The sequence below is a fragment of the Phoca vitulina genome, unplaced genomic scaffold (assembly GCF_004348235.1).
Source record: "Phoca vitulina isolate PV1807 unplaced genomic scaffold, GSC_HSeal_1.0 scaffold7, whole genome shotgun sequence".
Classification (NCBI taxonomy): domain Eukaryota; kingdom Metazoa; phylum Chordata; class Mammalia; order Carnivora; family Phocidae; genus Phoca; species Phoca vitulina.
In genome coordinates, this window is record NW_022589710.1 from 5,867,711 (window position 1) to 5,939,799 (window position 72,089).

At 35.5% G+C, this 72,089-nt stretch overlaps 1 long non-coding RNA gene across 3 annotated transcripts; it reads right to left on the reverse strand.

Annotated features, from left to right (window-relative positions):
• Window positions 1–13,870: 13,870 nt before the first annotated feature.
• On the reverse strand, window positions 13,871–37,537 carry LOC116632870. 3 transcript variants are annotated; one of them, XR_004299522.1, is made up of 5 exons: window positions 35,238–37,537; window positions 33,816–33,912; window positions 32,673–32,755; window positions 24,473–27,593; window positions 19,236–22,867 (listed from the first exon to the last, which is right to left on the reverse strand). It is a non-coding gene; the product is annotated as an uncharacterized LOC116632870 (long non-coding RNA). The 3 variants fall into 3 exon arrangements; XR_004299521.1 differs by lacking the exons at window positions 33,816–33,912; window positions 35,238–37,537 and adding an exon at window positions 13,871–14,017 and having other exon boundaries at window positions 22,640–22,867; window positions 32,673–33,807; XR_004299520.1 differs by lacking the exons at window positions 33,816–33,912; window positions 35,238–37,537 and having other exon boundaries at window positions 32,673–33,807.
• Window positions 37,538–72,089: the final 34,552 nt, after the last annotated feature.

Here is a 72,089-nt window from a genome sequence, read left to right on the forward strand (position 1 = left end):
CCTCAGAAGGAACCAACTCAGTAGACACTTTGATTCTCAGATTTCCAGCTTCCCAAATTGTGAGACAATACATTTCTGTTGTTTAAACCACTGGTCTGTGGTATCTTGCTTTGGCTCTAGAAAGCTAATAAAATGCTATAACTAATCCCAATTCTAAATGTTCTAAATAAATGTGAAGGATATTAAACAAATCTGTTTAACAGAATTTATTATAGTGCTATTTAGAATACTGACAAATGAAATTAACTTGTGAAATTCACTGTATAGAAGAATGGTTATATAATTTCTGAAACAAACTTATAAAACCATTAAAAATATTTTAAAAGAGTGCTTAATGACATAGGAAAATGATTTAAAATGCTAAATGGAAAAGCAGTTGATTACATTATTTACACAATGATCCTACTTTAGTAAAAATATTTTAATTGCTTTTGTTTAGACAAAAGAGTAGAAATAAATCTATCAAAAGGTAACATGCTGATATTATTTCTTAGCAGTGATATTTATTTTCTTCTCTTAATCTTTCTGCACTTTTGTATGTCTACTTGAAAATGTATTTTTAACATTATAAAGTATTCTTATTTAGATAAAATAAACAGAAATGGAAAACAAGCAATTAAGATTGAAATAATTATTATTATTCTATCTCAAAGTTCAGCAAACCTCTCTCCTGCCATCTACAGTCTTCCACCTCATCCAGGGAATTTTAAAACTTCAGCTACTGTACTGTTCAGTTTTAGAATTTTCATTTCTTATAATTTCTATTCTCTGTTGAGATTCTCCATCTGTTGACTTGTGAGCATATTTTTTCCTTTAAGTTCTTGAACCTATTAATAATAGCTGCTTCAAAGTCACTGCCTGCTGATTCCTATGCTTGACTATGTTTGCATTCACTTTCGGTCATTATTTTTTATATCTACTAGCTTTTTTATAACATGTTCCACATGTTACTTGGGTGACTGTACACTGGAGAAAGGGGAATATGCATACATTGAGGAATATTAGATACAGGGTATGAATTGACATTGATATTTGGAAACTTAAAGTTTCATTAAGTTTCTTTCTTCAGAATGGAGACTTCAGGGTGCGATGTAATAAATGGGATGCTGGCCTAAAGTCAAGCTTGCAGTGTTTCCACTATGCTTGTGAACACATCCAGTACCCATTTCCTAAGTCTCTGAATGTATAATTTGAATTGATATGCTTGGCAATTGGAGTAATCCCCACATTTGTTCTTTGGACTATTGGGAAGAGCTGTAACAGTGGAGAAGGCCAAATGGAAACCTCTGATACATTCCATGCCCTCTCCTCCCCACCAAAATAGTAGACTAAAAACAATATCATATTTTGTGAGAGATGGTAGAGATTAATGTAACAATTAAAGACCTAAAAGACGCAGGTGAAGTTGTCCCTTTCATTATCTATTTAACTAGACAGGTTTGGTCCTAATAGAAACCAGATGAGGGCTAGAGAATGACCATAGATCTCAATTGCAGGTACCATGATGGAGTTGGTATGATTGTTAGAACAGATGAATACTATCTCAAGCATATGGTATATGGCTAAAAATTTGCCAAATGCATCCTTTCCTGTTCTAATTTGCAAAGAAAACCATACATAGTTTGCATTTACATGTGATGGACAGTAATATTGATTTACATTTTGCCTCAGTACTGCTAATACTCCCACCCAATGGCATGAAATAGCCCAAAAATATCTCGACTGCCTGGACATCTCACAGACCATCATGCTGATAAATTACATCAATGACATCATGCTGATTGGTCCAGATAAATAAGAGATGACTAATAACAGAAGACCTTGGTAAGGCACTAATATTCCAGAGGATGAAATGTAAACTCCATGAAGATTCAAGGACCACTTCAGGGAAGACTTTGGATTTATAGTGGTCAGGGGCATGCCACAATTTCCCTCCAAAGAGAAAGACAAATCCCCAAATCTTCCACCTCCTACCACAAGGTAGGAAGCACATCACCTAGTAGGCCTCTTTGGTGCTATAGGCAATAGATTTCACATATAGGTTTATTTTTCTGGTCTATATACTGGGTGACACAGAAGGCTGCCACATTTGAGTGGGGTCTGGAGCATTAAGGATTGCAAAGTGAGTCCAAACTATAATACAAGCTACCTTGCTTCTTGGATCATATGATCTGGCAGATAGACTCTATGATTTTGGAGGTGTAAGATGCACTATGGGGTTTATGGAAAGCCCCAGTAGAAAAAATGATACTGCCGCCATTGGGGTAATGGGGCAAGATCTTGCCATTCACAGTAGAAAATTAAATGCCTTTGAGAAACATTTCCTGTCATGTTACTGGGTCCTGGTAGAAACAGAACATTTGACCATGGGTCATTAAATGACCATGCATCTGGAACTGTCCAGTATGAGTTGACTTCCATGGATCCATCAGGTCATAAAGTGAGATGAGCCTAGAATTAGTTCATCAAAAATCAATTCATCATCATAATCAGTTCATCATAAATTGGAAATGGTATATCTGGAATTGAGCCTGAGCATGACAGGAGGATACAAGAAAGCTGCCTGAATGAGATTTTCATGCTAACCACCGTAGCTGTCCATCTCTCAGCCTTTAGTTATGGCTATAAGGGGAGGGGGTGTTCATACCACCAGCTGAAGGAAGAGAAAAAAAAAAGCCAGAGTAATTATTTTGCTCATTGAGTTTATCAGCAAATTATCCAAGAGAGGCACCATATTTTTTAACTACATAGATAAGCAACCCTATTGCTGATATGGCAGAGAAGGTCTCTGCAGTAATCACATATATTTCTTTGGACAGAAAATATAAGATATGCTAAGTTCCAAGGACATAGGGTCCTATTCCACTAGTTTTGGGTAGAGGAACTGGAAGAATTCCTTGGGGATCAGCACAAACGAACTTTCCCTCCGTATTCAGGAGGAGGTTGTACAAGGGCAAGACTTGGCTGCCCTATGTGAAAGGTTCTTGTTGCCTGCAATACCCCTGGACTGAGGAAGGCTGCTTTCTTCATGCAAGGGGCTGCTGTGGCAATTGCAGAAAGCACCACCTGGGACAGCATGGTCAGTGAAGGTCCATACAGCAGCATCCGTGTCCTAGTGACAGGCTTCCATCAAACACAACCAGGATGCAACTGATCTGGAGAAGTCACAGCAGGCACTGGTTCAAAAGTGCCATTACCTTTTTGACATCCAGTGGAATAACACTGCTATGACATTGGAGCTTACTTACCAGGAATGGCTGCATAGAGTATACAAGGAGGTAAAAAAAACCACTTGGACTATCATATCTGTGTACAACATGATGCATCGAAAGGAACAAGAGCACATGATAAACTGGGTGGAGAAACTTGTGGTGCAGAGAGTCTCTACACAGCAGGAAAAGGAGATAATTGTCAAGTACATTGCAGATCTAAAGCTGCTGGCAAAGAAGGCTCGAACACAGCCAGTTCTGTAAATGTATCTATCCCAGTGGAGACAGCTAGAAGCAATTGACTAAGGAAACCAGTCCATGTGACAAAAATCTTTCTGCATTGCTATATACTGAAGTTACACTTAACCCATATGGTGAGAGAATTAAAACCATCTATTTGCCAGTGAGGTGTTTTTCATCCTTCTTCTGTATTTTGAGTTGTTCCATGATCACTTTTGAATAAACAATTTGCTTTTAATAAAATTTTGTTGCCTGACCGAAAAAAAAAGCCAGAGGTATAGATTCCAGATGGGTTGACTTGATATGTGAGTGTAAGTTGAAAATGGACAGTGGCTATAGTATAGCCACGTTCAGAGGGAACCTTGAAAAAGAGTGAAGAAGAAACACCTTCTCAGTGGGCAGAGCTACAAGCCATGGACCTTGCCATTCACTATATGCAGAATAAGTGATGTGAGATGAGAATCTAGAGATCTGGGGAAGTGACCTGATGTTGTAGAATAATTAAGAAACTTGAGAGGTGCCTGGATGGCTCAGTTGGTTGAACGGCCGGCTCTTGATTTTGGCTCAGATCATGGTCTCAGGGTCCTGGGATCGAGCCCCACATCAGACTCATGCTTAGCGGGGAGTCTGCTTCAGGATTCTCTCCCTCTGCCTCTCCCCCCACCTCTCTCTAAAAACAAATAAATAAATCTTTTTTCAAAAGCCGGAGACAAAGAGGTCTGGGGGAGAGGCATGTGAATGGATATATGATTGGGGTTGTGGAGTGTGAAGATTCTTGAATCTGATGTTAATGGCCATCAGAAAACATCTAACATGAAGGAGGCACTGAACAACAAAGCAGACAAAATGACTCATCCAGTTGAAAACAGGCTTTGTCACTAGATGCTCCCGAATTGGAGATATGAATAGAGAGGCACAGTGACAGAGGTAGAGGCTACATATGCTGGTACCAAGGTATGTACTTCCACTTAACTAAAGACAATCTAGATTGTTATTGTCCCTGAATATCCAGTATGTCAGCAACAGAGACCAGTGCTAAGCTCTCCATATGTCACTATTCCTTGAGGAGACTAACTGGTCACATGATGGCAAGTCAACTACATTGGGCTCCTTCCGTCCTGGAAGGCTCAGGAGTTCATCTTCCATGGATAGATATCTAATCCAGGAATATGTCTGCTTTTCCTGCCTTTAGAACCTTAGTCAGTACCACTATGCAAGGACAATTGAATGCTTAATTCACAGACAGAGAATCACACATAGCATTTGACTAGGAAGTCTACTTTATATCAGAAATGTGGGAGTAGGCTCATGACCATGAGATCCATTGGTTATGTTATATATGTTATATATTGCATCATCCAGAAGCAGCTGGTCTCAGAGAGTGCTAAATTGGTTTTATAAATGCATAGCTTATGAACCAGCTTGGAGGTAACATTCTAGAAAATAGAGTACTATCGTTCAGATTGCAATATGTACACTAAATCAGGGGCTTATATGTAAATATACATATCTATCTGTCTGTCTGTCTATGGGGAGAGAGACAGAGAGAAAGAGAGGGCAAGGGAGGGCTCACAAAGTTCTCCCCAACATAATCCAATCATGGCAAATGAAATGTTAAACATGGGCCAAGCAGAAGAGAATCTGGATGATAGCTTTTGTGTATGACTTTGGAATCATCTTTGACTTGTCTGGCACCTCACTTGTGTGGTCACCAAATCCTGGCAATGTTTCCTCAGTTCCTTTATTCTTGCTGCCACTTTCCTTACCAAATCTCATGTAGACTAAAGCCATTAGCTCAGTGGTTCACAACCTGTTTGGCACAACACAATCATTGATTCAGTGGTGTGCTCACACATCAGTATTTTTTAAGTCCCTAAGGTACCTCTAAAGTACAGTCAAAGTTGAGAAACATTGTTAATTGACTTCTCTGCCTCTGGTCTCTACCTTCTTTAAGCCTTCTTTTACAATAATGATTTATTTTTGTAACACACAGATTTTTAAATATAACTATTCTGTTTAAAACATTTAATTTGCTTTCAATAGTCAGAAAAGTTCCAAACTCTAAATATACATTTAAAGTTTTCAAGCTTCTGAATCTAATCAACATTTTCAGTTTAATATGTTCTCTTATACAGTCTAGGTCTCAGTCAGACTGGAGCACTCACCGCTGCTGGAACATGCCATTCATTCATTCTCATGCCTAGTCTGTACCATGGATTCTCATACTCTGGTGTGCATTATAGAGTATGGAGAAGAGCTGATTAAAAATGCAAATTCCAAGTTCCTATACTGCATTATGACCCAAACCTTACTGCTACAACACAACCATGTACTTTATAAAATCTTCGTTTACTATGCATTGCTGAAGTGACAGAAGTAAGGGAATTACCAAGGGCACCCCCTACAGGGGGGAAAATAATATATTTGCTGCTTCTGATGTGGGGTCAGTGAGCAGCAAGCAAATGAGAACTGCGAAGCTTCCCTGAAGGCAAATGCCAATATTAGCGCTGCCATCAGGAAAGTCTTGAGCAGGCCCCAGAGGAAGTATTGCTGAACCATAGGCTCTTGCATTAACTGGAGGCTCTAGAAAGAAATTTAGGTAGTTTCAGGTGGATAAGTCTCCTTGTCATTAAGCGCTAACTTCAAGGAAAAGGACCTGAAACTTAGACTCTTATATTAGAAAGGGACTCTAGAAAGAACTTGAACTGATTTCAGGTTGATAATCTCCTACTACATAATTAAATGCTAATTTGATGAAGGAGAGAAGACAGGGTTGGTACTATGAAGAAACTTAGGCTTCAACAGTAGAAAGAAAGAAATATGATCTGCTCTAATAGGAGAAGCTGAATGCTCACAACATGCTATGGTTGCACAGAGGCATCTAAGATTCTTACAAATTAAGTTCAAGCAAACATGAGCTCTTAATCAAAGATCCCCAAGCATGCCAGAAAACAAACCATTGTGTATGAATCAATAGAAACAACCAATAGTAGAGTTGTTCCCAGAGATTTCAGGTATTGACATTGTGAGGATCAAAGTATAAAATTTCTGCAAATGAAATGTTTAAGACAATAGTAGAGGCAATCACAAACATGCAGAGAGTAACAAAAACATGAGTGGATGTTTCAAAGGGGGCCAAATTGAAATTTTAGAAATAGAAAATGTAATTTTGAAGTTAAAAACCAAAGGGGAATGTTTAATAGATGAGATTGAGCTGAAGTGAGAATTAGTGAGTGGCCAGATAGGTCTGAAGAAATTCAGAATAAAGTACAGAGACTAAGAAGATGAAAAATAGGAACAATAAGTTCCAAATATAAAGGATAGAATGAGACATCATATAATTAATTGAAATCCTAGAAAAAAAGAATGAATGAGAGGAAATTTTGCAGATTGTTGCTGACACTTTTTCAGCATTGATGAAAAATATGAATCTACCAGCCATCAACAAGAGCACAGATAAATTGTGTTAAATTCACATAATGAAATATTATGAAGCAGTGAAAATGAACAACTATACAAATCAACATAAATGATCCTTAGTAACATAATGTTGAATTAAAAAAAAAACAAGTAGCAGGAGATGATGTACATAATTATTCCATTCTTATAAAGTTCATTGGTACAATTCTTTTAATTACATTACTGAATTTGATTTGTTACTATTTGAGGATTTTTGTATCCATGTTCCTGAGGGATTTTGGTCAATAATTTTCTTTTGTTATGATGTCTTTTCTGATTTTGGTATCAGGGTCATGCTGGCCTCATAGAATGAGTTAGGAGGTTCCCTCTGCTTATATATATATATTTTAAAGATTTTATTTATTTGACAGAGAGAGATACAGCGAGAGAGGGAACACAAGCAGGGGAAGTGGGAGAGGGAGAAGCAGGCTTCCCACAAGCAGGGAGCCCGATGTGGGGCCCGATCCCAGGACCCCGGGATCATGACCTGAGCCGAAGGCAGACGCTTAGTGACTGAGCCACCCAGGCGCCCCTCCCTCTGCTTATATTTTCTGGATGAGATTTTAGAAGCTTGGTGTCATTCTTTCCTCAATGTTTGGCAAGCTTTACCAGTGAAAGCATCTGGGCCTGGTACTTTCTGTTTTGGTAGATTATTATTTTTTAAAAGATTATTTATTTGTTTATTTGTGAGAGAGAGAGAGCGCACACACAAGCTGGGGAAGTGGTAAGCAGAGGGAGAAGCAGGCTCTCCACTGAGCAAGGAGCCCAATGTGGGACTTGATCCTAGGACCCTGGGATCATGACCTGAGCTGAAGGCAGACACTTAACACACTGAGTCACCCAGGCGTTCCTGTTTTGGTAGATTATTAATTGTTGATTCAATTTCTACGATGTAGGCCTATTCAGTTTATTTGTTTATTTATTCAGTTTATTATTTATTGTTTATTTCTTCTTATGAATGTTTTAGTAGATTTTTGTCTTTCAAGGAATTGGTCCATTTCATATAAGTTATCAAATTTGTGGGCTTAGAATTGCTCATAATATTCCTTTATTATCTTTTCAACATCTGTAAGTTTACAAGTAATGGCCCATCTTTCTTCTTTTTTTCTCATTTTTGGCAATAGACATTTTTGGATCTCATAAATTTTAGTAATGGCATTGAGTTTAACTCAGTTATCTACTTGTATACGTTGGTAAGGGACCTCTACATTTGTACCATTTGCCTGCTGAGTGTCTTCTAGGTTATCACCCTCAGCCCCAGAAGTTTGTTTGGCAAAATTCAAGCAAAAATGCTCCAATCACAACCTGTGCTGCTTTTTTTTCTATGGATTTTCAATATGTCTATTAGTGGTCTACTTTTTTTTTTAAGGGTTTTTTCTCCTAATTTTTATTTATGAGTTACAGTTTTTAAGTTTTTTTTCTTCTTTTTCAATTTTAAAACCCAGGTATAACTAACATCCAGTGTTATATTAGCTTTGGGTATACAATATAATGATTCAACAATTCTATACATTACTCATAGTGTTCATCATGATACATGTACTCTTAATCCCCTTCACCTATTTCACCCATTTCCCCACCCACTTGCCCTCTAGCAACCACCAGTTTGTTTTCTAAATTTAAGAGTGTTTTTTTGTCTCTTTTTTTAATTTTATTTTTTAAAAATTAACATATAATGTATGATTGGTTTCAGAGGTACAGGTCTGTGATTCATCAGTCTTATATTGTTTGTCTCTTTTTTCTGTTTTTTTTTTCTTAAATTCTACATGAGTGAAATCATTGGGTATTTGACTTTTTCTGACTGACTTATTTCACTTAGTATTATACCCTCTAGATCCATCCATGTTGTTACAAATGGCAAGACTTCACTCTTTTTTATGGCTGAGTAATGTTTCAGTGTGTGTGTGTGTAACATATCTTCTTTATCCATTAATCTATGGATAGACACTTGGGTCACTTCCATATCTTGGCTGTTGTAAGTAATGCTGCAATAAACATAGCAGTGCATCTATCTTTTTGAATGTATTTTCATTTTCTTTTGGTGAATACCCAGTAGTGGAATTATTGGATCATTTCATTTCTAATATTAGTAATTGGTGTTTTATCTCTTTTTTTCCTTGGTTAGCCTAGTTAGAGATTATCCATATTATTAATATTTTTCAAAGAACCAGCCTTTTTTTCATTGATTTTCTGTATTAATTTCCTCTTTTCAACTTCATTGATTTATGTTCTGATTTTCATTACTGTTCTTCTATTGCTTTGGATTTAATTTGCTCTTCTTTTTCTAGTTTCCTTAGGTGGAAGCTTAAATTATTGGTTTTCTAATCTAATCCATGCATTTAATGCTATGCATTTTCCTCTAAGCTCTTCTTTGGCTGCATTCCACAAAATTTTCCAAGTTGTATTTTTAATTTAATTTTACTATACTCATATATGCTGAGAAATGTAGAGTTTTTAAAAAAAATATTTTATTTATTTATTTGACAGAGACACAGTGAGAGAGGGAACACAAGCAGGGGGAGTGGGAGAGGGAGAAGCAGGCTTCCCGCTGAGCAGGAAGCCCGATGTGGGGCTCGATCTCAGGACCCTGGGATCATGATCTGAGCTGAAGGCAGATGCTTAATGACTGAGCCACCCAGGCACCCAAGCTTTTTTTGTTTTGTTTTGTTTTGTTTTAGAAAATTCTATTTCTAGGGGCGCCTGGGTGGCTCAGTCGTTAAGCGTCTGCCTTCGGCTCAGGTCATGATCCCAGGGTCCTGGGATCGAGTCCCACATCGGGCTCGCTGCTCGGTGGGAAGCCTGCTTCTCCCTCTCCCACTCCCCCTGCTTGTGTTCCTGCTCTCGCTATCTCTCTCTCTGTCAAATAAATAAATAAAATCTTTAAAAAAAAAAAGAAAAAGAAAATTCTATTTCTAGAGCTGATCTGATTTTTTATGTGTTTTTTATGTGGTCCAAACTTTGCTGTATGTTGAACAACAAAACAATTAAAAAACATTTTAAAAAAATCTATGAGCTTAATCTATTCCAATAATTTAATGAATTTCTTTAAGTGTATGTTTTCTTTCTAATCTGTTGGATCAGGTAAATATTCATTTTGTTTTTACCAAGGGAGACAAATTTTCATCCTTATGATGGAGACTAGGATTTTTAGAACTGGTGTAGTCAAGCCCTTCTGTCTTGGTATTCTCTGAATCTTCCCTGGATTGGCTGGGAATGATTAGTCTAAGCTTCTCTCTAGACCGGGGCCTGCTGAGTCCAGGTTGTGCCATTCTTGGGCATTCCTCCTGCCCTATGTTAATGAATCCTGCCACTGGTATAACACATGACCCGGTCTTTGGGCTTGATCAGGACCTACCATTTCTTCCTGGCCAAACCAAGTCCCACCTCAGCTTTTGCTAGTGTTGTAGACCTCTCCAATTCTTTTTTTTTTTTTTTAATTTGATTAGCCAACATATAGTACATCATTAGTCTTAGATGTAGTGCTCAGTAATTTATCAGTTGCATATAACACCCAGTGCTCATCACATAATTTGCCCTCCTTAATGCCCATCACCCAATTACCCCATTCCTCCACCCACCCCCCCCTCCAGCAACCCTCAGTTTGTTTCCTATATTAAGAGTCTCTCATGGCTTTTCTCCCTCTCTGATGACTTCCCATTCAGTTTCCTTCCCTATGATCTTCTGTGCTGTTTCCTATAGAACATAGATGAGTGAAACCATATGATAATTGTCTTTCTCTGCTTGACTTATTTCACTCAGAATAACACCCTCCAGTTCCATCCACATCAATGCAAACCGTGGGTAGTCATCCTTTCTGATGGCTGAGTAATATTCCATTTTGTGTGCATGTGTGTATATATATATATATATATATATATATATATATATATATATATATATCTGACATCTTCTTTATCCATTCATCTATCTATGGACACCTCAGCTCTTTCTGTAGTTTGTAGCAATTGCTGGGTCATAGGGTAGCTCTATTTTCAACTTTTTGAGGAACTTCCATACTGTTTTCCAGAGTGGCTGCACCAGCTTGCATTCCCACAACAGTGTAGGAGGGTTCCCCTTTCTCCACATCCTTGTCAACATCTGTCATTTCCTGACTTGTTAATTTTAGCCATTCTGACTGGTGTAAGGTGGTATCTCATTGTGGTTTTGATTTGTATTTCCCTGATGCTGAGCGATATTGAGTACTTTTTCATGTATCTGTTGGCCATTTGAATGTCTTCTTTGCAGAAATGTCTGTTCATGTCTTCTGCCCATTTCTTGACTGGATTATTTGTTTTTTTGGGTGTTGAGTTTGGTAAATTCTTTACAGATCTTAGATACTAGCCCATTATCTGATAAGACATTTGCAAATATCTTCTCCCATTCCATATGTTGCCTTTTAATTTTGTTGACTCATTTCCTTAGCTGTGCAAAAGCTTTTTATCTTGATGAAGTCCCAGTAGTTCATTCTTGCTTTTATTTTCTTTGCTTTTGGAGATGTATGTAGCAAGAAGTTGCTGTGGCCGAGGTCGAAGGGGTTGTTGCCTGTGTTCTCTCCAACAAAAAGTCCATTTTGATGGATTCCTGTCTCACACTTAGTTCTTTCATTCAATTTGAGTTTATCTTTGTATATGGTGTAAGATAAAGGTCCAGTTTCATTCTTCTGCATGTGGCTATGTCTACCTCAATATCATAAAAGCCATCTACGAAAAGCCCACAGCGAATATCATTCTCAATGGGGAAAAACTGAGAGCTATTGCCCTAAGGTCAGAAACACGACAGAGATGCCCACTCTCACCACTGTTGTTCAACATAGTACTAGAAGTCCTAGCCTCAGCAATCAGACAACAACAACAAAAAATAAAAGGCATTCAAATTGGCAAAGAAGAAGTCAAACTCTCACTCTTCACAGATGACATGATCCTTTATATGGAAAACCCAAAAGACTCCACCCTAAAATTGCTAGAACTCATACAGGAACTCAGTGAAGTGGCAGGATATAAAATCAATGAACAGAAATCAGTTGCATTTCTATACACTAACAATGAGACTGAAAAAATAGAAATTAAGGAATCGATCTCATTTACAATTGCACCAAAAACCATAAGACACCTAGGAATAAACCTAACTAAAGAGGTAGAGGATCTGTACTCTAAAAACCACAGAACACTTATGAAAGAAATTGGGGAAGACATAAAGAAATGGAAAAGCATTCAATGTTCATGGATTGGAAGAATAAGTATTGTTAAAATGTCTATGCAACCCAGAGCAATCTGCACATTTAATGCAATCCTTATCAAAATACCATTGACATTTTTCACAGAGCTGGTACAAATAATCTAAAATTTGTATGGAACAAGAAAAGACCCTGAATAGCCAAAGGAATGTTGAAAAAGAAAACCAAACCTGGTGGCACCACAATGCCTGACTTCAAGCAATATTACAAAGCTGTGATCATCAAGACAGTATGGTACTGGCACGAAAACAGACACACAGATCAATGGAACAGAATAGAGAACCCAGAAATGGACCTCCAACTCTATGGTCAACTAATCTTCAACAAAGCAGGAAAGAATATCCAATGAAAAAAGGACGGTCTCTTCAATAAATGGTGCTGGGAAAATTGGACAGCCACATGTAGAAGAATGAGACCTCTCCAATTCTATGTCACATCTTTCATTCAGCTTCCAGTCTATGATGGATACATCATACCCTATATTATGGGGGGTATATTGAATCCTATCACATAGGCCCACTTGTAGGTTTCTAAATATCCATTTAACGTCTTTGTCCCAATCCAAAAATTATGGTAAGTCCTGAGTACTTCCCATATTATGCAGCAGCTGAAAATGACTCTAAGACCCCTTCTCTACTTCCATGCAGTGCTACCAAGTTTTGTTGTGGACATCTCCATATTGGCATGAGGACAGACTTTAATCTATTAGCTCCCAAGTGGGATGATAGGTAGAAACTTCAGAGAGTTTGGATGGCTGATAACATCCATAAACCCTATATTTCAGTATTTTGTATGCTAATATTACAGAAGGTATAATATTTTAAAAAATTAAACATGCTTTTCTCAGTTCATCTAATACTTGGACTCTTGCCCAAAGGTAAAAAAAGACACGTCTGACTACCTCCTTTGTCTTGCTTTGTCCATCTTCTTCACTCCATAATCCATCTTTGCCAGAAGGTATAGATTTATTCAGAATTCCTTTGTACCTTATATTAACCTCTGTGGCCAAACTGGCAGGACTCTCTCTCGAAAAATCAAGAGATAAAAATAGGATAATTAAGAAAAAGCTTTTCTTTCCTTTAAAGTCATGGTTTCAAACCTACCTTATTGTTTTTTTTTAAATTTTATTATGTTATGTTAGTCACCATACAATACATCATTAGTTTTTGATGTAGTGATCCATGATCCATTGTTTTCATATAACACCCAGTACTCCATGCAATACGTGCCCTCCTTAATACCCATCACCGGGCTAACCCATCCCCCCACCTCCCTCCCCTCTAAAACCCTGTTTGTTTCTCAGAGTCCATAGTCTCTCATGGTTCATCTCTCCCTCCGATTTTGCTCCCTTCATTTTTCCCTTCCTTCTCCTAATGTCCTCCATGCTATTCCTTATGTTCCACAAATAAGTGAAACCATATGATAATTGACTTTCTCTGCTTGACTTATTTCACTTAGCATAATCTCCTCCAGTCCCATCCATGTTGATGTAAAAGTTGGGTATTCATCCTTTCTGATGGCTGAGTAATATTCCATTGTAGATATGGACCACATCTTCTTTATCCATTCATCTGTTGAAGGGCATCTTGGCTCTTTCCACAGTTTGGCTATTGCAGACATTGTTGCTATGAACATTGGGGTGCATATGGCCCTTCTTTTCACTACATCTGTGTCAAACCTACTTTAATACTTGAAAATAGTTTTCAAATGTTTTGGAGTTAATTTTATTTTGGATATCTTAGCTGAAAAATCTTTCTTTCCCTCTGCATTTCTGTAATTACAGTCTTATATCTCATATCTCATTCCTCTTTGTCTGTTCATTCCCCTTCCATCCTTCCTGCAGATGACTGCCTTGGTTCTCCTGGAAAGAGATCATCTGCAGAAAAGTACAAAAGAGGACATATTAAAATATTTTTAAAAATATCACTACCTGTAGTTTAAGTAGACAAAATACTAAAATTTATGCTCCGTGGATATTATTAGCCCTCTAGTCTTTATAGCCAGAGATAAAGGAAAAAGATGTTTTTGGTCATGTCACCACATATTTGTAAGTCTGAGGACTAACAATTTTTATTTACTTACATAGGTTTAGGTCATCTCACTGTGACCCATCATGCTTTGTGCTAGAAGACAAAAAAATAAAAGGCTTTTTCTAATCAGTTTGTCTTAAAAAATACCTCTGAAAGTGGAGAAAAATAATATATCAATTTATATAGAATGAGAGAGAAGATCTAGTGGTTACAAGCACATTCTGGAGATAGAAGGGCTGTGGATAGATCCTACTTCCACCACTCACAATATGTATGAGCTCAGAACAGTTGTTTGATTTATTTGAACCTCAATTTTCTCATCTGAAAAGTGGGGACAATTTAAGAGGATTAAATTAGCTTGAGTGAATCCATGTGAAGCATTTGAAACACAGCCTAAACATAATAAGTACACACACATACACACACACACGCATCTATCATAATTGCTATCATAATTGCTAGTGCTATTGTATAAGGGATTTGAGAAAGGATTGCTAATTGTGAAAATATGCTAAACAAGCTAAAGAGATCTTAAATTAAAAGTGATTATATTAAAGATTATGAAACATCTCTTTAATCTTTTGATGGATAAATTTGATACATTTTAACAAGTAGGAAAAATTAGACTATAAGCCCTTTGGGGATAGGGCTTCTCTTTCTTTCTTTAACATATTAATTATTTAACATATCCTGTTCAATTACACCACTGTATACTAAATAATAGCATTATTTAAAGAGTACTGCACAGTGATTCAGTACAGGCTTTGTAGTTTGCAGGCTTAGGTGTGAATTCTACTTAAATTCTAAAATTTAGGTAATTTTGGGTAACCTGTTTAACTTCATGAAGACCCATGTTTCTCATCTATAAAACAGGAATAGTAATAGAATCAACTTTCTAGATTATTTATAGGAATTTATATAATATATGTAAAGTTCCAAGAGAGTACCTGTGTTTGTTAACTACAAGACGAATTCTAACGACAAAAATTATAACAGAGTTTATCACAGAAAATCTGTTTAATCTATTTTTAAAAACTTTAAACTTAGGGCTGGAAGATATCTACAGAAAATTGAATGAAAAATTATTATACCCATATCTACAAATCCAGGGGAAGAGCTGCCATACAGTTATGGGGTTTGTTCATATAATGTAGTCTCCACATGATCCATTTTTACCTGTATGTTAAAGAAAGGTTCTTAAAGACCAGATCAAATTTTTGTATTTAGCTTCTTAAAGCGGCAACCTAGCCCAGCTGGCATTCTGGGACTCCTTCCATCTCTGCTTTGACTTGATGATTCAGTGAAGTACATACTGTTCTTGCATCAGAAGTAGCAGTGTTAATTCTATTATGCCAAATACTTTCACAGTAGCTCAGGCTGAGTTCCCTGTATGATTGCTTATTGCAGAATCACTGAAGCAGCTGGTGGAAAAGTCCATGTCAATCCCTTTGAGACCTGTGTCTTTGGAAAACATTCTGAGTTGGTCTGCTTTCAAAGGAGCAAGTAACATGATACAAAACTACCAGGGAATCTCCATTTGTTCTTCACTGGCTTGTAGGAACTCCATGGAAAGTTCGTTAGCATACTAGACTTAGGTCGATTGTATAATTTTTCATCCAAGGAATACTCTTGAGAGTGAAAGGGGACACAGTTAATAATTAAGATGGGACAACAAATGTAAAATGAGACTATGCTGAGTGAACTGGGTTGTGTAGTCACTCTACTGGACTTCACAGTCCCTGATCTTTTTTTCAATTCAGTTCCAAACCTGTTCCTTTGCCTGCTGTGAACTGTGGAAGAATGTCCCAGAATAGCCTATAACTAGTTTTTGTTTCCTTGCTACAGCATTACTTTTGCTACTGCAAGAGAGCATTCATATTTCTCCTTGGTTCTCATCAGCTCATCCAAAACTAGCCTCATTTCAAAGATAATGCTATGGATATCTTCCAGTAGCCATTCTAATCATCTATTCATTCCATAGGTATTTTATTGAGTGATTATTTTAAAGTAGAGACTGTTCTAAATGCAGGAAAATAATGCACATGACTGACAATGTGCCTGCCTTATGGAGCTTATGTGGACTGTATGTGCAAGCCAAAATCAAGAGTTGGACACTTAACTGACTGAGCCACCCAGGAGCCCCTAGTTGTCTGCCAATTTTAAATATGGTTATCTGATTCTAGAAGAATCTAATTGGTTCTTTTTATAGGAAGTTATCCCCTTGGGGACAGATTTATAGTATCTGGGAGGAGATTGGCTCAAGTGAATTTCCAGTTTAGTCAACAATATTTATTGGGTTCTGTATAACAGAACACAATACCAGGTTTTATATGGGAATAGTCCAAAAAGGAAGGTAGGGTGCAGGATTCCTGCCCACAGAACCCTTTGACATACATCAAAAGGCTTGGGTATATGCTTTTATTAACCAGAGTTGCATAAGTACCAAGAAAATACCAAGTGGAGGTGTAATTATAATCAGGTGGGATTAATCATGAAAAACTTTCCAGAGAGAATTAGTTTTAACCCAGGCTTTTAAGTAATTCAGAACTATTTAATGGAAAGAAGGGGGACTAATAAACTCACCAGAAGGGAATTAAATGTCATTCAACACATACTGAATGCCTTGTATGTGCAAGGCACTGTGCACAGAACTTGGTTGATATGCAGAAGACCCCAACACTGTGCCTGCCCTCAAGGTCTCTCCATCTAGTGTGGGATACATAGAGGCAAACAATGGCCTATGCCAAGATTCAGGAGCAGACACGTACATCAAATGTTCAGCCAATGGAAAGGCATTTTCCTGCACTAAAGATTCCATAGAGAAGAATAAAAATTAGTTTATGAGAAGATTTGGAGGTGGTCTCAGTTGGCAGATGATCTTGAAAGCATGTGTATCAGCTAGAAAGAGTTACAATCCTGAAAGCTTTCAGTCAGAAACTCCAAAATGTCATCAATGTCTCGGTTTTCTTCTTTCTTTCTACTCCATGATTCGTAATGTGAAACTCTAGAACTCATGATCACAATATATCTTCAGCCAAAGGTATTGGAACTATAATCCAAGCCAGAACCACAAATAGGTGGCTGGGCCATTTTTCCTGTCCCTTCTGAGGAACTTTTATGAAAGACTCAACCTACGACTTCCAGTTATATCTTTTTGAACCATACTGTGTTCCTAACTACTAGGAAGTCTGCTCCTGTGGTTTTGCACTAGTCACATCACCACTCCCAGCAAATCAGTTATGCAATACAGAAGGTGAGAATGAATATCGGATAGGCAGCCAATAATCTTTACCAAAGCAAGGTTGAGGTTCTTTTTTTTTTTAAGATAATGGCTATTAAGGAGGGCGCGTACTGCATGGAGCACTGGGTGTTATACGAAAACAATGAATCGTGGATCACCACATCAGAAACTAATGATGTATTGTATGGTGACTAACATAATAAAATTAAATTTAAAAAAAGATATTTATTTAAGAGAGAGAGCACTCGCGTGAGCATGAGCAGGGGGAGGGACGAGGGGCAGAGGGAGAGGGAGAAGCAGACTCCCTGCGGAGCAGGGAACCCAGACATGGGGCTCAATCCCAGGACCCTGGGATCATGACCTGAGCTGAAGGTAGACACTTAACTGACTGAGCCACCCAAGAGACCCAAGACATTCTTGTTTAGAAAGCACTGGACTGGAGCAGGAAAGTGCTGAGGAAACATTATGAAAACAATAACTGACAGAGATTGTGTTAACAATTGTATGTGAGTGTTTATTTTTTAAAAAGGAATAGACACATGATTATTTTTAGCCTATTGAATTAGAGAGCTGAGGTATCCTCAATTCAAATAGTTTTAGATAGACTCTGGAAATGGTAAACGTAAGAGATTACCTGAGGAAACAATCCTGAACATTTGTTAATGAAAAATATAAGAGTCAAAGGAGTGTGTGCTGTGGGTGGGAGAGAGAGAGAGAGAGAATCTAGATTTGCATTTAGTTAGTGATCATTTAGTTGTTTAAATTCCAAAGACTGTGGTGCAATTGTGAAAAGTGAAGAAATCACAAATCTTTGAAACAGGAAGAAGGCAAAGATTATTAAGAGGGAAAGACACATAAATAGCAGTTTCTTCTTTTTTATATTTAATAAGTTTGTAACAGCGATTAGAATGGGTCCATCTCCTCTGAGGCTACAAAGATAGCTGCAGAAGTGGAAACATAATAGGCCTTGACTTCCCACTAGCATGTGTACATGTTCATGCTCACACACACACACACACACACACACACGCACACAGGCGCGGATGTACACTTTCTCCATCTTGGTTAACTGGCACCCCATAAACCCATACTCAAAATGTAGGGATCATCTTTCTTTCTGCTTCTCACCACTTGTACCTAATCAGCAGCAATTCTTGTGAACATTGCACCCAAAATACTTCTCGAATTTGGCCATTTTTACTTCACTACTACTACCATCCTTGTTCAAACCTCCAACATCTCTTACTAGGTCTACTACAGTAGTATTTTTTTCAAGTATAATTAATATGCAGTGTTATATTAGTTTCGGTTTATGCAATATAATGATTCAACAATTATTTACATTACTCAGTGCTCTTCATGAAAAGCATACTCTTTAATCCCCATCACCTATTTCCTCCCCTACACCCCCCACCCACTTCCCCTCAGGCAACCACTGGTTTGTTCTCTGTATTTAAGAGTCTGTATTTTACCTGCTCACCCTGAACTCTTATCTCTCACAACATATCTCTTCCTGAAAACTAGAGTGATCTTTCAAAGCTCATATGCCTAAAACTGTTCAATAGCTTTTGTGGCACCTGGGTGGCACAGTTGGTTAAGTGTCCAACTCTTGGTTTCAGCTCAGGTCGTGATCTCAGGGTCGTGAGATCCAGCTCTGCCTCGGCTCTGTGTTCAGCAGGGAGTCTGCTTGAAGAGGCTCTCCCTCTCCCCCTCGCCCCCCACTCTCTCTCTCTAATAAATAAATAAATCTTTTTAAAAAAAGAATCATGTGTTTGATATTCAGGAATACAAGAATTTTTGAAAACATTAGTGAATGAATGCGAACAAGCTGAAAAAGCACAAATCATTTACTTTGCTCAGTATGGGCACAAATATGCTATGATCTGCAATACTTTTTATTCAAAGACAATTGATCATAAACTTATTTCAACTTTCCAAAGTTACTTGAACTAAGGGCAGTTACAAATTTCGGCACATTACAGGATCTATCTAATTCCCTGGTTTGAACAGTTTTGAAAGAAAAAAGTGTAACATAATAAAGGAATTTGAGGAAACAAAACATAATTTCCACTTAACAATAATCTAAAGGTTAAATAGATGAGAACTTAAGATTTGAATTAATTTCCCAGAACAGTGCTTTATTACCAAAATAAACTTGAGACCACCACTTAACTGCAAAGAAAAGTCAACAAGGGATCTAGTCATTAATCATCCTAAATAAACAGTACTTTTAAAGGGCCTGTTTGGCATACATTTTGTCCTTAGAAATATGCCTCAGATTTCTATCATACACCTACATAACTTAACGTAATGCCTGAGCACTCAAGGATTTAATATCTGAGAACAGAAATTGGTAAAAACAAATTCTGAATCTATGAGAGACCAAAGTAGCCATGGGAATATTTTGTGGACTTTCTCCTAGTTTCAGTGTGAAATTTTTTGTTATTTTATCTATTAAGAAGTTCCGAGAAATTTGAAATATTTGGTTATTTTTAACTGACTAACGCTACATATAACTGCTTTCAAAGTTTGTTTTAACAAATTATATTTGTCTTAGTCTATTTCTTAGTACAGATTTCCATGGGAAATATAAGGCCATGCTATTTACTTAAACAGTCACAGAATTGAAACTTTATATTTTAGGCAATTTCTGAATGACATGGGTTGATTAGTACTCTCCCATAAATTTATAGCAACCATGCCTTTTATAGCATTTTCCTTGTATTTATTTTTATGTTTACTAATGTTTCATAGAATTCTATCCTTCACAGACTTACCAAAAAAGAAACGGGCAATTCTTGGGATTTTACCTTTTTCCCTCCTAAAATATCTAATCTCCTTTTTATGTATATAGCAGCAGGCAACATCCAAATATAGCATGCCAGATATTATTTTCTGTTTTGTTTTTTATTCCTAGTCACCTCATTTCCCATTAAAAGACACAATAAATATACTCTGTGCAACAACTTGTAATTGCAATATATTGACCTGAAAAACCGATAAACATCATTACTATAAGTGACAAGAACTGATATGCTGTCATACCATATTTTGGCAATTTATGTATTGAAAGCCTCAGTTTATCCAATATAATGGATATTTATTGAATATCAAATATATGTTTAGCATTGGTTAAAAGTTAAATGAGACATTTATTCTGTTTTCAGGATCCTACAATCTAGCCAATAAAACACAGATCTCCACAAAGGTGTTTAGCAGCCCTGTAAATCATAATCTTTTGACATGAAACATTAAGATATGATCTAGAGTCTAAAGAATATTGAGCTCTAATTTTGTCTTAGTCATCAATTGTTTGTCTAAAAAGTAAGCCTCAATGTGATAAAAATATTTGTCCTCAACAACCTTCAAAAGTTAATCAAGATGTATGAGTTCCTTTGTATACTCAACGTATTAAATGCTTAAGGGTAGAGTTCACCATCAAATTACATGTACTGAGCTCACTGGAAAAAGATATTGATACACAAATTATTCATATCATTATGTATGCAAATATTATTATACGCCTTATGTTACTATTGTAATATATGCAAGTCAAGTAATATATGCAATAATAATGCAAATCATTGCTATCCACAATGGAAGGGTAAACTACTATCTAACATTTAGCAGAAGTTATTTTCATTGAATCAAGTTAGTAGGAAATCCTCACTAAAATGTTGACAAGTGCTTTAAGCTTCTAAAAAAAAAAAATAGAAATGGAAATAATTGGGCTGCCATTATGTAAATGAGATATAACAGGGAAGCACAAGGCATGCAAAAACAACAGGGAATGGAACTTTATCAACCAAAATATCTATGATATATTCTTTCTAATGAATGACATGGGCCTTTCTCATATGAACAAATCTGAGTGCAAATCTTGTAGTCATTCAGGAAAAATAAGTGGCTGCCATTGTGACATATACATTGCATGGCACACGTGTCACTTCCTTTTTATTTTCTTACATCTGTTACTTCTTAATTAAAAGGGCCATGAAGCACTTACAGTACTTACATTACTTTAAGGGGACACATGTTTGAAGGAGATGACCATTTTAACCATTATTTCGTTATTGCCATGTCATGCAAAGGTCTTTTTCCTTAACTTTATTTTAAATTCCAAAGTTGAATTTGTTGATGGGAAACAAGGAGGAAAAGGTTCTGTTTGTGGAAATGGAAAGGAGTGTACATGAGGGGCAGGGTGTGTTTTGCTTGGCAGTTCTTTTTCTACCATTTTGTTTTTGTGTTTAGTGCTGGAGGGCAGCAAATTGGCAGGTGTAAATAAGGCTCTAGCTAGTTTCATACTGTATTTACAATCAGTTATTATGGGTTAAAATGTCTGTAGCGCATAGGGAATTAGGCACGCAACTTCTGTTAAGAATGAGGGCTTAGTGTCTAATTTCAGACATTGCATGAATATACTCTGTCAGCCTAATGTTGTAATTATTTCTCCCAACTCTTATAAAGTGTACAAAAATGGATTATTTTATACTTGCTTCATGTTGGAAATTTTGAATATGTATTTTTTCTCTACAATTCTAACATAGCCTATCATTTTCCATAACAAAAAAACTGGTAGGTAAGAAATAAATATTCCTCTACAGCGAACTTGAGAAAAAGAGAGAGATTCCTCAGTTTAAAAGATGGTTTGTTTTATGGTATCCATAGAACATATTGTTATAACTTCCAATTTTTGAAAAATTTTGAAAATAGCAAATAGCTATTTGCCTATCTAGTTTGATGTAAAATGGAATAATTTTATGATATAGTTTGCACTTTACTAGGATTTGCATGTACCACATGTCAAATCATGTCCCAGAAACAGCAACCACTAGCAGAGAAAGCCTAATGTCACATGATTACACAGAACACAAAGGTTATAACGTTTGTGCAGATATTGCTTTTTAATAAGGAATTTAACAAAGAATCTCCATTTCAAGGGAAGGGAAGTAAGAACAGTTTTATAAAAAATTTAGAGTGGACAACATTTCCACAATACACTGATCCGTAACAACTTTTTTGAAAGCTCCTGGGAGCATGAATTCCCCATGTCTCTATACTTGCTCTGTGCATTCAGACAAAGAGCCAAGATAATCTTGACTTTGAGGAGGAACGGTGGAAAAAGATGATAGAGAGGGGTATGAAATAAATAATAAATAAATAAGCGACTGTTGAATAAAACAATTAGTTTTGCCCCAGGCTTCTGCAATAGCTTATGAATTCTTACCAGCATTAGTTTACAGCTGTAACTTCAGGATATAATAAGAGATTGAATCTTATACAGGCAATGAAACAGATGATCAAATTCACAAGGGATTGTGTCAGGCTTTTTCCAGTACTAAAGAAACATATTAATCCTTGTCACTGTTTTCAGAAACGCTGTGACAGAAATAAACCTGTACTGTAACTTGGCCCTTTTAATGAGCTTCTGGAGTGTGGGCTTTCCACTCAGCACCTGAAAAACACAACAAAACACCTTTTATATTAAAGATGTGAGGTTTGCTGCTGGCTAAATTTGTACACAGAAGTCTATAAACCAGTGCTCAGCCAGCTGGGAAGCAAGAAAGCAAATTCAGATTCTGCCATGAACTTCACAGACCAATTATCTACTTGGAATCATGGGAGTTTAACAAACAAATACCAGCCCCTGCTGAGCCTTTTCAGACCAGCAGCTTATGGGTGATTCAGTTGCATCCGAGGCTTTTAGACTGATCAATTCTTAATCACAAAGCGCAAAAATTATTCTCAGACTCATGTCAGTTTCTTTGGACACGTTTGTTAACAATCTGCTTCAAATCATTTTTTTAAAAGAAACTGCAGACACTGTTTTTATTGACTCCCCACTTGTAAAATGTTTATAGCTTGTTAATTTATATTTACCCCTTTACTTTTGCCTGCAAATCAACATCACTTAGCACAGTTTGGTTACACTTTGTCCAAAGGAAATTACAGAAGCCTGCTATGGGGCTAAAATGAAGGAAAGCTGCGGAAAATCAATACACTGCTGATTAAACAGATCGTAGCAAATTCACGGCTGTATGCTACAGCATGGAGACATCAGTGTGATGCCTATCTAGCAGTTAATGTGCTTTCAGTCAGGTGAAGAAAATTTCAGAATAAGGCAAAATCACTCAGAAAAACAAGAACTACCTTACACAAGAATGTATGTGCTTATATGAAACCTACATTTTGTGTAAAGTAGTATTTCACTTGAGGAATAAATAGGATGCATTTATTTTGCGAAAGAAAGCAGTACAGTACCTATGACATTTACTCTTTGTATTATGAAAGGAACTAATGCCATCGCAAGATACCACCTATTCGCTACCACAAGTCAAGTTTTTTGTTTTCCTTTTTATGAAATATTAGGTTTATCAACGTTTTCTTGTATAATTTCAATTTGACAATAAATCAAATGACTGAAAGGTAGATTATTTGTAGAGGATGTTCCAAAAGTCACAATGATATCCAATGAAAATATTGTAAGCAATTCAGAATCATTTAATTTACAATTTTAGAGTAGAAGAATAAACACGAAATAAATCAGGTATAAAAAGGGAATGCAGTTCATACACAATTTTTTAATGTTTTGGGAATAGGTAATATTAACACCACATAGCTGTAAAGACCAACAGTTGTTTGTAAGTCATAGACAAAGGCAGCATTGGCATTACAGGGAAGAACTAAGGTATCCTGACTAAAGCAAAGGTACTCTGAGTTAAGGCATAAACTTTTATTTCCATGCTATCCAATTCGTGGGCTCTGCAAACCAAATACTCTGAAGACTGTAGGAAAATAAGCATATCCTACAGACTGTTTAAGAGGTGGCCCCTACTTGAAGAAGAACACTGTATTGCTTGTGAGGTAAGGAAGTGAGAAACAAACAAAAGTTTAAATACAAGCTTTCTGGAAAAGTGTAATAGAAGAAATTTTGTTTCAACTTTTGTTACGCTTTTTAGTTGACATACACATTTGTCTATTTAGAGTACTGTAATGCTATAGCAAGACTTTTTTTTTTTTAAACTAGATATACTAGGCTGAAATTTGTGGCTCTACTTACCATTGTTCCTTCAGGATTGCTGTAGCTTTGATACGTTATGATATCCTGGCAGATAAATTTCAGTAGTAAATCCTTATACTGAAAAATATACTTGAGAAAATTATGTTCTATACACAAAAGCCAACTTTAGTTTCAATCTCTGTTGTTTTTAATTCTCTCTCTTTCAAAATATCAAAGTCTTTCAAATGGTAACATGGTTAAGTTCTTTGCCAAATCCCATGTGCTAAAATGAAGGTGTTTTTGAGTCATCAAAGCTTATAAAAAGACCTTTAACAAGTAAACAGCTTTTCTCTTTTTTTTTTTTTTTTTAAACTGGAAGATGTGGTATAAGAAAACACATTCATGGACACCATATGTGAACCAAGTTTCATCCCAAGATTTTGAGATTTTTGAGAATTCCTAGAAAATGAGAGATTTAAATTTATAGTCTGAAGAAGCTCAGTGACACTATTTTCCTATTGATATATGTATATGATTTATTCTGACTCATACTGATTTGTATGTATATATAAAACTCAGAATAACTCAATATATCTTTTGGTTATTCTGTTTAAAAATCTTTGATAATCTTGTTTAGGACAAAAGAGGCCATCAATAGCTCAGGAACATGAAAAATAATCATTACTCCTGTAATGTAATGTAAATATTAACTTACTTTTTTTGTGTTGTGGTAAACTATCAACTTTTTTCACAAGTTTCAAAAACTGAGATTATTTATACTTACATAATTATGATTTTGTGACATTAAGAGAAAAAAGCAATAGATGCCAACGGGAAGAGCAAGTATTTTAGAAAATACAGAACGATACTTATGTTTGATATACATATTGGTTTGCTAGGTTAATTGTGCTCTTGAGTATGTATTTTAAGATTTTTCTTTCTTTGTGCCATTGAAGGAAAACTAAAATTGAAGTGACAGAATAGAAGGAGATAATGGCCAGACTGGATAATGCAAGTATAAACTTCTGAGCAAAAATTATTTTCTAAGTCTCACAGTTTCTGAAGATATTTTCACATTTCTGTAGTTCCAATAAGCTAACAAATGGTTGTTTGTAAACATGTTTTACTCTATTTAAAGTCCGTGCACTGTAGAAATCTGAGAGTTGGCAGGGGTTTGAATACCCTTTGGTAGAAACCCACTTTTTCTTATTAATACATGGTAATTTATCACCATTAAGTATATGATCCCTCTGGAAAAAAATTGATGCACATTGCTCTCTAGACTATAATTTCAGTGTTCATGATATTAATCTTTAATTAAATTACAGTTATTTTAGAAATGTATATCCTTAATTAAATTATACTGTGCGCTTAAAGAAGAAATGGCTACGGCATGATTAAAATATGTTTAAAAATGTACCACTGAATTTTGAATGCTGTCTGTCATCCCCAAAGTATGACTAACTAGGCTTCAGAAATGACTAGAAAGTCAACTGAAAAATTGCCAAGTAAAACTGTTTGGCTCTTTAAAGAACTGTGCATTAAAATTTTGGACAGTTTCTCTATCAAATCTAAAAGTACTTCTTATAGTATATACAGTATTACATTTCTAAATTAATTGCCATACTCCCATTTGTTAAAGAATTTCACTCCATGTGAAAAGCAAAGTCTCACTAGATGTGAATTTTACACTGTGCTAGATCAATCCCAATACCAGTAAATGGATATTATTAAACAGCATGGGGTAGTGCAAACTGGGAAAGAAAACTTGTAGTGTGCTGCCTTTGAGCAGACCTGGCTTGCATGCTGTGACAGGGCAATTGTCGACATGCTTTTTCATGCCAATCTGCAGCTTTTTCAACTCTAGATGCTATGGCAACCAGGGTTTAACAGACTAAGCAGCTAACAAGCTTCCCTGATGGAATTGTCTGGTTGTGTGATTGCCTTGTCTTAGGGAAAATATAAAATAGAATGAAGACGCTTGTGGACATTTGTCAAACTGATTATAATTTGGACAGTTGAATCATAATTGTCTGTTGTGTACTGTACAGTAGTGACATATGTGATTTTCCACGTTCCTTGCAGAGTACACCATTGCATTCCCGCGTAGGCTACGTTTCCCTTGGGAACAATGGGTCCTGGTTGCTGTGGGTCTGGTGCAACATGGCAGTCCGCATCTCGCACCAGATCATTTGGGAAAGAAAAGAACAGTGAACAGTTCTAATGTTTTTCTCTCTTTGAAAAGGCTTGTGTTTGATTTGGACTGTATTTGTATGAATATAATGAACACAAGTTGATGTGAAAAGATATTTCTCTTTTATAAAATGTTCGTGTTCATAGGGTAAGTTGTAGATCAAAATATGCAGGTGAATTAATTTGTTATTTATGATTGGGCATAATTTTAGTTCTTTGGGAATATTGATTTTTTAAATTTGCAACCACTTAAACATGTATTTGTGTCACCAATCATATGCATAATTTAAAACACTGAGGAAATAATCAAGCTTCTCTGATGGAATGGTCTTGTTTTAATACTGCCTTGTCCTATTGAAAATGAATAGAAGATAGTCTCTTTATTGTTTTAAATGATTAAAAGCCTACTAATAAAATTTCAGTCTCTTTAAACAGTCAAAGGCATTGTATTTTCAAGCTCATTTGATACCAAATCTATTTTTTTTTCTCGAAAGGGATACATCTTTTAAAAAAAATTAAAATCATCAGAACATTTCAAATGAAATGTGAATTTTCATAAAACAAAATCTAGGTTTGCACTTTATAGATAGACATATTAAATACAATGAACTATTTTGCCAGACAACCTTACTAATTATTTATAGAACATTGTGAAATAGATTATTTTGTACTTGGAAAAAATCAATGTTATGTCATGAGGATGAAAATTTGATGGTATTTTCAGTAGGCTCTGAATTAGTTGAGGTTTAAGTATAAGTTGAGGGTAAAAAGATTTTGGCAAGTGCATAGCAAGGGTGCAAATGATTATGTTAGCATATTCATCATGGCTGCATCTCACCAACCACAGTGTTCTGCTGGCTTTTTGTTTTCTTATTTCAATTTTGAAATACTTCAGATTGATGCCCTTGCTTTGAGATGCCAAGGCTTTCAGGAAAAGTAGGATTCCTCCTTCCTCTGTTTCAGAAGAATGGGTAGCAATCCAAGTTGCCTTTAAAAAAAAAAAAAAAACTTTCAGAGTCACATACAATGACTTTTGTCTAGATGGTGCAATTCCTAGAACAGGTCCATTCCCAGTTTGAGAGACCTATTCTTTTTCTTAAACAGAAAGATCTCAGAGTGAGAACACCTTCTTCTATTATGAGTGGTGCACCCAAGAAGGGTGAGAAATGAAATTGGGAACATTTTGCTCTCTTCATAAAGAACCTTCTCTAGCCTAAGTTGTAAAAAATATTTTTTGCAGACTTACGGTGTACCGAAATTAATAAGCCAAGAATTACTGCCATAACAGTTTACTTTATAGGAGCATCAATCATTTTTCACAAAAATAGTCTTTATTTACTGGGCTACCCAGGTCTTACCCTCTAATTCTTCGTTTTGAAATTAGCCTCTTTTATGAGTCACCTCTGTGCCGGCCATCTTCCTGTTGTCAGCTGGTGTTGCACTTGAGAGACCTCTGTTCCATTTATTGCCCTGAAGAATGTCACTTTTTCCTTATCTAATGGGAAGCTTAAATTGAGTCACATGCTACATTAATGTCACCTGAAATGAAGGAAAATCCTTTGTTTTCAGTGGAATGAGAATTTTGATTCTATCGTTTCTTTTGAATATCAAGGATTCAGATTTGATAGATTTTACTTTTGAATTCATTAAAACTCTTTTTTATCCAGTAGATTCAAGTGTACAACATGTTAGATGGTACCTACCTACTTTGGAGTTTAAAGAACTATGCTTGAAAGCGAAGTCATTCTTACAGTCACTACAGAGCAGAGGTGAGAGTCAGGGTGCTTTATGTTAATTCAATGACAACTTTTCAGAGGATAAAGAAATTATGGTTCAAGGTGCAAGTATTTTCCTTCCACTTAGGAAATAAAGGCATATAAGGAGATGGTATTTACTCAGTTACTAAAGTAAATTCCAGCAATGTACAGAGATCAACATTACATTGTGAAACATTTTATATCTACAAAATGTGCTTTATACCCACTGTTTGGAGTTATCATCTATCACTTGAAATAGGCAAAGACTGATAAGCCCATTTTAAAGCTTAGAATAAAATGAAAACCTTAAGTTTGTGTATTTACTCAAGAGGATACCTAATTACTAAAAGACACATCTCTTTTTAAATATTTTCCTTTTTTATTCCTAAACTTCACCAGGAATTATAATATGCCGTTAGTTCTGTAACGTTAAGGTCAATTCTCCATTTTGAAAGGCACCATTAAGCTACACCATCCATACAATCTCTTACAGTGGCTTTTTGGTGAAAAATCTTATCATTCTTCTATTAAACTAAGGCACTAAATTATGTCATTTATAATGAAAACATTATATGGAAGCCATTAATGTTTTAGTATAAATTAGTTTCGACCATTATCATCTTGGTAATACTACCAAAGTTCCACTTGGAGTTCTGTAGAGGGTCAACTCCAACTCCTTACTCAACCATATCTATGCAAAATTCATATCCTGAGGGACAATAGGGGCGGGGACGGCAGAGAAAGGCAGCAATGATGGTGGTGTGCTATTCTTCTCAAGCATCTTATGAATACCTGACTTCTGTGAAGTGAACAAAGATTAAAAATAGAAGTGAAACTTTTTCCTGGAAACAAGCATATCTCCTCCTCGAGTATGTCAGAATGGGAATTTTGAGGAAAAGATAAAGTGTGCAATAACAAGTATGCAATAAGACCTAGCAGCACTCAAGTATTTTTACAAATGTGACTATTCTCATAGTCGCAGGCAGGAAACGTGATGTTTCGATTTTGAGTCATTTTTTTTCCCATAAGGTAGAGTTGGATTGTAGTGATAGTCACTTAGATTACTAGACCTCTATCAACCAGGAGAGGCTATCGCTATATTGTGGAAACCTGTGACTTTTAAAATGTCCCTGTTTTAAGTTCCACATTTTTCCAATAATAGACTGAGTGCATATTTTAGGTAAATTTTTGTTTTGTGTGAAATTTTCAGTTGAGCTAAGCTTTCTAAAATATATCATATGGAGAAAAGTTATATGTATATATTTTTTTCTCCTAGAGTGTAGAGTAGGCTTTCTTGGTTATACACTGCTGCTTAGCCCCTTGGCAAATTCTCTCAAACGCAAGAATTTCGACCCTTGTTGAAGAGTTTAGAGTATCAGTGAAACTAAGTAATTCGGTAAAGAAACTTTTGAGAATTCTGGCCAATGATTGGCACATTTGGAGTGATACTGGAGGACACTGTAGGGAGATGGGGGGATATTGAGGACAGCGGTCTGGAGAGGCAGGGAGCGTGATCACTCGAGGATAGGACCACAGAAGTAGCTACATGCCTTTCTTTTCTCATGAAGACATTCTGTTCATATTAGCCTCAGAGTGATTAACAGTTATATATCTTCAATCAGATTCAGAAATATTGAAGCAGTTTTTGACATTTCTAGCTCTGAAATTTACCCACACACATTTAGCCTCTTTCTGAGATTCTTCTTCCTTTCCTTATTATTCCTAAAATAATTCGCTAAAAAAACCATTGGGAAATTACTTTAAAATATCATCCAGTAGTAATAGTGGTATTTTTGTTTTTAACTTTCCTTTTTTTAAATTTTATTTTATTTATTTGACAGAGCGCGCGAGCACAAGCAGGGGGAGGGGCTAAGGGAGAGGGAGAAGTAGGTTCCCTGCTGAGCAGGGAGCCAGATGCGGTGCTCCATTCCAGGACCCCGGGATCATGACTTGAGCCAAAGGTAGATGCTTAACTGACTGAGTGACCCAGGCACCCGGTGGTTTTTAACTTTCAAAACTTTTTCCTCCTAAAGAACAAAAAATTAATGTACTAATAATAGTATTAAGCATAAACATGTTAATGAAAATAGCTAACCTTTACTCAGCACTTACTATATTCTGGACTTCCTTTTATTTTTATTTTTTTTAAGATTTTATTTATTCATTTGACAGAGAGAGACACAGTCAGAGGGGGAACACAAGCAGGGCGAGTGGGAGAGGGAGAAGCAGGCTTCCTGCTGAGCAGGGAGCTGGATGCGGCGCTCAGTCCCAGGACCCTGGGATCATGACCTGAGCCAAAGGCAGAGGCTTAACAACTGAGCCACCCAGGAGCCCACTGGGTTTCCTTTTAATGACTTTAATGTAATCCTTTCAACAATCCTCAGAGGAAGGTATTATCCTTTCTAGGATATAGATGATGAAACTGAGGCATTAGAGAAGTTACTGATTCGCTCGATGTCACACATGTAGTAAGTGTAGACCAGGAATCTTAACCCAGTGTATCTGACTCCAGCGGCAGAACTCTTAACTTGCAGAAATCTTCTCTTGGTAATTCAAAAGCCGTATTCTAATCCCAGGTACTTATGAGTAGATTTCATTGCGTGCATTTACTACCAATATTACACTCGATGAAGATGGCAAAGTTTGTGTCCTGACATCATCTGATTATGCGTCCTTGATGCTTATTCTTATGTAGAACACTTTGCAAAGCACTGCACGGAGCGCAGCTTAGGAAAGTCAATCCTAAAACTGTATCAATATAATTATACTTATGTGGCACGATTATAATACCATTTTTTGAGTACCCACAATGTTCTTGCTCTTGTGCTAGGTGCTTCAGTGATTCTTATGCCAATACCATAAAGGAGGTATTAGTTTCCCTATCTGCACATAACACTGAGGCATAAAGAAATTTTCACACAAAATTAGTAAATAACTAGAAATGAGTTTCTAAACAAGGTATATCTGAAGATACAGGTTTCTCCCAAGGTTTATTATACTTAAACCTAAGGTATTTTATATTGTAGAATTCAAAAACTGTGGAAATGAGAATTTAAAACTTTCTCCAGTTTTACCAGTGATAAAGTTAAAAGGAGAGGCGGACATTGGTGACTTCATTCAGGTAGTATAGATTCGGTCTTTCATCTTTACCCTGTAGTACGGGTGACAATTTACACATAAGATGTTAAAAAAACAAAAAGGTAGTTAACCTTTATTACATACTGATCTTGTTCTGGAGCCTAAGCCCCGTTGTTGAAAGAAACAAGTTTTAGTTTGTTAATTATAGATAGCTCATTTCTTTCAGTTTAAAACAGTTGTTGTGGTTGTAAAACATGTCCACGTATTCTTTTGAAGGGATACTTTTTCTTCAAAAGGTGGAACCTAATTTCCCTTCCCTGAACTTGGGCTGGCTTAGTGACTTGCTTCGAAAGTAAAGAATATGGTGGAATTGACAATGTGTAACTTCTGAGTTTAAGACATAAAGGCATTGTAGTTTCCTCTTTGCTCTTTCTCTGGTGTCACTCACTTTGAGGGAAGCCAAGTGCCATGTTATGAGGATACTCAAAAGCCATAGAGAGACCCATGTGGCAAGGAACTGAGGCCTTTAGCCAATAGTTAGTGAGAAGTGAGGCCTCCTGCCAACAGCCATGTGAATGAGCTTGGAAGCAGATCCTGAAGCCCGAATCAAGACTTCAGAAGACAGAAGCCTTGGCTGACATTTTGTTTGCAATCTTATGTGAGACCCAGAGCCAGAAGCACCCAGCTAAGCCATTCTGAAATTACTGAGCCATATATATTTTGAGATAATAAGTGTTTGTTGTTTTAAACCACTAAGGTTTGGTGTAATTTGTTGCACAGCAATACATAATTAATATGGTAGTCTCTGTAAGGTAACATTTACTCAATTTTAAATTCAAACTACCTGATAGTTGTAGCTCTCCCAAGTTCTTCAAAGAGTGTCTCTTTCCCCATCTACCTTTCAAGATGGAAGATTTCCAGGGGAAATCTTACAATAGATGTGTTTTGTACTGTTCTCTAAGGCTCTGCCCCTTTTGCTGAGAGGACCCGCTTTCTACCTGGACGCTTTTTTTCAATGCAGTCCACTGAAGAACTGGTCCCGTTTGAACATCCTTCTGTAATCTTCCGACGGTGAACTTGGTCACAATGCACTGTCAGTCTTTGCAGTGCCCATAGGCCTCCTTTGATTGACTTGTATTTTCAGCTGTTGAGGATATGAAAACTCTGGACGCCCCACGTATCAGGTATGGGCCCCAAGGCACCTGATGCTCTACCCCCAGACAGCCCCTGACCTGTAGCACTTGAAGCAGCATGCTTTCAGCGCCCCATTTCCTGCAGAGTCTGCCACGATGCTTGACGCTTTCCAGGGATACATCTGGAGGACACAGGAACAAATTCTTTCACTGGGAATCCCTTAAAATTGTCTTCATAAAATGTGAAATACTGGAAACAACCTAAAAGCCCATACATAGGAAAGTAATTGAATAAACTATGGTACATCTACACAATGGAGTACTATGCATCTCTAAATAAGCATGAGAAAGGCCTTTTCAGGATATATTGTTCTGTGATAAAAGCAAAACGTTATCTATAGTATATGACCATCTAAGCAAGAAGGAATAATAAGAGAATATAAAGCATCTGGTCCTTTGTGGAAAAGACACATAGGAAGGATAAAACAAAAACAAAAAAGACTGGTTACATACAGGGCTGTGTGTAATGGGAACATGGTATAGGGTTGAAGAAGATGCAATACTTTTGCAAATATACATTTTTTATAGCTTTTATTTTTAGAATCATGGTATTATTTTGCATACCTCCCAAATAAATAAGTGACTGAATAAACCAGGATGTGAGTAGAACCCAGAATGGAAACAAACAGTACCAAATGAACCCAACCGTATTATAAATGAATAAAATAACCACAGTGAAGAGGGTGGGGGTAAAGGAAGGAATGTAAGTAACTTCAGAAAGCAGTATTTTGACTAAAGTTTAAAAACAATCAAAAACCAATGATGTATTGTATGGTGACTAACATAACATAATAAAATTTAAAAAAATAAAAAATAAAAACAAACAAAAAAACACGCTTTCCACAATTGTACTCTGTATAGTAAATTTGTGTCTAACATGGGTATACATCAGCAATTCTGAAACTATTTTATGTTCATACTAGGTTTGAACAATGAGCAAATATATTATTTATAACAAGAACCATGTTGCTCACTGTCAGAGAAAGAGGTTACAAATGAAAATGGAGGAAAGACTGAAATGAACCCTGTCATGTTAAATTAGAATAAAAGGTATCAGTATGAACTCATAATTTTTCATATATATACTGATGGATATAGGAATAAACAGGCGTATTCATGTGTTATTTTACATAAATATATTTCCTAGCACTGTTCTCTGAGAGGGCCTAGAAACCATCATACCTCTAGTAGCAATGAGTACACTCAGCTTTTAGATCTTGGACTGTAAATGTCATTTTCCAGTGAAAGGGACCAGGGCTCCTTGGAGAAATGGCTGATGCTAGGAAGGACCAGGGCAGGGAAAATACAAGATAAGAATGGAATATTCTGAGGTAACAAGAAGTACTCATAAAATGATGGAGGCATCTCAAAAAACCCACAAAAAACACATTCAAAGAGCTCCCAATGGCCAAAGTTGGGCCAATTGTAGAACAAATCAAATAATCCTAGATTTGAATTTGAATGTGTGCCTCTAGGTTAAAATAATTATCAATGACTCCACACAGATATAAATATATGAATGGAAAAGTAAATAGATAGAAGAGAGTACTATCCTTTACAGTAGAATGTATATTAATAAATCTACAAGGAGTCAGGGAAATAGAAAATCACCATTAAACAAACACCACAGTAATATTTGTTTTATCTACCCATCTGTATACATGTTGTTCAAACCATCGGTGACTGCTAAAACTAGTGTGATGAGAAACAGGGTACTTAACATAGTTTTAAAGTGTTTCCTCACAATATACTTATTACAAAGTGAAAATATTAAAATATTACAATGAAGCTTGGCAGACACGGTTTAGTCATGTGATTAGAGTTAACATTATTATCAGTAATAAGATAGAATGTCATCATATACCCCATTAGATGATGTATTGAGAAGGATATAACATCACTTCAGTTTTATTTTTGGCAAAAAAAATTGTAACATCTAACTTGTAACTCTAAAGTATAAGATCTAAAATTGTAACTCTAATTACAAGAAAGCATAAAATAAACAAAAATTGAGGGATATTCTATAAAATAACTGGCATGTACTTTCCAAAAGTGTTAAGAACATGAAATACTGAGGAACTGTCACAGATCGAAGAACCCTAAAGTGACATGACAACTAAATGCAATATGGGACCTTGGATTGGGTGTTGGACCAGAAGAAAAGATATTAAGGAAAAACTGACAAAATTCTAAAAAGGTCTGTATATTAGTTAATGATATGGTATCTGTGTTAGTTTCTTGGTTTTAAGCATTAAACTACGTTTACAGAAGATGATCATATTTGGGAAGCTGGGTGAAGAGTACAAAGAATTCTCTGTACTGTTTGCACAACTCTTCTGTAAGTCTAAGTTATTTTTTTTAATGTTAAAAAAACTTGGCAGAAGTTAAACTCTAGTGAATTTGCCTCAGCTAAAATAATCCAAGTATTCTGAGAGAATGCTTTCAGTGTGTGTCAAGGTTAGTTAGTTCCAATGGTCTGAAAAACAGTATCATGTCAACTGAACCACCACAAGTTAAACTAGCATTCTGGCCAAATTGAAATAAATACTCTACCATGACTCAACACACACACACACATACACACACACACCCTCTGTTACATACCACTCCTGGCTCCCCTCCACTCTCTGGAGAATGGGGGAATGGTAAGAAAGGATGTTCATAATTGACTTCATGCCTTTTTCTTCATTCTTTCTTTCTCGACTTCCTCCCCTAGGGATAGAAGGTTTTTTTTATTTCCCAGTCCCATAGTAACTGCCTCCTTCCATGCCCTGCTCCTTCCTTAGGTGGCATTCACTTTATCCTTTCCTGGGACAAAGTAGCAAAAGTGTTGCAGGGAAGAAAACCCATTTATGAGTACCTCTCAAGATGCACAGAGATGTACTTAAAAATAGTACCCCTGACATACTTATAGACGGCTCTGTACATTTTAATACCTGATTATCCTCCTGAGTTAGTTCCCTGAAGTTCAACTTTATCTTCCTGGTTACATTGTAATGTCCTTGAAGGCCAGACTGAGATCTTACACATCATTTGCATCCCCACAGCATGCAACAAACACTAACTAGTCAGTGCATATTTTGTTGACTGTTTGAAGTAAATCATCACAAATCTTTTTGGGTATGGTATTAAAGAAGTGTGGAGGACTGATCTATGAAGAGCAAAAGTCCACGGTTCAAATTCCTGCTTGGTTTTGAAAGGTATGCCAATCCTAATGGAAAAGTGCTCACTGTCCACTTTAAGTATGCCTCTTTATAAAGGTTTTCAGCTATGGAAAAGCATCAGACATACCCTCTATTTAAAGATCATACATATTATAAATAACTTCAGGATCTTCTATGGGAAGATGACGAATAAAATATGTTGTAGTTTGAGGGCATATGGTTGAAAAAGCTATTCATGACCTGAAGCTATTCATGCTTCAAAAATTAAAAAAAAAAAAAAAACTATTTCTATCATAAGAATCCCAGCTCCATCCTTTGAAATGTGAGCAATTTAAAGAAATTTTCATTTAAATCTAAGATGGGATCAAAAGGTGACTGTGGACAAATAGAGTAATACATGTGAAGATTTAATAGCATACAATATTAGAGTTTGTTGAGAAATCAAAGCCTTAGAGTCAAATATATAGGCATTTTGGAAGGTACAGAGAAGAGGGAAATCTGAAAATATTTACTTTAAAAATATCATGATTTTATTTTCTAATTTTTGTAACTTTTAAAGTATGATTTTTTGAGTGTGTGCTGAGATGCTAAGAATGAACTTGTATTTTTTACAGGATTATATACTTTTTAATCTTACTGAAAATTCTATATTCACACTGAACAGAAATGGTGAACTATTTGCTGGAAAAAAGAGGACATTTCATTTTGAAGGTATCTGTTACTTTTACAAACAGTCTTGAGAGCATTGTTATTTTTTATAAAGACTTTTCTTTTTTTCCAAGATTACATCATAGGTGGGCAATAGTGATTTTTTTTTTTTCAATGTTCCTTATTTTGGAGTTAGGGTTTACTGTAAAAACACAACTTTTGGACAATTTAATTTAGAGTAAATAGCTGCAATTTGGATATTTACTGTATTTTAAAGACAAAACAATTGTTAATTTCTTGTGAAATTCTCTCACCCAATTATGGGTGGTTATGTTTGAGAAAAAGATAACATTTTAGCTTTACTGGGTATTGTTTGTGTATGAGAATAGCAGTGTCAATCCCAGACCAATTATTAAGTGCTCCTTTACCTGAGAGACACCGTCCCTCTATCTTGTATCTTTGGTAGCCAACTGAATGTTTGTTGGATTTTTTTTTATTGCTAAATGTTACAATAGCAACATTTAACATTATAAATGTTATTACTGATAATGAAGAAATAATTTGCCATTACTGTTTATAGACTCAGAAAGAGATGGACTGTTACTATGTTGAAGGTATAATTAACTAAACAGAAAGGGGACACATTTGGGTAGGGACAGACTCTGAAAAACAATAAATTATTCAGTATATTCCTAGCAGGTGAAACAAGTGTACCCTTGTGTCAGCCGATCAAGGGGTTTATACTCAAGATGGAAACAAGTAATGAAAAGATAACATTGTTTATCTAACATAATTATGATGGATGATGAATGGTGATATCTAACATACACTAAGGGCTTACTATGTGCCAGACACTATGTTAAGTCCTTTTTATACATGATCTTATATAACATTTTATATGGTCCCAGTATAACATGAAAGCTGCTTTCAAAGAGTTCTCTGAAAAAAACTCATTTGTTTCATGATTTTGTTTGTACTGTTAACAGAAGCAGCCATAGTATATTTTCTCAGTGTAATTCTTTTATATGATGTTTAAGTTATCCACTCTGTATTTGAGAATTAGGTTTTGATTTTCAATGAATCTGGTCAAGATTTAATTCATTCTTGTATTTTTAAAAATTTATTTTTCTAAAATGATAATCTCAGCATAAACATTTGTCATTGGAATGTCTACTTTTAATGTTCAAGAAATAAAGCAATATGTTGGATTTGCTATTAAATCAAAATTTCGAGAAAAAAAGTACATAAAGTTACAAGTTCAAAGTAAACAAGTCCCCAAATAAGTTTTATTTAGCTTACAAAAAATTGAATCAATCAAAGTTTAATGGATTATCAAAAATAACAGCATCAATATCTTCATTTTCAATAATAACAATAATTGGAAATGTGTTTTATATTCCTAAAAGTTCTTTAATTTCAAAAGGTTTAGTCATCCTGCCTCAAATTGCAAGAATTCGTATGCTTCCTTTAATTATGATTTTTACAAAATATGCTTTCTATTATTATCCTATATGTATTATATACTATGCAAATGCACATATATAACAGTTATAAGCAAGAGTGATTGGTTTTAATTTTCAAGCTCTTCTGAGGTAAGATATGCAATTGAACAATTTATATTTTGAAGATAGTTTTGTGATATTATGGATATCAAAATTCTCCTTTCATATAAGAGTATTTTCCTGTAATATCTACTCAACTTATGCTGTTATTTCCTAGTTTGTGAGTGTTAGCAAAAAATGTTGTACTGAGTTAAATGGATTTCTGATTTACTCTGGTAAAATATATATGAAGGACATAATGAAACCAACAAACATGTTAAAAATGATAACTAGTTTGTATTTTAGTGTTTAATATATGCCAGGCACTGTTACATGGATTTTATCAGTTAAATCTAATCTTCTCTGGTAGTTAATGTTATCATTATCATCACATTTTATAAATAAGGGAAGGTATTTAGAGAGGTAAAGCGATTTTCCTAAGGTGACACATAGTAAAAATGCTAGAACAGGATTTAAATCCAAGTATTTTAGCTCTAGAGTACATGCTAGAGTATTAACATCTCATTGAATATACACAAGATAAAGTCATTCTAAGCCTTAGATGAGTGTATCCCATCTTAGAATGACTCAGATGGGATACACTCATCAAGTTACTACCTAATCAGAGTCCCTGCTTATGTTACTGTGGTATCAGGGTCAACTTAAAGCTGTTAGTTGACCTGAGCCTTAGATGAGTGTATCCCATCTTAGAATGACTCAGATGGGATACACTCATCAAGTTACTACCTAATCAGAGTCCCTGCTTATGTTACTGTGGTATCAGGGTCAACTTAAAGCTGTTAGTAGATTCTAAAAAAGTTTGATCATTTATTTCTAACAAGTTTCATTCATACCAAATAGGGACACTTTTTCCATCAGTAGATGATAGTCTTAAGGTAGCTGTTCAAAATGGTAGTTTTGGTGAAATGGGTCTGGGAGAGGCTGGGCAGAGTGATTCAGCAAACTCCAGTGGTACAGGATCATGTCGACTTTCGTGTACATGCTATCCCAGAAATCAGAATTAGTTTGTATTCTTCCTCAGGTTTGGGTCTGCCCGCTTTAGACCAGACCAATCAAGACAATGTGAAATCTTAGGAGGACATTTCAGATATGCTAATTCTGGACCAATTTCTTGGAAATAGTATGGTATCCAGTTTTATATTTGAAATGTGTAACATCCATGCTCATCCTCCTTTAAGTAAATTCCCTGTTCAAACTGTCCCATTTTACTCTTCAGGGTTTCTTGCCTGAAACCAGTTGTGCATCTGAATAATACAAATAACTTCAGAATGTAATCTGTTGACATTAATAATTCATGCACTGCAGGTGTGTTAGCGAAGAAAAATAAGTTAGCAACAAGTTTTTAGTTTTAGAGACTCAAGAACATGATAAACATCCATTGGAAGTTCTTGGTTATGTGCTTAAGGATCTACAGTAGAATCCTCCTGTATGGTAGTTTAATCTCTAGGTACTGGGTCTGGGTTTAACTTAGGATATAAATTCAGATTCATTGTCCTGCAGTCCAAATATCTGATCTCTTCTGAGAGCAGCATTAGAACGAGTCTTCACATTTGGTTAAACATATATGGCAGTAAGTAATGGAGCACAGCGATGTAATGGCATGAGGAGGAAAGTAGAAACCTACTCAAGATCTATTCAAGAAAGAGATATTACAAACACACTCCAAAGATCACATGCTGGAGTGTCTGAAATATCTTAAAGCTCAGGAATAAAAGATGATGGAAAACTGTTAGGCTGCTTCTCTGTTTGCAAAAACCAGGGCTTGCCAAATTCCACCCACTTTTGTGGCACTCTCCCCGAATAAATAAATTTTGTTTCTGTAAGTAGGAATTCATTTCCACTGTCATTAAATACATTCTTGCTAAAAATTGGGAAGATGGACTTGTATTTTGAGATTGAGATTAAAAAATGATTGAATTTAATGACACTTTAAAATTATAACTTTAATTAACATGCTCATTTCTCAGTACTGAGACTTACTTGTGTTTTTTATTCAGTTATGTTGTATCAATAGTAAATAATATGGTAACAGTAAATAAAGCAAAAGTAAATAAATATTTGATAATTTAAATAGGTCTGTAATTAGTTTGATGATATAAGAAGGCAAAGGGAATGAAGTACCCAATATTACCTTCATATTCTATATTTTCATTATAGATAAGTCAGTTTCATATTATTAATATGAATCATTTTATTAAAGATGTTATAAGGTTTGTAAGTGAATGTAAGTATGTGACAAGTTTTTTTTTTTTTTTTTTGAGAGAGAGAGGAGAGCACAAGTGGGAGTGGAGGGAAGTGGAGGAGGAGAAAGAGAGAGAGAGAGAATCTTAAGCAGCTCCATGCTCAGCACCCAGCCCCGACACGGGGCTTGACCCCAGGACCCTGAGACCATGACCTGAGCCGAAATCAAGAGTCAGACACTTAACTGAGTCACCCAGGCGCCCCGATAGAAGTTTTTAATAGAAAGATTTATATTTCTCAATTAATGTTTGGCAAGAAGTGGCCATTTGATTTTTTTTTATTTTTATTATTTATTTATTTGAGAGAGAGAGTGAGAGAGAGAGAGAGCACAAGAGGGGGGAGCGGGAGAGGGAGAAGCAGACTCCCTGTTTAGCAGGGAGCCCGATGCGGGACTCGATCCCCGGACTCCAGGATCATGACCTGAGCCGAAGGCAGTCGCCCAACCAACTGAGCCACCCAGGCGCCCGCCATTTGATTTTCTAATTAGCATCAAGTAGGTCCTTTTTGAGAAATATTCTCTGTATGTTCACCAAGAAAAAAGCTTGAAATTTCGAATGTAAATAAAATGTAAATTTAAAAAAATCCTACTGTAGTATTGAAATAGTTCCATCTCAATTCAATCAGACCAACTCAATCAGTCGGTCAACACACACCTGGAGTGCACACATTCTTTCTAGGCACTGTATCTGATGATAGGAATGGAGCAATCTGTGAGGGACACGGTCCTTACCTCTGTGGAGCTGGCAATACAGACTGGCTACCTGATCTACTTTACTTTCAAGTAGGAGTAAAATAAGGCTTTGTATGTCTTCAATACATACTGTTTAATAAATAGCATGGATTGTATACTGAAAAAAGTATTTGAGACTTTTGAATTACACTTTTTTAGGTGTATTGGTGCCATGAAAAGGGTTGAAATTATACAAACTTCTCATTTTATAATTTTAAAACAATAGCAGTATTAAAATATCTTTTAATATTCTATAGAAAATTAAAATGTGGATATAGTTTTCATCATTTGAAAATTCAACTTGTACTTGATTCTCTGAAGTAGCTGGTGTACAATGATCCCATGCAATATCAATGTGCTCAGTGATAGAGAAGATGGTAATTGTGTACTAAGGGAATTTAGGCTGTATTTTGATGATGTGGTCAATTACTTGGCCTTTGTGAACATTCATGGAATAATTGGTTTTATTTAATAAGTCCATTTGTGAAAATAGCCACTGTTGTACATTGGTGCTTATCAAAAGCATTTTTCCTTGAAGAGATTGCACATGCAAAGCACCAAACTACCAATTAATGTAATTTGTTTAGAGCTATTTTTCTTTCTGTACCATCAAGGCATTAGCTATCAAAGGTGAATGGTAAAATACCCAGCCCAAAATGGGTTGTATGGCTACCCCAACAACTTAAACAAAGAGAGTAAGAGAGAACACATGTGTTACATTTACCCAGATCTTCCCTTTAACTGAAGCTTTTAAACTAAGATTGATAGAAAACAGTGTTTAGGAAGAAATAATGCATACTGATTTATATAAAATGCTATTCGCTGTATTTTTCTTTTTGTATTAGCTTTAATGAATAGATATGCCTTTTTATTTTGTGGTACCCTACCATTAAATGATACCATCATTTTTTTTCTGCCTAAATAAATTCAAATTCTTGTCACCTACTATCTGTACAGGAAGATTTGAGACATTATTCCTAATTGAGATTTTTACTGAATATCTTTTAAAGATAAATTTGTTTTATTCTTTCACCCACTATTTAAAAGGATTTTCACATTTTTATCTTCTAAAGGAATTGTCAATGAGAAACTAAAACTGCATAGACTATACATTAAAATCACTTTAGTTTTTAAGCTGTCATGAACTGTTTCAAAAAATGCTAAGTTGCTATTGTTTAATGTCTGTCATTTTATAATGCTTTAGAAGTTATCTATCCTGTAAAATTATTAACTGATGCTAAAATTGCCTTGTAAGTATTAGGACAATAGCAATTTTGTAACAGCTGGGACACTGCCAATGTAAGATAAGTACATTTTGCTCTGTAGATTCATAGTGCTTTGAAATGGTTTGTAACTGATGGATGGATGCATTTTCTAAGTGTAGAAAGCAATATTTTGTAGAAGGAAATGGCTTGAAAGCTGACACACATGCACGCAAATGCCATTCTCTTCAGTAAGTAATTTGCTTTTTCTTTCAAAAGCATAAATGGCATAGTTAGACACATTATTTTGTATATTGCACATAACAATACAAGATGCACAAAAACAGCAAGTACAAAACATTTCATATTGATAGAAGAACCCATGGCTGTGGTATATGATTAGCATAAATGTATACACACTGAAGTAATGCCTTCAGAATTAAAAAGTGAAACTGAAAAAAATAGGAAAGTTCTACTAAACTTCAGGAATGACAATATTTATTATGCTTTCCCTCTTTCAACTTCATTGTACTACTTGATTGGAATGCTATATCACTTTAAATGGATATATTTTCCTTAAAGCACTAAATATTAATCACGGTGCCTCTGCAAGGTTACAAAGCTATCATATTGTTCTGCATACCTACTTAGGATAGCTAACATTTTCCAGCTTTTTAAAAATAAAAGTGAACAATAGCTTTTCCTGTACTACAAGCAGTCACATAGGACTAGTTTTTGTCAAGTTCAAATTGTTCTCTGGCCTGAATTGGATGTTTAAGATTCTGAGTTCCCAGAACAGACTGGCAGAAAGTATGTAACCGATCAATATTCATATCATGAATTTCTGAAAGCCTGTACCAAGAAGACTAAGTTTGAATTGTCTTTTAGAGACACGTGATTTAAAACCTCCCTTAGCAACTCTGTATTTTTTAAAGAACGCAAACTTTGGAGCCAGGATGGTTGGGTTTGATCCTGGAATCAACATTATTACCCTTATGAACTCAGGTCAGGCTTGACACTTTGCTAAGCTCCAGCTTCTTGCTATAAATGACATGAAAAAAGTAACATCCACTTCTCAAGGTTGTTATGAGGAGCAAATCTGTATCAGGTGCTTTTGCACAATGTCAGGCACTTAGCCCTTGATAAGTTAGAGCTTTTGCATATGCAATTATTATTGTCACACCTCCATCAGTAACCACATTATTATTTTGTTTGCTGCATCAATATAGAACTATCTCAGTTCTTTAAAATGTCCTCAGTTTCTTCCTTGATTTGGACAGTTTCTGTGAAAATCACTCACATGAACTTGACTCATTAATGGGAGTTGCATATGATTAGAGAGGAAACCACACCCTCAAACTTTAACATGCTTTTAATTTTATTTTCCTGAATCAAATTTTTTCCTCTTTGATATATATTTCTTTCAACATGTTCTAAGGAAATGTAGAAATTAATAAAACCTACTGGTTTGGGTAGTATTGTGGATGAGAGTAAGGCAAAATTTCCAATTTGTACTTTGGAATGTGCCCCTTGTTGGGTATTTTTCTCAGAGAGCAGACATTAGAGCACTTGGACATCTTTGGAGCCATCGGTCAGTAGAAGATGTTATACAGGATGAATTCATTGATTAATAGGTCTGAAACTTAGTGAAATTCTCTACCTTCTCATATGGTGCATTCATGACTTACCTGGAAGATTTTGTCACAAAGATATGCCAAAGGAATGCTTTTAGGCCACAGGTGTTTACATCTGAGTTATTTCCACTTGAGGCCTCTGATGGGACTCCTTAACGAGAAAGACTCCGGACACAAGAATGGAAACAAATATTGGTTCTTTGACTGAAAATATTACAGGCCAATTTTGAAGACTTATAATTTTATGAATTTTGTAAAACATGTAGCTTATTAAGAAATTTTGTCTTTTATTTTATTCATGCAGTTTCTTATTTTACTTTGTTGTACCTTTAACTCTTGATGAGGAAGTCTGTGTTTACATACATAGTTTCAGTTAGAGCTGTGCCACTTGGTGTTTAGGATATCACATGTGTCATTATAATAGTACTCCCCCAAATCCTTCATGGGTACAAATGACACAAGAGAATTTTCCTAACTAACTTCATGTCAGATGGAGGTCATATAAATTCATTACCATAAGCCCAAAGCTCCAGGAAATATCAGTGGTGTTTAGTGACATTGTTGATTGTGGTCCTAGAGATGGGGTCTCCTACTTTTTCTCTTATTGGTATGGATCCACTGAAGAATAATGTACTTTTCTGCTGGCCACCTTCCTCTCTCTTTAGCAAATTCATCTGATAGAGGGTAAGATCATATGATCCTTACAGTAGATTATTAGATTTTTCATCTCAAAAGCCTGTCACTTACAGCCTGGGTTCCTTGGGTATTTCTATCTTATAACCAGTGATAGGCAGACTTCGGGCACTTATGCTATTATGGAGACTCTCTATACTCTGTCATCTTGGGGATAAATCTATGAGAACAACATAAGTTTGTTCACACCTTTTCTTTACCTTTGATTCCATGAGCCGGCAGTGCCTTTGGGATAACCTATAATAATGTGATTTAAAGCCTTAGTTATTAATGCTTATATAAAACCTTTTACTGCCCTGTGAAGTAAGTGTTGACAAGAAGCTTCATGGCAGATGTTCTAGTGGGATAAACCAGTTTTGCGTTCTGCGATCCCTCGTCTTTATGTTATATGACTTAATGTATGAGTTGGATAAATGACTCTCTACTCTCTACTATAAAGGAAGAAAAGATAGGCATTCTATATGTTGTCCATAAGATCTTAATTGTTATAAACTTGCAGAGCTCTGACTTACAAACTGATCCTGCTCAATATTTATTTCCAGAAAAAAACAGTGCTACCAAATTGCTATTTTTTTGCTCAAAAATGTATCTTGAGGGGCATCTGGGTGGCTCAGGCAGTTAAGAATCTGACTCTTGATCTCAGCTCATGTCTTTATCTCAGGGTCGTGAGTTCAAGCCCAGCATTGGGCTCAATACTGGGTGTGGAGCCTACTAAATGAAAGATAGATTATAGATAGATAGATAGATACCTTGCAAGTCTTTTATCAGTGCACATAGTTCTACTTTATTTATTTTGACTGCTGCACAGGCGGATAGATAATACTTTGCCATACCTCTACTGATAGACATTTAGGTTAATTACAATTTTGTGGTACAATTCTGAAATGAACATCCTCGTATATGTCCTCTAGTGTGTATGTGTGGATTTTCACCTAGGGTGCATAAAAAAAAGAGTTTACTAGTTTGTATAGATTCTGTCAAACTGACTTTTCAATTTATACTCTCATATTTGATACAACATAGTACTTATTTCCCTATGTATTAGACATACTGGAGATCAACTTTTTAATTCTTGCTAACCTGATGATGAGCTAAGATACCCTCTCTTGGGGCACCTGGTTGGCTCAGTTGGTTAAGCATCTGACTCTTGATTTCGGCTCAGGTCATGATCTCAGGGTCCTGGGATCAAACCCTGTATTGGGCTTTGTGCCCAGCTGGGAGTCTGCCTGAGGATTCTCTCTCCCTCTGTCCCTGCTTTCTCTCTCTCAAATAAATAAATAAATCTTTTTTAAAAAAAGATACCCTCTTTTTTTTTAACTTATATTTCTTTTTACCATTAATTTAATCATCTTTCATATGTTTATTTGACATTTGTATTTATTCTTCTGTGATTTTCCTATTCACATTTGCATATTTTTCTGTGGTAGGCCACCCTACAAATGAACAGGAAAAAAACTATTACTCAGTTGCATATCTTTATTACTGAACTATATGTCTTTTTACCTTTGACAATCAATGTCCTGTTAAACCATACAGACTGCCTTTAATTTGTAAGATATAATTGTATTCTCTGCACTTTAAAACCTGTCTAAAGCTTGGTTTTTTAATAAAATATGTTTGGAAACTTAGTATTAAATATTTAATCCCTTCCATTACTTACACACTTTAAATTTTATCTTTGGATTATGCCAGTCCTTCAGAGAGATTCCTATGTGGGTTGCATTCTTTTGGCTACTGTGGCCTGAATTGAAGGCAATTATTTTTTAAAAAGGGTTCTATAAAAGGTATTACTTTAATGTTATAATTGTAACATCTATAGAAAAATTACAGCTGTTGTTCATTCAGTCATACTGTCAAGTTCATGATCACTAACAGTAAAACTATTTTTTAAATCTTGTTATCATAAATAAATCTGAATAATTGCTTTTTAAAAAGTGCCCATTATTTAGTTCGTTTCCTTCTTCATCCTAGCTGCCAGCAAGCTAAGAGCAAAATTTATAGCCCATCAGAAGATAGGTCCAAAGCAATTATTAAGACACCTAGTATATTTTTTAAAATTTTGTATACTTTGTTATTTTTTTACACTTATTTTCCCTCTGTCATAATTTCCATCCTTGTTTTTTACAAAGTATGTTGCATATATAATTGTAAGTTATGTAAAGTTTTTGCACATGAATTTTATGTAAGTAGATAGATACAACCTGCCTTTAAACAGATGTTATATTGAAATTCATATTCTATTGTGCCAAAGATTTAAAGTTTTGGCTCATGTTTGAATTTTATATTGTATAAAACAAGGAAATATCCTCAATTATTAAATAGAAAAAATATAAAAGGATAATCTTCTTCCTACACCTAGTATATTTACCTTTTAATGATATGTTAGTTAAAGATTAAAAAAGTGGCCAAGGTTTGCGTTCATTGATGTTATAAAACATGACTAAAAATTCACTTTGTCATGGAGCTATTTTCTTTCATAAACATATTGCCTCAGTTATTAATAAAGTAAATATTTTATAAGTATGAAATCAACTATTAATAAATAATAAAGTAATGATTTGCAGAAATAGAAAATGGATTTTAGGACTAGTTACTGTAGGGGATTATTGGTGACTGAATTGTGTTCCCCTAAAAGATATGTTAAATCCTAAATCCCAGTACTTGTGGATGTGACCTTATTTAGAAATAGGGTAACTGTAGATGTAAACAAGTTAGGATGAGGTCATAACGGATGAGTGGAGTCCTTATAAGATGACGGAAATCTGGACACAGACACCTGGAGAATGCCATGAGAGTACAGAGGCAGAGATAGGAGTGATATATCCATAAGCCAAGGAATGTCAAGGATTGCAACCACAAGAAGCTGGGAAGATGCAAGGAAAGATCCTCCTCTAGAGCCTCTGGAGAGAAACCAGTCTTGTCAGCAACTTGATTTTGGACTTCTAGCCTCTAGAATTGGGAGATAATGAGTATCTGTTGCTTTGAGCCATCCAAGGTTGTGGTAATTTGTTTTGGCAGTCCTAGGAAACTCACCATGGTCATTATTTCTGGATATAATTATATTACAATCCAATGCCTAAGGGAGAACGTATTAGGGACTAGTAATATTTTGTGTTCTCCATTTTGTTTCTATAGAAGTGAAATAATAAAAGATGCATGTTTGTGAATGACGAGACTAAAAAGTTAAATTCTGATACACACAAATGTCAGTTAGACTGGAAATTTGGAAGAAAATTTGAAGAAAATTTATTGTACGAGTAAATGTCAAAAGAGCTTCAATGTTCAAATTATAAAGAATATATTAGGAAAATATGTAAATTTAGGTCAGAAAAGTATCTGATCTCTACAAATGAAGGTTAATTGTCATATGTTTAAAAAGTGAGTACTGTAGATTTAATGCTAATAAGGGTTTTGTCCACAATATGACAAAAATAATTTACCTTATTTGTCCATTATTTGTAGTTCTGTATTGACATTAAAAAAAAAATCACGGAAGCATTTCTTTACTTTCAGTTGACGGTTTTAAGAGTTTATTATATTTTTTACTTAATCATTAGAGTCCAAAAAGCTGTCATGGGCTATTCTTAAGTTAAATGTCATAAATTCACTTCTACTGCTTATGTAAGTAAGGACTGCATGGTCTCATGACTGACAATGTCAATACCTGAATGACCTTTATTATTTCTGAAAGATTGATACTATTGGGCTTATAAAGATACCAATTCAAAGAAGCATCAGTCTCTCACTGGTTACTGGAGTATGTTAATAGCTTTTGGAAAGAAAATAAATAGTATTTATTAATTATTATTTTCAGAATATAGAGATATTATAATCTTTTATGATCATATATAAAGCTACCTTGGATAGATGATCTTGTCACTTAAGTATGGAATTTTTATGTTCAGGATTGTTTCTGTTTCCCTAAAAGTTCATGTGAGACATACCATAGTTGTACTTTGCCTCAGGTAGTTTTAACTTCTTCACAATGCATCCCAGACATAAAACTCATTAATCAAATTAGATGGGAGAAGACAAGTTTCCCATGGCTTGATCTTAAGTTGTATCATGACAATTAATCATTGCACAACAGGGGTGAGGTCAGTGGAAATATGCCATTCTCATAGTCCACCATTTAAGTTCAAAGAGACAAACAATAGCAGAGTAATGGTCTAGCAAGAATACTTTTAAAAATGATTCATAGTAAGAAGCCCCCAAATTTTCTTTAGAATGTATCAGTGAATAATAGTTTTATTTCTTCTTTGGGATTTTTAGCTATTTTTTCTATGGAGATGTTTATTACTTTTAAATGCTTTCATAAAATTTTTTCATATGTGTATCCGGTTTAGTAACAGTTTTTGCATAATTTCATAGGAGGAAGGTTTATTATAAAAGTGATTTTGGCACATGTTACCTTATATTAGTAACTCATATTTGTACAGCCCTTACAGATTTCAAAGTGTTAATTATTCTGTTCCCAAATTTGATGACATTTTTTTTCTTTTTGTGGCAAGTTCTTAGAGATTCATAGTTGAGAAATAATTTTGAACAGACATTAGATTGGCCACAGTGTGGATTACTCAACATTTCTGACACAATAGGATAAATAACAAAATCAAAAGCTATAGATGATACACTTAATATCCATGCATTTCACTATATGTCAATTTAGCTTCAGTTTAAAAAAAAATCTACATGTGAAGATTTATTAATTCTCTATTAACAAAAATTTGCTATGGAAAAATGAGAGATTAAAATTTCCAAATATAATCATTTATTACATATTCCCAAACACTTTATAAATGATGGTCTGATTTCCTTGCAACATACGCCATTCTGAAATAATAGAGACATTTGCTTGCAAAATAGCAACTACTGCAATTATTTCCATGAAGAGACCCAGAAAAATAAGGGCTTTTGTGATGGGGTACTTAACACCTCTCTAACTTCATTTTTCATGATCTCTTGGTGCTCCCATATTACCAAAGTACATTCTTACATTTATTTATTCTTTTATTCTTTCTACATTATCACATGCCTTAACATCACTGTTATGTAACTGTCTATGCAATAATCTTGTCTTCAAATACTCACCTGCGAGGCAGTCTCCATGTTCAACATTTTCCTTTTTGCCAAATTCAGGGGATGTTTCTCAGTCTGTATCTTACTTCATTTCTCAGCAGATTTCAATGTGGACTCCTCCCTCCTTTGAAGAAAATTCATCCCTATGGCGACACCACTATGTCCTGAGTTTCCTTTTGTCTACTTCTCATTTTTTTTTTTAAGATTTTTTTATTTATTTGGGAGAGAGAGGGAGAGTGAGCATGAGGCATGAGAGAGAGAGAGAAGAGTGAGTACCAGAGGGAGGGGAGGCAGAGGGAGAGGGAGAAGCAGACTCCCCCTGAGCAGGGAGCCGGCTGTGGAACTCGATTCCAGGACCCTGTCTTTTCATTCTTTCTTACTCCTGTACCTCTTTTTCAATTTTTGGCGATACTAATTCTCAATCTTCTGATAACTTCATCTTGGGACTCCTCTTATCTACTCATGAAATTTGGAAACAGACACCCTGTGTGCAAATTCCAGATTTAACTTATTAGCTGTGCAACTTTGGGCAAGTCTCTTATTCTTTTGTGCTTCAGTTTTATTATCTGTAAAATGGGGGTATTAATAGTACCTGCTTCATAGAGTTACTGTATTAAGTGAGATCATATAAACAGAATGCTTAGGATAGTGCTTGACACTTGTTCAGTGCTGTGTAAGTGCTAGGGAGGCTTATTATTACACTTTTACACTTTCTCCTTAGAATATTTTCTCTAATGTCATGGCTTTGGTACCATTTCCATGCTGATAACAACCAAATTTATATTTACCCTAAACTTCCCACACAGTTTTCCAATATATATTTTTAATTGCAATTTGATATTTCCACTTGTACGTCAAAAAGCCTATCAAACTTCACAAGTACAAAATGGAAATCATGATACCTTCTTTCAAACCAATTTCATTCTCTGTTTTGACACTACCATCAATTCAATTGCTGAAGTAAAAAACCTTGGAGTAATTTTTCATTCTTTTCTTTCTCTTACTTCCACATGCATTCCATCAGCAATTCCTATTTGTCCTACCCTAGTCAGTAGATTAAACCCATCCATGTCTCTGAATCTTTAATTGCAATCAGTCTAGTCAAAGCAACCAGCACTGCACACCTGGCATTATGTAATAGCAGCAAGTTCTCCTGCCTCTACTCTTGCCCTTTGCAATTCATCTGTATATATCTGCTCTAATAAACTCTCTGAAACATAGATTATATCATATAACCGCGCTGAGTACATGGTAGCAGTTCAATTGATATTTGTTGAATGAATAAATGAATGAATGAGTATGTTATTAATTGGGTGGCATAGAATCTTAGTGGTTTTAAAAAATCAAATATTTTCTTAAGATTAAGAGCTTACTATGGAGTAAAAAAGTATTATGAGGGCACCTGGGTGGCTCAGTCATAAAGCGGCTGCCTTCAGCTCAGGTCATGATCCCAGGGTCCTGGGATCAAGCCCTGCATCGGGCTCCCTGCTCTGCAGGAAGCCTGCTTCTCCCTCTTCCACTCCCCTTGCTTGTGTTCCCTCTCTCGCTGTATCTCTGTGTGTCAAATAAATAATTAAAATCTTTAAAAATAAAAAAGAGTATTGATTTTGTATCCTGCCACATTACTGAATTGCTGTATGAGTTCTAGTAATTTGGGGGTGGAGTCTTTTGGGTTTTCCACATTAAGTATCATGTCATCTGCGAAAAGAGAGAGTTTGACTTCTTTGCCAATTTTAATACCTTTTATTTCTTTTTGTTGTCTGATTGCTGTTGCTAGGACTTCTAGTACTATGTTGAACAATAGTGGCGAGAGTGGGCATCCTTGACGTGTTCCTGATCTTAAGGGAAAGGCTCTCAGCTTTTCCCCATTGAGGATGATATTCGCTGTGTGTTTTTCATAGACGGATTTTATGAACTTGAGGCATGTTCCCTCTATCCCTATACTCTGAAGAGTTTTAATCAGGAAAGGATGCTTTTTCTGCATCAATTGAGAGGACCATACGGTTCTTCTCTCTCCTCTTATTAATGTATTCTATCACATTGATTGATTTGCGAATGTTGAACCACCCTTGCATCCTGGGGATAAATCCCACTTGGTCGTGGTGGATGATCCTTTTAATGTATTGTTGGATCCTATTAGCTAGGATTTTGTTGAGGATTTTGGAATCCATATTCATCAGGGATATCGGTCTGAAATTCTCCTTTTTGATGGGGTCTTTGCCCGGTTTGGGGATTAACCCAAAGACACAGATGTAGTGAAAAGAAGGGCCATATGCACCCCAATGTTCATAGCAGCAATGTCCACAATGGCCAAACTGTGGAAAGAGCCGAGATGCCCTTCAACAGATGAATGGATAAAGAAGATGTGGTCCATATATACAATGGAATATTACTCAGCCATCAGAAAGGATGAATACCCAACTTTTACATCAACATGGATGGGACTGGAGATTATGCTAAGTGAAATAAGTCAAGCAGAGAAAGTCAATTATCATATGGTTTCACTTATTTGTGGAACATAAGGAATAGCATGGAGGACATTAGGAGAAGGAAGGGAAAAATGAAGGGGGGGGGAATCGGAGGGAGAGATGAACCATGAGAGACTATGGACTCTGAGAAACAAACTGAGGGTTCTGGAGGGGAGGGGGGTGGGGGGATGGGTTAGCCTGGTGAGGGGTATTAAGGAGGGCACGTACTGCATGGAGCACTGGGTGTTATATGAAAACAATGAATCGTGAATCACTACATCAAAAACTAATGATGTATTGTATGGTGACTAACATAACATAATAAAATTTTAAAAAAGAGTATTATGAGACAGAATAACCTGGAGACAGGAAATATACTTAAAACAAGATGGCTAAGAAGTTCACTCTGAGCCAGGTATATTTTAAATAGACACTGTACACTCTAGAAGGAGCTACTCCAGTGAAGACTGCATACAAAGAACTCCAGGCAGAGGATCTCTGGCAGGGGAAGCTCTTGCCTATTTCACAAAACTCAGATGGTCAATGTGCCTGAACCTCTCTGTAAGGGAGAGAAATAAGTTTGGAAATCTGGCAGGAGACAGATCTTATTGGACCTTAGTCTGGTAATTGGTAGTGATTTTTTATTAGCTACAATGAGACCACCAGACATTTCAAGCAGGGGCGTTACACAATCCAATTTGTGTTTGTAAAAGATAAGGACTGGCTTCTTTGTGGAAGGACTGGAAGGAAATGAGTGAAAACAAGGATACTATTGAAGTAGGCCAAAAGAGAGGACAGTCACCGTGGAGATACATTTTGGAGATAAAATCAGGTATCAAGAAGACTACTGATGTATGGCCATGGAGAATGGGGAAAGGAAACCATTAAGGATGATTGCCAGGTTTCTGGCTTGAGCTACTGTGTAGATATTGATGCCAGTTAATGACCTGGGTAGTGAGAAGTTATATATTTGACCCTGGAGTTCAAAGTTTGCATTAGAGATAGGTTTGGAAATATTAAAGATTTAGATGTCACTTATGACTAAGGAAATAACTGAAGCGTCCTAGAAAGAAAGTACTGAGGAAGAAGAGGGGAGTGACTCCAGTTTTTAAAGTCTGATAGAAAGGGGCTATCAAGAATGTTACCACATTTGCCATATTATTTTTCTACATCGATTCTTTGCACAGTAATACCTTCATAATCTGCTTGGCATACTCCATCATCTGTAACATAAAAAAGGCTACCTCTACACTTACCTCTACTTTAAATAACGATTATTATTTAACCAACATTTATCAAGTGATGATTAATACCAAATGTACTTTAATATGTGTGCTGAACACATTATCCCATTTAACCCTTATTAAAACAACTCTGTGAGGTAGACACTATTATACTATTTTAAAGATGAGAAACCTAAAGTAACTTAAAACTAGTTACCAATGGAAGTGGAAGTTGAGGCCAGACTTTCAGCAGTTTAAATCTATGGATGTAATTTCTACATTGTATTGTTTTATATGTATCTGGTATTTTATCTTCACAATGTAGTATATCTTGTATATGCACATTAGTATGAATATAACAAAAGGAAACAGGAATCTAAACAGAAATTCATACCTATTTTTTCTTTGCCTTTTCTTTTACTAAAATATGAGCAAGTTGAAGGTAGAATCCATGGGTTACTAAATTTTGTAGCTTCCGGGCCACTGTGGCGTCTGATGTATCGCAGATGTCATAGATACTTGTTACATCATTAAATGAATGCAGATCCTTGATTTTGAGAGCTAATTCTTATAAACTTTTAAGTTCTTCTGCTTCATCCCTTGTTTACATATCCATATATTCACTAATTCAATGTTAGAGGTGGAATCCAATTTCCATGAATGGAATTTGGAATCTAAGCTACAAACTAAGTTTATTAGATCTATGATTTGCTGTGTGCATCTTCTCTCTACCAAAATTACTTTTTCAAGATTACGTCACCAAAATATCATGCTGGTTGTTTATTAAATTATTTTATGTAATTTGTTCTAAGTTGTTATTTCATGCAATTTGTTCAAGCCTATCTTTTTTTTTTTCTGGATTCCCCACCATTTTGAAGTAGTCTTCTATTACTAAGATTTTAATTTCATGCTGCTCTCAAGTATCTTGAATGGAGACCAAAATGTGTGTGACTTTTGGAATGGTAAAATACTAATTTTGTATAATTCACCAAAGATAACTGTGTTAAATGTTCCTTGCTGTAAAAATGCAATAGAAAAAAGATAAAGAAATATTCTTTTTAAGTAATATTCAGCAAACTACCTTTTATTGTTAGAATTATGAAAGAATACAGTTTAAAATGGACTAGAATTATTACTGAATTAAAAGATAAATTGTCTCAATTTTAACAATGACTAGTTTCTGCTTCAGAAAAGTTGACATCATTAAAATGTTTCACTTTGTCAGGCAATTTCCAGTTTCTGTTATTAAGAAGCTTTCATTGCTTTGACACACTTTCCAAAATGCATACTGTTTTCCCATATAACTGAAACCAAAACACTCCAAAACAAAATGTTTCCATGCAGTGCTATATTTTACAATCACTAGGCTGTATCTATTATTTCAAATGTACAGACCAACAACTTTTTCTATTTTATTTGCAGGACAGTTTTGCATTCCTCCCCTCCCCCAGGTATACAAAGCTCTAAACTGGGATTCACAGTTAGTGGGCTATTTTTGGATACAGAAAGAAATCACGGAAGGCAATTTTATACCCCTTCAAAGGGGTTTTGATTTGGAGATAAATTTTAAATTGAACCACCTCATTATTACCTAGTCCCTGTTTTGATACCTAAGAATATCTACTTGGCAGTCGAACTTCCTCCTAATCACTCACCCCCCCAAAAAAATATATCAATACATTCACCATAACTTAACCATTTTCTAAAGACACTTTGTATCTGGCAGGAGATGAGTCACTTTTGAGGTTATATATCCTCTAAGTAACTACACCCCAGCCAGTTCTATCACCAGGGATATCATAAATCATAAGGTGATTTTATATGTTGTGGCCATCTGCTTGGCTATTTGCTTACCTTTAAACTAGCTATTCTATAAAGTGCACAGAATGGTAGATGAATTTCTATTTTCTAATTTATTACTTGCTATCCCAACTCCTTCATTTCTTTCACTTCTGTGGAACTTACTTCTCATCCTCACTATGAATTTAGCTTCCCATTTGCCCAATTCTATTGCTCTACTTTTGCTAAACTGGAATCTTTATCATAACCATTCAAAGAAACTCTTAGCATTATCAAATATATTATCTCTTTGACTTGGCATCTCCAGACTTATTAGGATTACCAACATTACCTCAAATAATCTCCACCTTCCATGTGTTATACTACATGTCCAAGCTGGACAGCTGTATTTAAGAATATTATTAACCACATGTATAAAGTCCACTATAAAGGCGTATTAGTCAACTTTATCTTGATCCACATCAGAACAATCATATTTTTATTTCTCAGAAAGCTTTTTATTCCCTGCTAACTACAGTGAGTTTAGAATTTTGCATAACCAAACTTATATTGGTTCTCATCATACCTAGACAACAAAGTATCTCATCTCATATTTTTAAAATCAAAGGCAATGAAGTATATTCTGCCCTATTCTATCCTCCCCTTTATTAAAATATATCTGTGTATTTATTATTTCTATTTCATATTCTTTCTCAGAAGAAAAGGTCTTCCTTCTCCTTCATGAGCTTGACCATGTCCCTGTGCTCTTGTTATATTCCCATTTATCCCTCTTGTGATTTATCTTTCATTGCATCATCAATCTCTCCCCACTGGATCATCTTCTTTTATCTACAAAGAGACTAAGGACTCTTCCAGCCTAAAAATACTCCAGTTTCTTCCACTGTCTTTTTTTTTTTTCCTGACAAAATACCTGGGAGACTAGGAACCATTTGTAGCTTTCTCTTTCCCACACACAATTGCCTTTCTTTTCCCACCATTCTTCAGAAACTACTTTCTGGAAAGTGTCTAATGACTTCTCTGGAGTATTTAATCTTTTGCCAACCTGTTTTCCATGCTGTCTTTCCTTGACTCTCCAATACCATCTCCTTCAACCTCTCTGATCATTAGTTACCTCTTCTTTCTGTATCTTTTTCTATTCTTGTCCTTTACAATAAGTGTTTACCATAAACCTATTCTGAGCCCTCCTCTCTTTTCTTTAATGCTTTCTTCCTTCTTTATGTACCATTTCTATGTATATTTATCATTTCTAGGTGTATAATCCCCAAATCACTATCTCCAGGCCTACCTGCCAGGTGAGACTATCTAGCTATTTGCTGAAACTATAGTACATATATCTGCTTAAAGCCTTTAATTCATTTAAGTATTGAAGGCCTTCTATTATCTGCCCGTAACATGAATGCTCTTCACATCACAGTAAGTAGCCCCTTCAGGCACTTGACACGTTTAGTCAAATTCAACAATTTTGCCTTTCAGCAAACACTTGTTTCACTCAATGAGTGTTTTTCTTCATTTTCTATTTGCTCCTACATCTTTTTCTCTCTGTGAAGTACTCATGGCTCGGTGAGTCCATGTGCCTCCTACTTTGAATTCTCCCTAAAGATGATGGGATATTCTCTTCCTATGAACTCTCAGTGTTTTCTTACCTTCTTATTTGTGACCTATGCACAATAGTCAAATTTCAAAATTTAAGTGAAGAGAAGCTATCAGTTTTACTTGCTGAATTCTACTGGTATTTTAATTATTTGTGTTCAGAACTCAGCCTCTGGACCACGGACTCCTAGAGTCTAGAAAAGGAGTTTTCTTACCCAAATTTATATCCCTCCAAAGCTTCTGGCATGGTGTTTTTTCATCTACTATTGGGGCATTTAATATAAATATACAGGAATATATAAATATTCACTTTGCTACACATGAACTTATCATTTAGGTTAGAAAAACAACTTGTTTTCTCTCTCCTCACTCTCACTCAGTGAACAACTTTCCACATATTCCTGCAAAATTGCTGTTCTGACTTTATTATTATTCTGCTTACCATTGGGAAAGCTGTCAAAATACATCAGTACCTATTACCCTTTCCATTAAAAAATCCTGGATACAAAGATGCAGTTAGCTGACTGTGTTATCAAATTTTTCAATGGAAGAAAAATCCTCCTCCAAAGCATTGTTAACTAATTGGTTATCACTGACTGAGTTCTACAAACGGATGGGCTGCATCTGCATTCTGTCCAGTAGGATACCTTATGGATGGAGATACTGTTTATTTTTTCAGTGAGTACAATATTGTAAGGTTTAATTTTAAAATTTAAAGAGTTTTGGTGAATGATACCTTTAAATCAATAAATGCTTAAGATACGTGGAGTGGCCAGTATTGGCTACAGTATCAATGAGATAACCAGAAAATGCCTCTTAGAGAACAATAATCATAAAGTTTATTAGAGGCTTGAAAGAAAGTAATAATAAAGGATTTAAAGAAATGAAAAGATATTTCTGATTGAAATGGATGTAGTAATAAATCCTCAAGGCATGAATATTAAGGCCTCATACTGAAAGAAATACATACATGTCTCCAAAGAAAGTGTATGGAGATGCTTTTTTAATTGTGACATGTTCTGCAGAAGATATCTTACAAATCTGTGTAGTTTATGTGGGAGAAAAAGCCAAATACCCTGGTGTACATTAAGAGCAAATGATGTCGAAGAGGTTGCTGCCTGTGTTCTCCTTTAGGATTTTGATGGACTATCCAATCAAGAAATGGGCAGAAGACATGAACAGACATTTTTCCAAAGAACACATCCAAATGGCCAACAGACACATGAAAAAGTGCTCAATATTGCTCGGCATCAGGGAAATCCAAATCAAAACCTCAATGAGATACCACCTCACACCAGTCAGAATGGCTAAAATTAACAAGTCAGGAAATGACAGATGTTGGCGGGGATGCAGAGAAAGGGGAACCCTCCTACACTGTTGGTGGGAATGCAAGCTGGTGCAGCCACTCTGGAAAACAGTATGGAGGTTCCTCAAAAAGTTGAAAATAGAGCTACCATATGATCCAGCAATTGCACTACTGGGTATTTACCCCAAAGATACAAAAGTAGGGATCCGAAAGGGTACGTGCACCCCGATGTTTATAGCAGCAATGTCCACAATAGCCAAACTGTGGAAAGAGCCAAGATGTCCATTGACAGATGAATGGATAAAGAAGATGTGGTATATTTATACAATGGAATATTATGCAGCCATCAAAAGGAATGAGATCTTGCCATTTGCAATGACGTGGATGGAACTGGAGGGTATTATGCTGAGCAAAATAAGTCAAACAGAGAAAGACATGTATCGTATGACCTCACTGATATGAGGAATTCTTAATCTCAGGAAACAAACTGAGGGTTGCTGGAGTGGGGGGGGGGGTGGGAGGGATGGGGTGACTGGGTGATAGACACTGGGGAGGGTATGTGCTCTGGTAAGCGCTGTGAATTGTGCAAGACTGTTGAATCTCAGACCTGTACCTCTGAAACAAATAATGCAATATATGTTAAGAAAAAAAAAAAGAAGAAGATAGCAGGAGGGGAAGAATGAAGGGGGGGAAATCAGAGGGGTAGACGAACCATGAGAGACGATGGACTCTGAAAAACAAACTGAGGGTTCTCAGGGGAGGGAGGTGGGAGGATGGGTTAGCCTGGTGATGGGTATTGAGGAGGGCACGTTCTGCATGGAGCACTGGGTGTTATGCACAAACAATGAATCATGGAACACTACATCTAAAACTAATGATGTAATGTATGGGGATTAATATAACAATAACAAATTTTAAAAAAAGAGCAAATGATGAAACAATTTCAATCTGAAACAGATAAATCACAAAGAAGTGATTTCTATAAGCTTATTCTTGTATTTACCGATGAGTTTGAGCACTGTAATTTTACAGACTTTATTTGTAATAATTCCTGGAGTCACTTGTGTCATTGATTGAGAAATTAAAATAAAATTCAGTGTATCCTGGCTGTGACAAGAACAAATCATTCTTTACTTTTCCAATGGGATAGTTTCTAGGAAGTTAGATTACTTTTACATTGACATTATAACAAAAATCTTTTATCTTTCTAATGATCTTTAAAAGTGAGGTACTTAAAGCTTATAAAAAATGATCATATTCTTTGGGAGTACTGGGCTAAACACACAATAGTAAATTGATAAATTGATGACCTAGTGGTATTATTTTTAGGAGCTTTGATTTCAAGTATTATATTTCCTAATTTTTAAATGTTCTTAGGGCCCATTTCCTTCTCTAACCATCACTCCTTGTAACGAAACCGTTAAATGAAACTGTAGCTATTGCTATTTTGCAGACATTAATAGGGCTCTAGTATGGTACATATATAAAGGTATATGTCAAGGATGCTTGAATATCCCCTTGCCCCAGAATTTTAATGAAATGATTCAGAATTATCTCCACTCACCATTTTGCCTTATCTGTGTCCTAAAATATTAGCTCAGGGCAGTGATTAAGTGCATGTAAGGCTCTATGGATTCATCTCTTAGCTCCGACAGCTATTAGCTATTTGGCCTTGAGAATGGTTCTTAACCCCTTGTGTTTCAACTTTTCTTGTCTGCACATTTGTGGAAACAGTACCTATCTCACAGTGTTGTGAGGACCAGATAATTTTTACTTCAAATTTATTTGAATTATGACTTAAGTTTAAATGACTAAACTCTATAGCCAATAACTGATGGAATCATGACCAAAATCTGGTCTCTGTTTTTTGGGGGCAAAATTTGGGATTATTTTTCACAATCATAAACCAAGAAACAAAAATTATAAATCTCATTTTAGACTGAGGTATAATTAGGCTGGATCCCCAATCAAATGTCCTATTTGAAGGGAATGAAATGGCTAGCAGGAGTCATTTATGTATCTTTGAGCTAAACTCCTTTTAATGGGTTTAATAAAGACCAGAAATTTATGCACATAACTCCAAGTTTAGGACCATTTCAGCAAGTGTGTGGATCACGGAACAACAGTCATTTGGGATCTTAAGAAACAACAGGCACCTTATTTCTTTTTCTAAGAAAGGAGAAATCAATGTAAATTATTAAAAATATAAAACATTTAATTACTCTGATATTTATGCATTGTCTTTTTATTGGTACTCCTTTAAATGAGTGTAAGTGGTGGTGATTATAAAGCCAAATACAATAAGGACCAACCACTGAAAAGTTTGTTCTGCTCCGTGGGATTTGAGGGTGTTTGAAAGAAATAAAAGCAAGTCTGCATTATAATGCTATATATCGGGCGCCTGGGTGGCTCAGTTGGTTAAGCGACTGCCTTCGGCTCAGGTCATGATCCTGGAGTCCGGGGATCGAGTCCCACATCGGGCTCCCTGCTCAGCAGGGAGTCTGCTTCTCCCTCTGACCCTCCTCCCTCTCATGCTCTCTCTCATTTTCTCTCTCGCAAATAAATAAAAAAAAACTCAAAAAAAATAAAAAAAATAAAAAATATAATGCTATGTATCCATAGGTAGGAACTCAGCAGAATAATCTTTAACCACCTGCCACAGTATGTAAGACTATATGTATAGGAGATGAATACAGTATATGTGATTTGAATCTAAAATGCTTGTCTATTAGTTATAAAAATCTTTTAAAACCTTTTTTCTGTTGAAGTAGAAATTACATAAATTAAAGAGCCATTATGACTTAAGCTATAGACTTTTAGTCCCTTTTTCTGTTTTTTTGTTTGTTTGTTTTTTGTTTTTACAGGAAAAGATACATAAATTCTCAAAACTACTCTTTTAAAAAATGTTTTGGTTCTTTCTTTCCCCATTTTTTTTTTTACCTCAGTTTTGCCAAATTCTGATCTTACAGTCCATTTCCTCTTGCTATTAATGTTTCATTCCCTTCAAATATGACATTTGATAGGATCCAGATTTTGGTCATGATTCCATCAGTTATTGGCTGTAGAGTTTAGTCATTCAAACTTAATTTTTACTTAAATTTATTTCAACACACAAAATGTGAAGATATAATTGAATCTTCTGAGAATCATCTCAAAAGGGTCAGGAGGTAGAGGTCATGGCATTTTACAAAACTTAAAGCTTTGAGAATCTAAGTAAGTTAGTCTTGAGTTTTCACAGCAACATTTTTTGGGGGGCGGGCAAACATTAAGCCTAAGATAGGTTTAAGTTTTTAGAAAAAAAGCTCAACTGGGTGTTATATGAAGTGATGAGTCACTAAATTCTACTCCTGAAACCAGTATTACACTATATGTTAACTAACTAGAACTTAAATAAAACTTAAAAAAGAAAAGAAAAAGCTCATGGCCTAACACATTCTAGAGATCCACTCATCATGTACTTGATTTTTTGGGTTTTTTGTTTGTTTGTTTTAATCAGCTTTAAAAATCAAACTTGTAAAATATGTTTACAAAGAATAATATGATCAAGTGTTCCACAAAAATAAATATAAATAGTAAAAAAGAAAAAAAAAGATATAATAGGTTCCTCTCCATAGGGACAACGATTTTGGAGATGACACTGAAGGGGCATGCTGAGGAAGGTGAGAATAAAAATGCAGTAAAAAAAAATAAATAAACATTGTACTTAGCATTTACAATGAAGATATACAAGGAATTTACATTGTTCATATAAAACTGAGAATATATGGTTGACCTGATGTAGTAAAGTCTTGTTAGAATGAGAGTAGCGATTATACTTTATTAAGATGGAGGGCAGATTACTTTATTAAAAGAATCAACATTATACTTGATGTTGAGATCCTTGGACTGCAGTTAAAATTTTAGTATAGTTTCACAGGGTTTATACTAAATAAACTTGCTGTACCTGGATTCGCTTTCTTATTTGTACAAGTGATAAATCTACCTATTCTTTTACCTTTGGAGATGGCTTTAAAAGGCTATATGTTTCATAAGATAATACAGGATAAAAACAGCAGCATATTTTTATGATATCTGGAAAAAAATTAAAAAGATAAAACAAGGTGAAGATTTAGCCAACAATTTATAACAACATGATATCTGTAAGAAAACATCTGTCAGCGGTAAAAACTCAATCATAATTTGAATATAAATGTTTGACTTAGTTTCTCTGTTCAATTCATAGGAGATTCTGTAGGTTGGTGAAACTAGTCTTCAGTTACAATTTTTTCCAGAAAGTGTAAATACAGTGAATTCCATTTATTTCGTTTTTTAAATTTGGGTAAAAGGCCATTGAAAGTTACACATTAAAAACTTTAATGAATAATTTCAGTGCTCTTTAGCTCTGGCAATCATTAAATTGAATATGTAAGGGGATTTAGGAATAAGAGATTAACGTCATCCGCCATTTCCTTACTACTGCTGATGTGAACCTAAAATATTACTGTATATATTCTAAAAGCAATGAGAAATGATTTTGCAGAAAAATGACAGATGTTTGACAGAGCAGATTTCTCCTCCTAAACTTCTCTACCCCATCCCAGCAATACAACAAATACTTAAAATCCCAAAACAAAGGAAACTATAACCCACCCCCAGAAAATTAACCTTAACAACTGGGAAGTTTGAAAAAACAAATTTCAGGTTTACCTAACTACAAATCATTATGTGCCAGAAAGGGGAAGATTAAGATTCCAGTACCCAGAAGAAATCACTTCCAAAGGTGGCTTCTACAACATCACCTTAACAGGAAAACAAATGATCCTAACTATGACAATAACCATTATCTTACAAAAATTTAAAAATTGCACCCCCCCCCATAAAGGTGGCATGCTGAAAGACTGTTAAACTTGTACACTCCACATAGTAAAAAAAATAATAATTCTGTAGAATGAAATAGAATAAACAGTGGAAAATGAACTTCTTCATCTACATGAAATGCTATTCTTCCCCTTTCCCTTTCTGTCCCTGCCATCCTGCTCTTTTTAAACATTTTTTGAATGCATCATACCCCCTTGTCTTAATGCATTCAAGGATAATGTTTTCCCCATTTATAACCATCAACACCATCCCTGATGTGCTGATTCCCATTCATCCCAAGTAGACATTGTCTGGTTTCCCAGACTAGATTAAAGCTCCTTCTAATCCTTCCACACCTTAACATCCTCACAATTGTATTTACTTACTATCTATTTTCCCACTATACTATAAGCCCAACGGGATTGGGGACCAAATTTACTTCATTTAATGACTGATATGTATAGTACCTCATATACTACTTGGCACAGTTTTTGATGTATCCATTTATCTACTTGTTAAATGAAAGAATACATAGAAGATGAGAAGGTCATTAGTTCTCAGTAAAGTACCTCCTCATAAAAATTTGTAGCAAGAGGAATTTAGAGATATTACAGACAAAACCATTAAAACCCTGAAGAGGTTAAATGACTAGCCCCATGATGCTCTAAGTTCTCAGTTAGTGGCAAACTTAGTGGTAAGTTCTCAGTGAACCCAGTTCTCTTAGCCACCAGAACACTAGGCATGTGAACCACAGAAGCTGTTCAAATGCACATCTCTGGCCCCTACACCTGAAGAGTTCAATAGGCAGGGCCAATATTCCTACTAGCCACAGTAAACACAGGGCCTAGGGCCTACACATTTTAGGCTATGAAAATATTTTAATATTTTAAAAAATCCTAAGAAAAAATATGAGTTTTTAGGCCAAAGATAAAATTTTAAATATATAATAATAAATTTGTCTTTATAGTAACATATATGTAATAAATTATTTTTAATATATTCTTACAGAGAAAGTGGCTCATGGAGGAAAAAGTAGGCAAGGCCCATAAAAGTCATAAAGTAGCCCTGTGAGTAAGTCTGAGTAGGACATTTTTAGGAACTTTCTCAAATGACTTTGAAGAAGGTAACCCTTAGGACCACATTTGAGCTATATACTAGATTTTTCTGCTTCAGCCCTAACTCAGATTTATTGGAGAATTATTTAATTTTCTGAAGAAAAAGATCCCTTTACTAAGAACATTGTTTCTTAATATAGAAAATGATTCTAATACACAGAAAGGATGTAAATTTATCTTTGTCACATTAGGAATAAACACATTAAATCACATAAGAAGACCAAACTACAGAAAGTAGCAGGTAACTTCATTAGTAAATAGAGAAATTGAAATTATAAATAACATTTTAGCTCACTTCACAGGGTAAAAAAAACACACAAACATATCTTTTCATTATGACTGGATTTAGCACAGCCAAGAAATTCTGGTATAGGGGTGCCTGTGTGGCTCAGTCGTTAAGCGTCTGCCTTCGGCTCAGGTCATGCCCTGGATCGAGCCCCACGTGGGGCTCCCCACTCCGCAGGAAGTCTGCTTCTCCCTCTCCCACTCCCCCTGCTTGTGCTCCCTCTCTCACTGTCTCTCTCTCTGTCAAAATAAATAAATAAAATCTTAAAAAAAAAAGAAATTCTGGTATAGCACTGGAGAGATTATTAATATAATTCATTACATTAGTATGAAAGATAGTAAAAAAAAATTATCTCAATAGATGAGAAAAAGTGATAAGATTCTACATCTATTCTTGATTAAAACACCAAAAATTATGTTTAGAGTATTTCTTTCTTAGCATGACAAAGAGTACATATTTAAAACCGAGCGCCAACACTGTACTTAGTGGATAAACATGGTTATTTTCTTTAAAAACAGGGATTTTTCTGTTCTCTTTAAAAACAGAGGGGCACCTGGGTGGTTCAGTCAGTTGAACATCTGCCTTTGGCTCAGGTCATGATCTCAGGGTCCTGAGATTGAGCCCCGTGTCGGGCTCCCTGCTCGGCAGGGAGTCTGCTTGTCCTTCTGCCCTTTCCACTACTCATTCTCTCTCTCTCTCCCAAATAAATAAATACAATATTAAAAAAATAAATAAAAACAGGAATAAGATAAGAATATACTCTATACCAACTCTTACTTAATAACATACCAGAACATACCGAGCCATAACTATCCAAGAAGGACAATAATTAAGATACAAATACAGGAAAAAATTTTAAAATAGAAAAAGCTTTTTGTGAACAAAATCATTATGTACCTAAACTCAAAAAAATCAAGCAGAAAATATCCAAGGCAATAAAATGATAAAATAAGAAAGCCTCTATAAACAGCTAAATAACATGGTATACATGGAAACTAACAGAGTGTGGAGGCAGAAATACGAGAAGCTGGTAGCTCTACTTTTTCCACACCCATTTCAATTTATGGTGAATTTATAGGATGTACTTTGAACTAGACTCAGAAGCCAAGATATAGCTAATGCATTGGCATCTCCAAATTATCAGCACACAACTCACCATCTGTACATATGCTTTGTGGGAGAAGGTGACATTTGTTCCCGAACGCTCACTCAACCACGCATAAACACAAATGCATGCACATAAAACATATACACCCACTCACAAGTACACACATGAAAACACAAACATACATTTATACACAAACACACATATACACTCATATATGTTTGCACGTGTACATATAAAATGCATATACACACATGCCCCTGTCTTCTCTTAGAGGGATATTTGGCAAACATCCAAAAGGATTAAAATCAGAATTTTCATGGACAAAAGCTAGAAGGTGATGGGAGTAGAGTTCACATCCCCATAGTCTGCCTATGGAATCCATGCTACTAATCACAGTACTTTGGGGCCACCTCTATAAACAGAGAGTGAGAATATCTGCCTTAACAGCGTTTATTAAGGGTTAGGAGTGATAACATTTATAAAGTGATTAACACAATGCTGGCACATAGTACCTACTTAACTGAATGTGAGACATTGTCTTACTAGTAGTACTCTTTCCCATGTAATGTCATTATCTAAAATTCACGTGACAGCTCCACAGCAGTCTACAATCATTGTGACTTCTCTAAATCTTAAGGACCTGGAGATCTATCAAAAGGAGAAAGTTGTAACCATTGAAGATCAAGTGTTTTATTCCTGGACCAATGTTTTCTCACTATAACATAGTGATGACTGTCAGGGGGAAATGTGTTTAGTCCCCAGTCTGGGTAGGTTGAGTGGTAGTGAAAGGGAGCATTATAAAACAGTATTAAAGTCAGTAAGTAAAAATGTGGAGGAGCAATGCTTCAAAGGGATAGAGAAGAAGGTAGTGAATGTAGGATATAATGAAAGCAGTAGCATTTGCTACATTTGATTTGAAGAGAAGGTGAATGAAAAAGAATTCAAAGGTGCTCTGGAGGTACATATAAGGAAACACTGGTATTTGAGGGAAATTTGATAAAGTTGTTATTCAAGTGTTGAGGATGAAGAGTCAGCAGACTATTCAAAATCAATATCCAAATGAATAAGGTAGATTTGATGGAGTGTAAAGTTTTAGACCTTGAATCCGACGACTTGCATTTACTGTAGATCCTGTCACAAGTCATTTAACTTGAGTACCAATTTTCACAAGTGTAAAATGGAGAAAATAATTCTTTCTTATCTAAGAGATTTGTTGTGGATTACAAATAATATTTATTTACCTTGAAATAATTTTTAATTGTAAAAGTTCTTTAATGTAAGAATTGAAATACCACCCATTTGTTTCCATAATTAGACCTGTTTCCAGTATTGGATATTGTGGATGTAGTTTTATTTTTTAACAACTTGCCTAGAACCTAGTAAAAAAAAAAAAATTGTCAAATGAACAAGTTGTTATAAAATGGAGAATTTAAAAAATGGATGCTGACCTATATCTGCAAGAAATAAGGAAAACCTATAAAATAATTAGGTATGTGGATGGATAGATGAGTAAGTGATTTTTATTATATGCTTTTTTTTTTTTCCCTGTCTTTGGTTTTCATTTTTCTTCCATACACTCAACCTGACACTTTAAGACTCTTGATTATCAGGTTTACTCAATGTGGAATTATTTTTACCCCAAGCGCAGTTGTATTAGGCTAATAAGAATGTTGTGGGATCTGTTTATTACCTTGGCCGGCTCATTAATGAGACTCATGTGGCTTTCAGTGTGTAATTATCCACCTTAAGGGAATGAGGTGGTTTCCTGCCTGGGAGTCAATCTGGCTACCAGTGAAGAGTAGCATTATTCCATCCCAGCAGTTCTATTCTCCTTGGAGATAATAATATAAATGACATAATATCATGCTCATAATTCTCAGTGTATTTTATCAACATTAACTGATTTATATTTAACAAGGTTGTTTGCTGATCTCAGAATCCAGTTACTAATGTAATCTTAAAAAAGGTGCTTTTTGAAGATGGGAGGGATGGGGTGGCTGGGTGATAGACATTGGGGAGGGTATGTGCTATGGTGAGCGCTGTGAATTGTGTAAGACTGATGAATCACAGACCTGTATCTCTAAAACAAATAACACATTATATGTTAAAATAAAAAAAAGAGAAGACAGTAGGAAGGGAAAAATGACAGGGGAGGGAATCGGAGGGGGAGACGAACCATGAGAGACTATGGACCCTGAGAAACAAACTGAGGGTTCTAGAGGGGAGAGGGGTGGGGGGATGGGTTAGCCTGGTGATGGGTATTAAAGAGGGCACATACTGCATGGAGCACTGGGTGTTATATGCAAACAATGAATCATGGAACACTACATCTAAAACTAATGATGTAATGTATGGTGATTAACGTAACATAATAAAAAATTTTTTAAAAAAGGTAGGGAAGTTAGATGACTGCCTTGGATTTAGAAAACAGTGTAAACTATCCATGATGCTTCTTATTTAAAGGACTCAACAAATTATAGGTAGTTTTTGAATTGCAGTAAAGCTCTGTTCTAAAAGTGTGGTTACTAGTCATTTTTAAGGAATGCAGTATTCATTTTCTTGAGAAATCTACTTAAAATGCTGTTTAGGCACTCAGGCCCACCGAAGTACATTTACTGTTTAGTGGACTGGAAATATAGGTAGTAATTCATCTATTTCATAGACTAACCCCAGTGATTTTGTGGGAAAACATATCCCAAACTTCAACTTTGATATTACAATATATGGTATTGAGAAAAGAAACCCCCATTCCATATTCACTTAACTCTCATCTGTAGAGTAGAATTAGAGTCTCTTCTGGTCCCTGGAGAGTAGTAGCAGCTCTAGTTAGGAGGGCAAAGGTGTTAAATACTCTAGGGCACAGACTGGCAAGCTTTTTATGTAAAAGGCCAGATAGTAAATATCTTGGCTTCGTGGGCCAAGAGGCAAAATCAAAGCTATTACGTAGGTATTTATAACAGCAGAGAAAACAAAGTTCCACATTTTTATTGACAAATTAAAAATATAATAATTGAGCACTTTTTGTAACTCAGGTCTACTAATAAAAGAATGAAATTCTATTTTAGGATAGCATTTTGCTTAATTTTGTTTCAGTTAATATTTCCTATCACTAAAATCAACAGCAAATACTCCTCTGTTAAAGCTGATCTGTAAGGAGATTTTTACATATTTCATCTTAAAAAAAGCTTTTTCACACAGATCAGTATTGACAAATACTGGTAGCAGTCCATGAGTTATGACCTTAAACATACTTTTTCACTTGGAAGGCATTTATAGGATTCTATTATTCTTTTGTCATGAACCATTTACCATGTCATTACTGTGTAGATTAGTCACTTACAAAAGAAAATTAGGTGATGCTCCTCAATTGCACAGTTAAATGTATTCTGAAATACAGAAATTTCTTTGGCGCTTGTAGTGAGGTCTGAAAATGCTACTGAAATTGTAGTTTGAGTTCCTAAAATATAACCACTAAAATATTTTGTGAAAATGGACATCTTGCATCTTGTTTTAACGTCTGATATTGTAGGAAGTGTATAAATCAGTTTGATTTACCTGTAATCCACAGGGGCTGCTGTAGCAAAAGGCAAGATTTCATTCCTTTTTATGGTTAAATAATATTCCATTTTATTTATAGATCATATCTTCTTTATCCATTCATCTATCAGTGGACACTTGGGCTGCTTCCATAATTTGGCTATTGTAGATAATGTTGCAATAAACACAGGGATGCATGTATCCCTTTGAACTGGTGTTTTCATATTCTTTTGAGTAAATAGCCAGTAGTATGTTAACTGGATTGTAGGGTAATTCTATTTTTAATTTTCTGAGGAACCTCCGTACTGTTTTCCACAGTGGCCAACCAGTTCGCATTCCCAGCAGTGTACAAGGGTTCCTTTTTCTTCACATCCATGCCCACACTTGTTTCTTGTGTTATTTTAGCCCTTCTGACAGGTGTGAGGTGACATCGCATTGTGATTTTGATCTGCATTTCCCTGATGATGAGCGATGCTGAACATCTCTTCATGTGTCTGCTGGCCATCTGTAGGTCTTCTTTGGAGAAATGTCTGTTCATCTTCTGCCCATTTTTAAATTTGATTATTTGTTTTCTGGGGTGTTGAGTTGTAGAAGTTCTTTGAATATTTTGGATACTAACTCTTTATTGGATAGGTCATTTGCAAGTATCTTCTCCCACTGCATAGGTTGTCTTTTTGTTTTGTTGACTGTTTCCTTTGCTGTTCAGAAGTTTTTTATTTTGATATAGTGGGGAAAAAAAACCCAGTCTTTTCAAAAATGGTGTTGGGAAAACTGGACAGCTACATGCAAAAGAATGAAACTGGACCACTTATACCATATACACAAATAAACTCAAAATGGATTAAAGACCTACATGTGAGACCTGATGCTATAAAAATCCTAGAAGAAAGCACATGCAGTAATTTCTCTGACATTGGCCATAGCAACATTTTTCTAGATATGCCTCCCGAGGCAAGAGAAATAACAGCAAAAATAAACTATTGTGACTATATCTTGCATCTTTTTCTTGCGAGCACTTTCCAGTATGATGTTGAGGCTTTGTTGTTTAAAAACAAACTGAGGGTTCTAGAGGGGAGGGGGGTGGGGGATGGGTTAGTCTGGTGATGGGTATTAAGGAGGGCACATTCTGCATGGAACACTGGGTGTTATACGCAAACAGTGAATCATGGAACACTACATCAAAAACTAATGATGTTATGTATGGGGATTAACATAACATCATAATAAAAAAATTTTTAAAAATTTCTTATTTATTGGTCTAATTCAATAACAAAATAATCTCCACTCTACTGTGTCTTTAAAATACAACGTTAAGTCCACTTTTCCCTTCTTTTTCTGTTTTAACATAATGCATATGCACTGGTAATAAAAATACTAAAGGCTATGGGATGGAGATATGTGTGGCACTTAAAACACTGAGAATTTATAACTGCATTACTGTAACTGGTAGTACCTTGAGCAGTAGTGTGAAACAAAGAGAGCCACATGTGGTCTCTGCTGAAACTACCCAACCCTGCTACTGTAACCCAAACAGCCTTAGAAAATATTAGATAAGTGAGTATGGCTGTGTTCCAACAATAAAACTTTATCTATGAATATGAAATATGAATTCATGTAATTTTCACACATCATGAAATATTATCCTTCTTTTGATTTTTCTCAGACCATCTAGAAAGGTATGCACCATTCTTAGCTCTCAGACAATATAAAAACAGGTGGCAGACTGGATTTGGCCCATAGGCTGAGATTTGCTGACTGCTGATCTTAGTGATATGAAGTATCTAGGGAGGGTGAAGAGGAGGAATAAAGGTTTCATAGAAAGACATAAACCTAGGGCTAGGCCAATACCTTACCATATATTCTTCTGAGAGAGTGCAAGTCTGTGTATATGTATGTATACTGTGTGTGTATGTGTATATATGGGTGAGTGTTTAAGTATGGGCAAATGTACGCATACATATGTGTTTGTGTCTATGTGTGTGTGTTAATATGTGCCTAAGTGTTTTTTAAATACATGTTTGTGTGTTCATGTGCATTTGACTAAGGACTCAGGAGGAAATCATAATTACCCCCCCACACAAGGTGTATAAACAAATAGCTGTGTATTGATAATTTAAAGATGTCATGTATCAGTTATATCTTGACTTTACAATCTACCTCAAAATTATACTTTGTTACCTGCTTCCAAAAGAGTCTAGATAGGTCTCTTTCAATAGCATTGTTCTTTTGACCAGCTAGCCAGAAACTGAACTGCCATGTAACTATTCAGACAACTACATCACATTTAGTGTCAAAATTTAAATGTCCATACCTCCCAGGCATGTCTCCGTTTACTCCTAATTTTTTAAAAATCTCATCTTAAAATTTCACCCTGGGAGTTATACAACTTAATTTGTCTTATTTTTTTTTTTAAAGATTTTATTTATTTATTTGACAGAGACACAGCAAGAGAGGGAACACAAGCAGGGGGATTGGGAGAAGCAGGCTTCCCGCTGAGCAGGGAGCCCAATGCGGGGCTCGATCCCAGGACCCTGGGATCATGACCTGAGCCGAAGGCAGACGCTTAATGACTGAGCCACCCAGGCACCCCTTAATTTGTCTTATTAAACTTAATACAGTTTCATTTTTTGTCTTGTCTTTCAAATATGTTCTTTAACCTTCTGAAATGTTTGGAGGCACTCTGGATAAAGGGGAAAAATATCAAGTGAAAAAGTTTTTTTCATCCGGTATGACTATATGCAGGGGGTGACAGGTCAGCACACATTTTCTTGCCAATTCCATATGTGAAATTCATGGGATACTTAGAAATAGTGTGTGCCTCAATCTACTCAGCTGGACAGTAGGATTTAAAAAAATGGCGTGCAGAGAGAATATGGAAGGTATGGTGCCTGGCAATTGAAGTGGACTGTAGGAGATTCCCAACACATTACATGTCTCAAATGATGAGCACTCCAAGTAATATAACAAGGAGAGAAAGGTTATTATCAAATACAGCCTTAGTCAACAAGAGCACTTCCTGCTGTCTGTGGACATAGAGGGATGAGAAAACATGAAGTCACAGTGAGTACTGTTTGCTCTACGATATTTAGAAGTAATTTTATCATAAAATTTACTTCTATACTCTAAGCTGCCAGAAACCTCTGAAACAAAGCTTTGGGCAAAGGAACAGTCCCTGGATCCATCATGTAAATATCTCTTCCGATAATATACTTTTCATTTATTCAACATCTAATT